Source organism: Corvus moneduloides, chromosome 12 (assembly GCF_009650955.1).
Source record: "Corvus moneduloides isolate bCorMon1 chromosome 12, bCorMon1.pri, whole genome shotgun sequence".
Lineage (NCBI taxonomy): Eukaryota > Metazoa > Chordata > Aves > Passeriformes > Corvidae > Corvus > Corvus moneduloides.
In genome coordinates, this window is record NC_045487.1 from 6,402,272 (window position 1) to 6,469,020 (window position 66,749).

General features: G+C 54.2%; 6 protein-coding genes across 11 annotated transcripts in view; 4 read left to right on the top strand and 2 right to left on the bottom strand.

The window, feature by feature from the left end:
- Nucleotides 1–359, top strand: part of CFAP20 (cilia and flagella associated protein 20) — a 6,518-nt gene extending 6,159 nt beyond the window's left edge. The window contains exon 6 of the mRNA XM_032121644.1: nucleotides 53–359. Coding sequence (XP_031977535.1) covers nucleotides 53–58 — 6 coding nt within the window. The 3' untranslated portion in view covers nucleotides 59–359. The remainder of the gene's footprint in view (nucleotides 1–52) is intronic.
- Nucleotides 360–6,784: 6,425 nt separating this feature from the next.
- MMP15 (matrix metallopeptidase 15) lies at nucleotides 6,785–11,928 on the bottom strand. The gene is made up of 10 exons (XM_032121453.1): nucleotides 11,821–11,928; nucleotides 10,549–10,697; nucleotides 10,173–10,295; nucleotides 9,756–10,063; nucleotides 9,365–9,526; nucleotides 9,020–9,243; nucleotides 8,751–8,889; nucleotides 8,357–8,507; nucleotides 8,127–8,242; nucleotides 6,785–7,875 (listed from the first exon to the last, which is right to left on the bottom strand). The coding sequence occupies exons 1-10, from the start codon at nucleotides 11,926–11,928 to the stop codon at nucleotides 7,439–7,441; spliced, it is 1,917 nt and encodes a 638-aa protein (XP_031977344.1). The 3' UTR covers nucleotides 6,785–7,438.
- A 1,027-nt stretch (nucleotides 11,929–12,955) lies between these two features.
- Nucleotides 12,956–17,413, bottom strand: USB1 (U6 snRNA biogenesis phosphodiesterase 1). 2 transcript variants are annotated; one of them, XM_032121457.1, is made up of 8 exons: nucleotides 17,277–17,413; nucleotides 17,030–17,181; nucleotides 16,696–16,879; nucleotides 16,133–16,186; nucleotides 15,011–15,116; nucleotides 14,284–14,367; nucleotides 13,890–13,990; nucleotides 12,956–13,163 (listed from the first exon to the last, which is right to left on the bottom strand). In XM_032121457.1, exons 1-8 carry the CDS (start codon nucleotides 17,375–17,377, stop codon nucleotides 13,148–13,150), a joined length of 798 nt encoding a protein of 265 aa, XP_031977348.1. In that variant the 5' UTR covers nucleotides 17,378–17,413; the 3' UTR covers nucleotides 12,956–13,147. The 2 variants fall into 2 exon arrangements, with proteins under 2 accessions (XP_031977348.1, XP_031977349.1); XM_032121458.1 differs by having other exon boundaries at nucleotides 12,956–13,990.
- Nucleotides 17,414–17,894: 481 nt separating this feature from the next.
- On the top strand, nucleotides 17,895–23,980 carry ZNF319 (zinc finger protein 319). Of its 3 annotated transcripts, none has more exons than XM_032121454.1 (2): nucleotides 17,895–18,103; nucleotides 19,568–23,980. In XM_032121454.1, exon 2 carries the CDS (start codon nucleotides 19,941–19,943, stop codon nucleotides 21,600–21,602), a length of 1,662 nt encoding a protein of 553 aa, XP_031977345.1. In that variant the 5' UTR covers nucleotides 17,895–18,103; nucleotides 19,568–19,940; the 3' UTR covers nucleotides 21,603–23,980. The 3 variants fall into 3 exon arrangements, with proteins under 3 accessions (XP_031977345.1, XP_031977347.1, XP_031977346.1); XM_032121456.1 differs by having other exon boundaries at nucleotides 17,895–18,093; XM_032121455.1 differs by lacking the exon at nucleotides 17,895–18,103 and adding an exon at nucleotides 18,113–18,295.
- A 4,411-nt stretch (nucleotides 23,981–28,391) lies between these two features.
- CNGB1 (cyclic nucleotide gated channel subunit beta 1) lies at nucleotides 28,392–57,768 on the top strand. The gene is made up of 33 exons (XM_032121752.1): nucleotides 28,392–28,480; nucleotides 30,509–30,751; nucleotides 31,022–31,079; nucleotides 31,211–31,268; nucleotides 31,384–31,504; nucleotides 31,737–31,776; nucleotides 31,931–31,997; nucleotides 32,081–32,162; nucleotides 32,562–32,595; nucleotides 32,920–33,061; nucleotides 33,167–33,242; nucleotides 33,787–33,823; nucleotides 37,183–37,348; nucleotides 38,071–38,727; nucleotides 40,161–40,290; nucleotides 40,642–40,684; nucleotides 43,256–43,388; nucleotides 45,974–46,069; nucleotides 46,472–46,629; nucleotides 46,787–46,960; nucleotides 47,647–47,855; nucleotides 48,701–48,751; nucleotides 48,865–48,951; nucleotides 49,308–49,372; nucleotides 49,803–49,925; nucleotides 50,989–51,130; nucleotides 51,357–51,516; nucleotides 52,130–52,227; nucleotides 52,317–52,400; nucleotides 52,766–52,884; nucleotides 53,483–53,629; nucleotides 54,046–54,241; nucleotides 55,523–57,768. Exons 2-33 carry the CDS (start codon nucleotides 30,662–30,664, stop codon nucleotides 55,733–55,735), a joined length of 4,056 nt encoding a protein of 1,351 aa, XP_031977643.1. The 5' UTR covers nucleotides 28,392–28,480; nucleotides 30,509–30,661; the 3' UTR covers nucleotides 55,736–57,768.
- A 3,626-nt stretch (nucleotides 57,769–61,394) lies between these two features.
- KIFC3 (kinesin family member C3) overlaps nucleotides 61,395–66,749 on the top strand; it is a 23,251-nt gene continuing 17,896 nt past the window's right edge. For 2 of the 3 annotated variants that reach the window (XM_032121620.1, XM_032121618.1), the window contains exon 1: nucleotides 61,395–62,163. In XM_032121620.1, the coding sequence (XP_031977511.1) occupies nucleotides 61,927–62,163 (237 nt within the window). In that variant the 5' untranslated portion in view covers nucleotides 61,395–61,926. Of the gene's footprint in view, nucleotides 62,164–64,920; nucleotides 65,043–66,749 lie in introns of those variants that run through there. The other variant, XM_032121623.1, reaches the window with a different exon arrangement.

Below are 66,749 nucleotides of genomic sequence, written 5' to 3' on the forward strand. Positions count from 1 at the left end.
TTGTGCTGCCAAGTCTTGTAAGTGTCTCCTTTCTTCTCCCTGCTCTGTCCAGCAATAACACCACGTTGGGAAGAGATGTTGTTGGCGTGCAAATTGTACAGAGTCGGAGTTTTCCTGGCTGCTCCTAATGTGTTGAGCCTAAACACTGCAGGTGGCCTGGTACCCAGTCTTGTCTTGCTCAAAGTGGCCATTGTGCCTCCAAAGAAGGGATTCAGCAGGAATTGTGGAGTTAAGTGTATCCTCTTGAAATTAACAATTTTATTTTTTATTTCCTTGTTTTCCATCTCTTATATATGCTCTAAATATGGATGTAATACTTGTTCTTGAAAAGTTATTAAACATTTAGCTCTGTAAATCTGCTTCTGTCTTCTTCCTCCTTTGATGGATACTTAACTTGCACATTTTAGTGCTTCAGAAAGTGCCAGAGAATTTCTTTGAGAACCCAGATGTTAGAATTTGCCTCTGAACTTGACTTTGATCAGCACCCACACTGTTTAAAGGAGAGCACAGACGTGAACAGCAGCAATCTGGTGAGAGGAAAATTAGTGAGGTTTCCACAGAGAAGACAGAATCTGTCTCCAGTCCGTGAAGTTTGTGGTACTATGACAAAAACTCATGCTGTTCATGGAAATGGGTTTTTCATTCTCTTTTTCCTTGAAGCCATTTTCCCCAGCGGTGACAAATTAGGTTTCCCTGCCTGTTAGGGCACAGTTTTGTTGGCTGTGTAGTTACCAACTCTCTCCAGCTCCCAGCCAAGCCTTTAGCAGCTGCTTACAGCACAAGGCACACAATAGCCTTCCAGCTGCCAAATTGTCCCTTTCCCCAAGGATCAAAGGGGAGGTTTAGCAAAGCAATGTAACAGGAGCGGAAGTCTTTTCCTGTGCTGAAGCTACCCTTCCCTGCCTCAAGCCAATCTGCCTTTGTTGTAGAAAGGCTTGCAAAGGGGAGGCCAGAGACTCCATCTGTAACGGGGTGAGTCTGGGAGTAGCTGTTGCCTTTCCTCCCCGGGGCCAAGCCCCCCACGGATACTCTGGAGGGCAGGTACCAAAGGCTGGGACTGATCCTTCCCTGGGCTGTGCAGTGAGTGGGGAAGACTTCATTTCTGTTACTGCTCTGTAGAATAAAGCTGGTCCCTCCCAGGAGGAGGAGAGCCTGCTGAGAGACATCTGCCTTAAATTCTGGGTTTAATCCTGTCCACGGAGTCCCCACCTGGTTTAAAGATTTGGCATGCCTGTGCACCCTCTCTCTGCACCTCTGTGGCAAAGCTCTCAGGACACCTGTAGTGGAGCTGCCTCACCTGCACCTTTAGAGCTGCTGGGCTTTGAACTGGAGGTGCTGCTACGTGGGGCTGGATTGCACCTGCAGAAGGCTTTCTGGAGAAGACCTTTGCAATTCTTCTAGCAGCTGAACAGCTTGGTAGCTCTAAGGAGACCAGCCAAGGAAGCACACATGAGAAAGCACCGTTCATCTTGCATTGACATATGTCAAGGCTTGGCTGGACTTGATTTGTTAAGTGGAATCGCACTGGATCGTGTGCCAAGGGTTGGCCTTAATGAAGTCCACGGTGAGGCTTTCTCCATCTTTGCAAAGCTTGCCAGAGCTGGAGGAGCTGCTGAGCGGATCCATCAGACCCCAGCAGGGTAAAATGTGCATCCTTTCCCGCAAGCCCTTGCTCAACACCATGTGTTTTGGGCAGTCTTTGGCAGCTGAACACTCAGCAGGAGCTGCTGCTGCCTTTCCCTGCCCTGCTGAAGCCTGTGCTGGAGTTGCCCCTGGTCCTTGAGGAGTTGAGCTCACTCTGAGTGACTGGTCTTAATGCATTAAGAGGGGCTGGGCTCCCCTGGGCCCCAAGCTGGCTACCTCTGCAGAGATCAGATGGGCCCTGCTGCCAATTCCTGCTCGACCTCTAGGAGCTGTGCCAGCGGATTTGCTGGAATAAACTCCCAGCCACAAACCCTTACATCCATATGGACCTTCTGTGTACTTTTTAATACGAAACAAAATACTGAATCTTCCTGTTTACTTGCTGCACAAAGTGGAGCATCATCAGATACTGGCTCTTTCCTTTATGGCCAGATGCTTGGTGATCTACAGAGTGTTCTTCCAAAACCTTTCTCTTTAATCCCTCTCTCCCATCAGAACTTTAACCATCTCACTAAAGGTGGGTGAAGTTGGATGCTCTCCCTGTGGGAGAAGAGGATGCTGCTGGCAAATGGGCAAGAATGTCAGAGCATCCTGACAGCAGCCATTTCCTAAATGTCTACAACCAAAACTCCTGTGGTGGAGCACCCAGCTTCTTACTGCTTTGGTTATGGCTTTTAATCTGGCTGGGATGCAACATCATCCTACGTGGAAAGAGTGGAGGAATGCAGGAAGGAGGTGGGGGCAGAGATGGGAGTCAAGGATGGCTACTGCCTACCTGCTGCCAGGGCAGCCCCAGCTGGGCCTGAGGGGTGGGCACAGGGGAGTCCCAGTTCAGTGCAGGCAGCCTGTGGAGAAAAGATCTTAAATATCTCCTCGTTCACCTTTGTGTGGGTGGCCTGCACCTTCCTTCCTGCATAATTCCTTGTTGCAGTTCATGTCTAGTGGGAGAGAAAAGAATCTTTGTGGGGAGCCCTGGTTTCAAACCGAGGCAGTTTTCCTTCCCTGCACCAGCTTTTCACCTTTGTGTTCCATTGGCTGGGGCAAGGTCCTGCACTTGGGCACTTTGATCAGGACCTCAGTGCTGGGAGCTGCTTTCTACATGAAAGGCAAAGCTTCCCTTTGAAAGCGTGGGTGCTGAAGTACGGTGAGTGCACAGGCTGCAGCTCCTCGGAGCAAGGGACACTCCCTGGGCTGGGCCAGGCGGCAGCAGGCTGGGGCTGGAGCAGCTGGCAGTCACTGTGGTGCGAGCCAAGGCTGGGACATCCCGTGGCTCCGGTGGCTCTGCCTGGGCAGGTGGCAGCTGCTGGCAAGGCAAGCAGGCAATAGGACTTTCCAGAAAGCTTTCTCCGTTTGCTCTGCTGCCGGGGCAGAAGAATCCTGTGTGAGTGTCCAGCCCAGCAGAGTGGCAGGACACTGGTACAGGCTTCTGTCCCAGCCTGTGCTTGTCCCCTTGCACTTTGTCACCCTCCTGTCAAGTGGGTCCTGACACAGAAGCACAGAGCTGTGATCACGGAGGTGATAAGCAGGAATAAAAAAAAAAACTGGGCCAAACTCTGCTTCTTGTCCATTCTGCATCTCCCTGGATGTCTTGGGCCAAATGTTGTCATCTTTATAGAGGGATTACACCTCCAGGGCGACGTTAATCCTCTGCAGCTGTTGTCTCATGTGGGGCAGGCAGTGCTGGAGGCAAGGGAAATATTTATTTTGAGTTTTACCACTGGCCACCGCCCAGGAAAACCGAGTGACGGTACTGGGGACTTTGGCCACTTTGCATGCAGAGAGAGCTGATGTTCCTGCCCTGCTGGTGCCTGCAGGAGAGGGGTGAGAGCTTCCCCTGGCAGGCTGCAAAATGGGACCACCCAAGCACAATTTTATTTGGATATGGGAGCAATTGTGCACCCTGAGAGCTTCCCTGGGATGCAGTGGGAAAAGCCTCAGAGGCGCTAGAGGTGAGAAGATGATGGATGCCAAGTAGTGCTGAAGCATGACCTGCAGCCCATCTGCTTCACCGTCACTTCATGTGTTGCCCTTGCAGCCCCAGAAATGACTTTCTGTGAGATGAGGCGTCCCAGCACCCCACAGAGCAGGCTGGGGGCTGCCCGGTGGCTGTGAGGGGAGGCGAGGGGCATAAGCCCCACACACATGTGCCGAGCTCAGTGTGGTTAGTGGGTGCATCCCACCCTCAGTGGGGCTGTGCTGGTACCGACCCCTCCCCAGGCAGCACCCAGAGCCTCTGCCCTGCCTGCAGCATATCCAGCAGCAGGTTCAACCCCTCCCGGGGCCCCGCAGCCCTTCCCTCCATCCCCAGCATTGCTTCCTCCGACCTTGAGCTGGCCGGTGGCCGCTTGCTGTATCCCAGCCCCAGTTCTTCCTCTGCACTGAGCCCAGCTTCCTCTGTGTTTTCCGGGTCCTTTCCTCAGCGCTGCACAGGGGATCGTGCCCAGGCTTGCAGAGGAAGAGGAGGATTCTCCTGAGATGGTGCCAATCAGGCAGAGAGCCCCTGCCAGCCCTGGTCACCCCCTCACTCACACCCCAGCACAGCAGGGCCTGGAGGACACTGAGCTCCCAGGGTCTTTTCCAGGTCAGGCTTCTCCAACCTATTTTTGGGAAGCAGGGAGCTGCCTGGTGGGAGTGGATCCTGCCAGGGCTGTTCGGTGCCTGCCAGGGCCAGGTTCAGCTGGACTCACACTCCCCCGTGCTCCGAACAGCCCTGGCCCTTATAGCAGGTGCCTGCCTGCCCTCCCTGTGGCCAGAGGTGAGCTGACCCCACTGTGGGTGTGCAGGGCAGCACGGGAGCCTCCGACAGAGCCTGGGCGCTGTTGAAATGCTGAGCTTTGTCTCCAGCGGGGTGCCTTACTGCTGTCCATGAGCGTTTCCAGATGGCCCGGGGCTCCTGGCACCAGCCCTGCTGCAGCATCCGGGGAAAAGCAGGAGGGGGTGGGAAGTGCTGTCCCAGCTCACTAAGCGTGGCGGCCTGGGCCTCTGCTCCCAGCATCCCTAATTCCCACTGGAGAATTGCTCCCAGCCCCTGTCCCACCCTGAATCAGCAAGGAGGGCCCTCCCCTGCCATGGCGGGGATACCATGAGCTGCTGGCCCTGGGCATCTTTGTCCAGCTCTAGCTTTCCCTGCAAGCCAGGCGGCCTTCCAGGTACCAGGCTCTGGGGTCCCAGCCCTGCACCCCGTCGAGCCCTCTGTACCCCCAAGAGAGAAGGGAAACACTGCTGCCGTGGGAAATACATCTGTTGTCGGAAGTGCATCTGCCCCGGGAAGTGCATCCAGTGTGGGAAATGCATCTGCCGTGGGAAATGCATCTGCGCTGGCCTCTGGAGCAGTCTCTGCGGGGGTGGAAAGAGTGAATCCCAGCCGTGCTTTCCTCCTGCCTCGCCTTTTGGCCAGGTTCATGACTTTTGGCAGCTCCTGGTGCCAGTCTGGCCCCAGTTCAGGGCAGGCTGGAGTGTCGAGCTGCCCCATGGCCGGGCTCCTATATCAACAGAATTGTGGGTCCTCCCTCAGCTCTGGGGAAGACCCACACAAGCACAAATCTGGGCAAAATGGTCAAAACCGAACTGAAAGTTAAAAGCCAAGGAATGTGACCCAGCAAGGCCTGGCTGATGGAATATAACAGCCCTGAGCCACTTGGAGACCTTTTTCCACCCACTCCCCCCAATTCCTCAGGGGTTTTCTGTTCCTGATTTTGACTTCTCGCTTGGCTGCAGCGATGTGCTGAGTCTGAGCCAAGCGTGTTTTCCAGGGAATCGGCTCATGGCTGGAAATCGCTGCCCAGTGTGGGCAGGGATGGAGGCTGGGGCAGGGGATGGGTGACTCAGGCCACAGGGTTCCCCCCCAGCACCAGGAAAGCGGGTGAGAGCCAACATCAGTCCTTCCCTTTTACAGTAATTAGTGCCTGATGAGTGGCTGGGCAGCTCAGGGTAATTCAGTGCTGGGAAGTGGTTGTAGCAGTTGGGAACTGAGCCAGCAGCTCTGGGCCCTGGGGAGGGGGAAGGATGGGGGAAGCACAAAGGCTTCATATCCTCATCCATGAAGTAGAGAAACCCTCCCACCAGGGCTGGCAGGAGGGGATGAGGGCAAAGGAGCAGCTGGAGCACCAGGGCAAGGGGAGCAGGTCAGGGGTGCACCAAGACAGAGGTGCCTGGGGGAATGAGGCAGGGCACAGGTGCTGGCACAGTGCTGGCCCTGGTCCTGCTGCAGGGGAGGCTGGAGGAAGCAAGGATGATGGCTGGAGTCAATTCCCACATGGGGACGCTCCCCAGTTCCATAGGATTGTCCGCACAGGGATGGGTCAGGCTCACACAACCCCCTTGCCCAGCACAGCACAACCAGCCTCCCCACCAGGGCAGCAACTGTGCCAGCCTCTGCTGCCCACCCCAAGGCTGCACCTGCAGCTGCAGAGCAAACCTGGCTCTGGCTGCCACCCCTGTGATCATCACATCACCAGCAGAGGCAGGGACACCAGGTTACCTCCATCGCTGCCTCTGTGGTTTGGTTTTTCTTCCCATTAACAGCTGAGCAACATTTTTCCCCAGATAAAGCCAGTTTCCTACCCCTGAAGTCTAATCTTTCCCACTCCCATGATTATTTCCCTGATCTCTGCAGCAGTTGTGACTCCTCCCGCCTTCCTCTACCGAGACAGCAGTGCTGAGACAGGATATGGCCACCCCTTCCCCCCAGGAAGCTCACCAGGGCCGTGTGGGGACAGGGAGCTGAAGCACCCTATGAAGAGGCTCCGGGAGGGTCCCCCAGCTGCTGGCAGCCCCTGCCCGGGGAAGGGAGGTGGCCGCCCAGGGCTGAAGCGCGGTGCTGGCTGGGGGAGAACAAGGCACCCTGTGTTCCCAGCGAGGCCCTTGTCACTGCCATGGGAGCTGCTGAAAGGCTGCTCTGTCCACTGGTGGGGGTGGGGGGGTTGCTTTAGCTGACCCCCCCAAAGTGGCAGCCCCAGGGCAGGGACTGCTGCAGGGACATCACTGGCCATGCTGGCCCCTTCCCTACATCCCCTAACATGGCACCCGGTCCCCTGGGGGTGCCAAGCAGGGCGACCCCCCAGACAAGCCCCGGTACCAGGAAATCTGCCCAGTCTCTCCCAGGACACCCCCGCGGCAGGAAGGATGACGGCACCACAGCTCTCCACACACCCGACCCGTTTAATGGACATACAAGGCGGCAGTGCCCACTGCCCTGCCCACAGGGCCACGTGCCCCAGGGCTCCATCCCACCGTGGCAACAGCAGGGCCCGGACTGAGCTGAGCACCAGCAGGGTGGAAAGGTGGCACCTCCCAACTCACGCTTTAGGCACCACATCCCTGTATCCCCGTGGTTCAACAGGAAACACAGCCACGAGCTCAGCCCTCCCTTCCCCACCACTGCAGGTGCCAGCGGCTGAGACCCGCCAGCCCGCAGCACTTGTGAGCAGCCCCCAGCCCGCTCACTGCCCCAGCTGCAGCAGGCTTGCACAGGAGGAAGGGACCCTGCAGGGACCCCATGGCAGAGGCAGGCACGTGATGGGTGGCAGCCTGAGGGTCACGGCTGGGGGGACGCACAGGCACTGGGGACAAGGCAGGGCCTGGATGCCCTCCAGCCCCCCCATGACCATCCCCGGTCCCAGCCCGGCTGCTCTGGAGGGGCTGGGGGGGTTGGGCATCCCCCCTTTTCTGAGGCTGGAGCCATCAAGCAACAATGGGGTAGAGGGACCAAGGCCGCGGTGAGGGACAAGGGGAGGGGGTGTCAGGTCCATCTTAGCACCATGGTGGTGGGGGCAGTTGGGGGAGGGAGCCAGGGTCAGACCCACTCCTGCAAGGAGCGCTTGCAGTACAAGAGCATTCGGGGTGCGCCCTTCCTCTGCATCTGGACGATGACGTAGATGAGACCCAGGATGCAGAGCAGCAGCACCAGCAGCACCAGCACCATGACCACGCTCATGGTGCGCGTGTACTCATCGATCTGCACCACCACGTCCACGTCCCTGCCTGGCTGGCCATCTCCCTCGCTGTAATCCTCATCTTCCTCCTCCTCCTCCTCACCTTCAGTCCCCCCATCCCCATCAGGGTTGAAGGGGGGTCGGTCCACATCAGGCCAGCGGGGATTGGGGTCTGGGACCAGCTCTGTGTGACAGCCCATGAAGTCCCGTAGGATGGATTTGGGATAGCCTGGCTCTGTCTTGAGACGCTCATTGTCAAATTTCCAGTACTTCGTGCCTCTGTAGAAGTAGGTGGAGGCTGGGGGAGAGAAGATGGAGACAAGGGGTAAGTAGGTGGGCACAGGACACTGCAGAACCTGGGCACCCCTGCAGATGCCCAAGACAGCAGGTTTTGCTCAAGGACTGGTGAAACCCTTCAGAAAGGGATTCACCGCTGACTTCCCAGACACTCTCCCCAAGTGCATCCCATGTGTCCAGGCCATCAGAGAGGGATAATCCCATCCCCGAGACCCCCACCACCACCACCACCTACCCCTCTCCTCTACTTACAGGCGTCCGGGCTGAGGAAGGCTCCCTTGGGTGAGGGAGGGATGCCCACCCAGACAGAGATGGGCTTTGGGTACCCGGGGTCCACCGAGCGCGTGTCCTCGTTGAAGCGCCAGTATCTGGGGAGCAAGGTGGGGAATAGGTGAGGAGCACAGGGGTCCCCACTGCCCAAAATTCTCCCCCTGACAGAGGCCAGGAGGCAGCAGAGCAGGGAGAACTACACAGACACTCACCTGTCGCCACGGAAGAAGAAGGTGTGTCCTGTAGGTTCCCACCAGACGGCCGTGTCTATGCTGTCGTAGGGGATGCCCTGCCCATAGGTGACCAGGGGCTGTGGGTACCCAGGCTCCAGGTTGGCTTCTCGGAAGAGCCAGTACCGGTCACCTAGAGGGGAAAGAGTTGGAGAATGGGGATGAGAAGGTCCTGCCCAGCTACTGTGGCAGGTGCACTGATGGATAGGGATAGTGGCAGATGCCTGTGGCCACCCCAACCCCTTGGGATCACGCAGCAGCTCTGGCTGGGGAGGTGTGTCAGGATGGGATGAAGCCAAACAGCTCTCAGCAGCTTTGTGGGGGGCACTGGGGTCTTGCTTCCACCTCAGCCCTCCCATCCAGCTTCTCTGCTCACCTTTAAAGAAGACGAACCTCCCATCATGCCTCTCGTAGGCAGCATCAATGTCCCCAGGGAGGCCCCGCCAGAAGTGTCCGATGGGCATGGGGTAGTTGTCCAGCACCCGGTTGTGCCGGACCCTCCAGAACCACCGGCCCTGGAGAGAAACAGGGTGTTGGCAGAGGATGGGGAGGACACAGGGATACAGTCACCTTGCTGAGGGGTCCTCCCACCCATGGACCCACTACATCCCCAAGGAAGGGGCAGGAGGGAGTCCTGGCAGGTACCTTGAACACAAACATCTCCCCACGCAGCACCGCCACCGTGTCAAAGTCCCCATCGCAGATGTCAGGGCCATACTGGTCAGGTCGGTCTGGGCTGCCAGGTTTGGGTGGTTGCTCTGGTTTTCCCGGAGAGGGAGGTTTAGGGGGTCTCTGGTCTGGCCTGCCAGGTCTCCGGGGTGTCACAGTGGGCAAAGGCTTGGTGGGCTGAGGGTGCCCATCTGCGGTACCTGGATTGGGCAGGTGAGAGAAGGGATGTGGTGATGCAGAACAGCAGCACCTGTACTTCAGTTTCCCCACACACATGTCCAGAATCCCACCTCTGAGCTGATTCCCCAACCAGCTCCTCACCGTAGAGCTGCTGGATGCCCTTGAGGTCATCCTCGGGCAGCTGGAAGTTCTCCGTGTCCATCCACTGGTAGAAGGGGGCCATGATAGCGCTGGGGTTGCTGGAGTGCTCCAAGCCCAGCGAGTGCCCCAGCTCGTGCACGGCCACCAGGAAAAGGTTGTTCCCTGCATGGAAAGGCACCATCAGCAAGAAGGGGTGGAGGACATAACACATAAGGTGGACCCCCGGACCCAGCACCCTGCAACACGGGTGCTCCAGTGGGATCTGCCTGCATCACCCATGGTGGACCTGCTTTCCCTGCCACACCAGCACAGCCCCTCCCTGCCCCTTCCAGCCTAGAAGGCCACCAGGCTCCTCTGGTCACCTTTACCACCTCCTTGGCCCTCAACTCACCAGACACATCTGCATTCTCCAGCGTCCAGGGCTCATCCAAGTCGAAATGCGTGTCCCCCCCCATGCCAGGGCCGGGAAAATAGGCGTGAGCCAAAAATCCCCCAAGGCCATCAAAGGGAGAGCTGTCTCCATGGAATCCAGAGGCAAAGAGCACCATGATGTCAGCCTCCTTCTTCCTCTTCTGCCGGATGTCCTCATAGGCCACCTCCCGGAAAACCAGCGGCGTGGCTTGCTCCCACACCCGGAAAGCTCGTCGGACAGCCTCGTACGAGTGGTACCGACCCAGCTTCTCCGTGTAGTTTTGGATGCTGGGGATACAGAACTCACTAGGGAAGGCCTGGAGCAGCACTCACTCCCTGAGGGGATTCATGGCTCTCCATAGGCTGGGGGAAGGGAATCCATGGCAGTGTTGGGTACCTGAAGGTGAGGTGGCTCTGGCTCCAGCGCCGCCCTGTCAGCGCGTACCGCTTCCGACGCATGTTGGACTTCATCCGTGCTCCAAACTGATCTGGGACCCCACAGCGGGGACGTTTCATCCACCTGCCAGGAGGACACCGAGCCAGGGCTCAGCCCCCCACAGCCAAGGTCCCTGAGGTGTTACGGCACCCACAGACAGCAGGGACAGTGTTCTGGCTGCAGAGGTGCAGCCCCCAAAAGGGGAGAAGCAGCTCCCAAGGGGGACAGCGCCCACTTTTCCAGGTGCAGGCAGAGCCCTGGGGCTGTCAGAGAAAACCACAGAGCCCAGGAGTGGAGCTGCCATCTGCTCGAGCAAGGGAACAATGGAGAAACTCACGCCTTGGTCTCCTCGTCCAGGACGCCGGTGACGGTGATGCCATAGAACTTCTGCATCTCGGCAAGCGCCGCGGAGAAGGTCTCGGCCGAGCGCATGGTGGACATCCGGCGGCTGGGCTGCGGCAGGTATCCGTAGAGCCGCAGCCATGCCTGTGCCGGAGAGCCGAGCGTCACCCCGGCACGGAACAGCCCCACGGCGGCACCTGGCGCTCCCCAGCACCCAGGGGGGAAGGATCCGTCCCCCTGCCCGACTGTACCCCAGCCCTGTGTCCCGTCACAGGGGTCACTGCCAGCTGCCAGTGGCAAATGCCACCCCCGAGCAGGCAGCGGCAGGGCAGCAGGGCACAGGGTCCCTGCCCTGCCCTGAACGGGGGGGGGCAGGGGGGATCCGGTGATCTTGGGGGGCTGCTGCCGGATGCCCTGACTCCAGGGACAAGGCAGCTGGCAGGCGGCCAGGCTGCCTGCAGGCTGCCCGTCCCTGTCCTCCTCCGGAGGCGTCCCCTGGGAGCTGCTGACGGATGTGAAGCCTGGGACCCCCACCCGGGCCTGCACCCACAAAGGGGCTTCTGTCCTGCAGGGCTGCAGCCCCAGGGTGGGGGGCAGGAGGGTGTTGGGGCACGCCAGGGCTCTTCCTTCCTGCCCCAGCCTCCGCCTCCTCTTGTCTGCTTTAATTGCATTTTATTTTTATCTTTATTATTACTCTTTTGTAACTTTCTTTTTTCCTTTTATTCTTTATTTTTATCTTCCAAATTAGGGGGGTTTTCCTTTTAATCTTTAAAACTTTTTTCTGAATTCCTTCCAATTCCTTTTCCTTTTCCAAGTCTTATTCCTCTTCCAAGTCTTTCTCCTTTCCCAAATCTTATTCCTCTTCCAAGCCTTTTTCCTTTTCCAATTCTTCTTCTCCAGCTTCTCCAATCATTTTCCTATCCCAATTCTTTTCCTACCCCTTTTTATCTCAAAAACGGCTTAACAATTTAATTTCTAAAAACATTAAATCTATTAATTTCTTTTACCCCCACTCCCTTTCCCCCAGCAGGGTGGTGGAGCAGACCCTTTATCAAAAGCCCTTTCACCCCCTCCCCCGCCGGGCACAAAGCGCTTCCTCCTCCAGCCCCGCGTCCGCTGCCCGCCCCCCCCGGGGGCGACCCGGAGCTCCCCCCCCCCCCCCCCCCCGTTCCCCGCCCCGCCTGCACCTGCCCCGGCCGGCGGTGCGGCGAGCCCGCAGGTGCCGGTGCGGCGGTCGGGAGTGCCGGGCCCCCGGGCCATCGCTCACCTCGGCGTTGATGTCCTCGCCCGCCGCCCCCGCCAGCAGCGCCAGCAGCACCACGAGCGGCGGGAGCCGCCCGCCCGCCCGCCAGGGGGCGCCGCGCCCTGCTGCCATTCCGCGCCGCCGCCGGTTCGCGGCTGCCCCCGGCCGCGCCGGGCCGGGCCGGGCCGGGCCGAGCGCGGCGGTGTCGGAGCTACGCCGCCCTCATGGCCCGGGGCCGAGCCGCCGCGGGGGGCTGCGCACGGTGCATGGGCGGCGCTGCCAGGCGCGGCCCGTCGCCTCTCGGCCCGCCTTTTGTGCGTGAGGTCAGGACGGCGGCGCACGGCACATGGGCGGCCGGCGCGGCGCGGCGGGGCCCGGCTCCGTTCGGCTGCGCTACCGCGCTCTGCCCGCCGCCGGGAGCACCGGAGCGGGCAGCAAAGGCGGGCGCGGCGGCCGAGACGGGGCGCGGCGCGGTGGGAGCGGGCGGGGCGGGGCCGGGCAGGGGCGGGGCCGGGACCGGGGCGGGGCCGGGCAGGGGCGGGGCCGCCCCCCCGCACGTGGGGAGCCGCGGCCGAGCCCCCGCGGGCCCCGCACCGGCCCTGCCGCCACCCCCGCCCCGGCGGGCCCCGCCGGCAGCCGCCACAGCCCCCCGCTTTGCCCCCACAGCCCTTGTCCCCTGTCCCGGGGGTCTCTGACACTCGGTGTTACACAACCGGGTGCTGTGCCAGGCCCGGCTGGGGCCGGTGGTTGAGCATTAACCTGAGAGAAACCGGTTTCACCGAAGTCCCCAGGGGCTAAATATATCTCTACCTTTGTTTGTTTTTCCTTCCCCCAAAAGAAACTTATCTTGCAGATCCCCAACCCGGAAACTAACTGGCTAAAGACTCAACAGATTTCTGTTAAGGACTTCAACAAAAGGCTGCTGGCAGCAGCAACTGGCTGCGATGCTCCCACGGACAACAAATCCCGACTGTATGGAGATGCTCCCACAGACAAAAATTGCGACCATGAGGAGATGCTCCCACCGACAAAGCCACTCTCGTGTGCCAGGACAGGCAGCACAGAGCTCACAGGAGCAGTTACAGACATGGCCTCATGTGAAGCCTGCAGGAGTTGTGTGTGTAAAAAGGAAACGGCTGAAATACACCACAGACACAAGTTTATGACACGAGGAGACAAATTTTTACTGCTCAGAAGTCCCAGACAGACATGGAATAAAAGATTCAGGGCACCACATCGGCATCCTGCTCCAAATACCTGAGAGGTTGCAGCTGACCAACCCGCAGGAACAAAAGGATTAAAAAGGAGCTTCTCCCACGGGACAATGTCCAGCCTGTGATCCCCTGGGTCATCATCCATCTGGGGTGCTGATCACACAGGGAAAAAGTGTGGAGCCTGAGCAGGAGCTGCCACCCCTTGATTCACCAGTGGGCACTGCGCTCCCAGCTCAGGCAAACACTGACACTGTCCGTTCCAGGGCTCACCCACACCTGGCAACAAGCTCTTGTTGTTTGGCAAAAGCATCAGATGCTGAAATGTCTCTACAGAGGCAGCAGCGGTGTGAGAGGGACACAACATGACTCAGGAGCTTGTCCGAGCTGGCTTACAGTAGGAAAACGCTTTGGCAAGAGGATCCAGCTCCATGTCCTTGCCTCTTGCTACTCAAAACATGCCCAGAGCCTCCCAACAACAATCTGGCAGTGCTACTTCCCACTGTGTGAGACACTCTCCCTTTAGTAGCAGCTTCCCACGCTACCTTCTTCCTCCTTCCCATAAGGCATCTATGGCTTTTGTAGATTTGTTTTTGTTTGTAAAAAATCAGCAGAATTAGCGACCGTGGGATGTCTGGAACCACCGGTGCTGACGGCAGCACATCCAGCAGTGAGGATGAAATCTGCTACAAACACACTTTTCTTCAGCCAGCAGCTCAAACTGGAAGTGGCCCGACTTGAGGCCACAAACACCACAGAGACACTGAGCAGGCAAGAAGAGTGTGGAAGTGCGTGACAGCCCACAGCACACAGAGCTGCATTGCACAATGGTCCTTAGTCAAGCATCAGCCTCTTTGGGTCTCCAAAAAGCACAGCCCCTACCTCAAGGGGAAGGAGAAGTACTTGTTCCCTGACTTGCAGCGGATTTGCTCCCATTGGATACGCAGCAGGAATGCTGAGTCCTCAAACCCATCCACAATGTCCTGGAAAATAGAGGCAGGAGTCAGTACCAGGAGGGCAGATCTGGCAGAGGATGGAGTCGGCAGCTCCTTCCTTGAAGCAAATCACAGATGAGGCCACTTGCAGCTGGGAGCCTCTGACTTCCCTCGGGAAGTTGATTTAATTCATGCTCCCCCCAAAAGCTTCTCATCTTTCAAACCAGTGAAGTTTGTCTTGCTTGGTGAAGAAAATTTCCCACTCTCCACTCTTGGCAAGGAGATGTGGCTGGACTCCAGCTCTGCCCTCCCCCTGCTCTCCACACCACGTGGGGACACACCTGGAGCTCCCGCAGACACTGCCCTTCCAGCCTGCCAGACAGGTCCCCGACGCACCAGGCCAAGCTGATGTGGAACGACGGGTCCTGAAGACAAAATAGGGATAAGAATGTGAGGGCTAAAGGAGGCTTTGCTCAATGCACAGAGCCACAGTGGGAGATCTGGCACGATGCTACCCTGTCTGGGATCACAGAGGCTGGAGGATTCCACAGCTAGGAGTTCCCTCTGCCAACTCAACAGCTGCAGAGCTGATATGGACAGGACTTGAGGCAAGAGGAGTCCTGGGCTTCCCACCCCAGCCCTTTTGACACCAGTGGGCAAGGCTGCCTGGTTCCCAGTCTCCCTGTGCTCAACTCTGCAGCTGTGGAAGAACCTCTCCGAGCTGGTCCTGGGGCAGGTACATGGGTCACTTCTGAATAACCCACATGAGCTCCCTGCTCAGCTCTGGAGACAGACAAACTAGGGTGTGGCCCTTCACAATCCCAAACCTGTTCCCAAAGCTAGTACTAAGCAAAAGGCTGGACTAATGCTCAAGAAAGCTGCCCAAGGCAAAGACACAAGGATTGTCCTCAGTCCCACAGTGCCCATTCTATCCTAGGACAACCCTGCTTCCATGCACAGCGGGGCAGTGACTGCAACTGGCTCCTGTTTATTTAAGTGAACATCTCGCAGAGAACCAGCCAGCCAGCATGTCCAGACTGGCAGGGGACTAAGGAGGAAACGCCTCACCTTGTAGAATGTGGGAAGGTCAAATTCCTCTAGAACGCCGTCCACCTCCGAGACCAGCTCCAGCAGCTGGAAATGCCCAGCAGAGACTTCCAAGCCAATAAATGTTCTAAAGAAAGGCAACAACAGACAGCAAGCACCCTTTCATGCTGCAGAAAGCACAGCCATAAGAATATTTAGCCCTGCATTCCTACTGGGCAAGTTCCCTATTCCCTAACAAAAGAAAATCTTTGGAATGCCAGGTTTAAGCATCCAGGGATGCTGATCGTATTCTGAAGAAAAACAGAAGTAAAGATGTGGTAGCAGGGAGAAGCAGGACTGAATGATAAACCATGTAGATTTACTAGATTAACCCAGTACCTTTTGGGACACAAACATTAATTTTCCAGGCAAAGGATGCACTGGATGGGAACTTCAGCAGAGTGCCGTGCCAATGCAGGAGCCGCATTAAAAAAGTGGAAGTTGCTGAAGAGGTTTTACAGTGTGAGAGGAAGCAGGGAATAGGAAGTACCAAGCTGGAGAGATGTGACAAAGAGGTCAGTGCCTCCTCAAGGACTGTTGGGATGACACTTTCTAGAGTCATTTAGAGTCATCATTTCTTCCCCTCCAGGAGGGAAGCAGAAGACTCAAGTGTCACCCAGGTTCCACATCCACTTTTTCCTACCCACGACTATCTTGGGCTGCCTTTCCCGCCAGATTCAGCAACTTTTCACAATTTTAATCACCTTTGCTTTGACATTCAAAAAAGCTTAATGGCATTCTGTTGGAATCAGGCTTCTGAGTTGATGCCCAGGAGAATTAGCACCATCTCAGCTATTTCTCTCCAGCTCTTGTAAGACCTGCACTACAATTTCACGACTGGCACTGCTGCCAAAAGAGGTGGTCCCACTCTGCTCACCCCAGGCTGTGCATGCCGGCTAATGAGACCAAAGGCTTGCAAAGAATCAGTGCCAAAGCTAAAAATTTGTACAGATGGCTGGGGAAAGGTGTGAAATGTCTGGACTCGATCACATACTGTGTTGTCACATGGCCCAACCGTGGGACAGGCAGGGTGACACCTCCCATCCACCACCACCTTGCTCAGACTTCTCCCAGGGCAGGCAGGCTGCTCCACTGTGCCCTCACCTGGTTTTGTTCTGGTTGGTGTAAACCTTCACTTGGTCAGCCACACAGAAGAACCTGAAAAAAGAAAAATCCTATTTCAGCTGTGGGGGGAAAAAAAAAAAGAAAAGAAAAAGAAAAAAGGAGAAGATGAGGAGGGGCCAGGATTGCTACGAAGCTCTGGAAAGATACAGGCAAATGTATGCTGCAATTGGACGGAATTGGTGCAACCAGAACCTTTCTGGGCTCAAATTAATTCATTCCCCTCCTGTTTCTAACCCTCTGAAGCCTGGACAGTGACAGAAGCCCTGAAGCAGCTGATGCTCAGCGGGTGCCTAAGCCAGATGTAAGCAAAGAAACCATCCACGGTTTAGGGGATCGCACAGCTCTAGTCTGATCCTGGAAAGCCAAAACCTGATGTGTATGGTGCCAGATCCTGAGGCAGTGAGGAAGAATCCCCAGGGCTTTAATGTTCTGCCAGCACCAGCTGCCAGGGACATCTTAGGGCGTGGATGCTGGCGAAACACGGATCCCGAGGGCAGAGGAAGGATGTGAGGAGCGCTCTCCCGGGGCTCTGCCAAACCCACCTGTGGAAGGCGGCCAGCCGCTCCCTGAGGGAGCGGACGAAGGGCTCTATCCAGTGGTAGCGCAGCACCACGCACTGCGAGAGGCTCAGGTGGAACTCCTCCATGGCAGCCAGCGACGGGACGTAGGTGCGAGCGCGGGACACCAGCAGCTCCAGCAGCTCCAGGAATTCCTCCTGGGCAATGTCTGCGGGGCAGCGCCGTCAGAGGAGCGCCGGCCGCGGATCCCCGCCGGGACCGGGCGGGACCCCGAGGCGCAGCGGCTGAGTCGCGTCCCGCCACGGCCCCGGTCCCGGTCCCATCCCGGTCCCATCCCGATCGCGCTGCCGGTACCTACAGGGCAGGTAGACGTGCGTGGCCCAGTTGCCCCGCTCGTGGGGGAAGCCGCGCACGCGGCCGCCGTGCCGGGAGCTGTCATCGCTCACGGCCTCCTCCGGCTCCGGGTCTCCCAGCAGGCCGGCGGGCGCGGGTAGGCGGGGACGGCCGGCGCTGCGGGACCGGAGCGGGGTGAGAACGAGGAAGAGGAGGAAGAGGAGGAGGAAGGCCGCGCGCTCCTGCCGCCACCACCCCCACACCGCACCTACCTGGCCCCAGGGGGTCCCTGCGCGCCGCCGCCCCGGCTCCCCCCTTCCTCCTCCTCCTCCTCCTCCTCGGAGCTGCTGTACCCCACCAGCGCGGCGCTCATGGCGCGGCACCCGCCGGGACCCCCCGCTCCCCGGTGGCGGCGGCGCAGTTCCCGGCGCGGCCCGGCAGGGGGCAGCACGCGCCGCGCCCGCCCCGCCTCCGCCGCCGCCGCCGCGCCCCGGCCCGGCCCGCTCCGCTCGCTCCGCTCCCGCCCGCCGCTCCCTTCCCTCTCTCCCTTCCTCCCACCCGGCTCCCGCCTCCACGCCAGCGCGGGGCTCAGGCGCAGCGCGCAGGCCGCGGCCCTGCCGCCGGCGAGGCCTCCTCCCGCCGCAGGTGAGCGGCGCGGCCGCCGCCGCCGCCCTTTGTGTGCGCCTCGCCGGGGCGGGGGCGGCCCCGGGCGGGCAGCGATCCCCCTACACCCGACCCCACCGCGGGGCCTCCCGGCGCGGCGAAGGCCTCGGGGCGCCGTCCCCGCGCTGCCAGCGGGGCCGCCCGATGGGGAGCGGCGAGCGGCGGGCCGGGCCTGGCCGCGGGCTGCGGCGGCGGCGGCTGCTGGTGGCCTGCGAGCTCCCCGGCCGCCCCCGCGCCCCGCGCCCCTGAGGCGGCCCGGGCCCGGCGGGAGCGGGCCGGGCCATGCCGAGCAGGCCGCCTCGCCAGTTTGAAAGTACCTCTGCGCTCCCGACCGCGCTCCCTAAATGGTTGTCGCTTCCCACCTCCCACGGAGGGATGAGTTAGGCTGGAAGTGGCGCCGACGCGGGTCCCCGCGCAGAGCCCTCGGTAAGCCAAGGTTGGTATCGCCCTTCCCTGCGACGGGGCACAATCTTCCCTCCCCTTTAGGCCGAGATGCGTCGCCGGTGGGTTCATCCTGCCACGGTTCGCGGTGTGTGCAGGGGAAGGTGGCGCCTGGGCTGGGCTGAAGTTTGGTGTCCCGCCGAGCTCGGGTGCAGGTACCGTCACTGCGAGCCCTCGCTTCGTCAAGGTGAGCTCTGTAGGAGGAGGACGGCATCCTGCGTGCCGGCGGGGCTGCGGTGGGGCCTTTGGGGGCTTTACTGTCCGAAACTGTGCTGGAGCACCAAATAATGAAGTGTCCCCCACAGGCAGAGGTGAGTCCAGCACTACCTGAGCTGTGGGGCACAATCCAGTCTCAGCTGAGTGCCGGTGGAGGTGGGGATGTTGGGAAGTGGGATCCTCTGGTGCTCTTTATTGCTTATTTTTAGACATAAAAAATATTCTCGTGGTAGATCAAGGATTCCTTACCCTGGGGGCAGGTGGTTTGACACAGACATGGGATTGCTCTTGTGGGGCTGGGGGCTCGAGGCCTGGGAGTGTTGGTGGCTGCTGCTCACCAGGGCTTGCACCTTTCTTCTCCCTTGAGGTGTGTTGACACTGCTACTCACTGGTGGGTCTTATTCTTCTCTAAATTAGCACCAGGTTTTACTGGACATCTCTAGAAAGACTGGAACTTTTCAGTGAGCACAAGCCTGGTGATGCTCTGTAGCAAGGCCAGGCAGCAGCTGTGGCATAGGTTGTTTCACTTCCATGTACTTTTATTCCAAGGGTTGGTAGGACGTTCAGCTGAGCCACTGCTTTAACTCTTCTTTTATCTTCACAGAGTGATCCCTGTGGGTTCTGTGTTCTGTCTGAGGATAGGAAAACATTGAGGGCAAATCTTCTCCTGAGCTCTCTGGCTCTTCCAGTCTGCAAGCACTGTCCAGAGAGGGGGAAATGCATTGTATACATCGCTTGGGTAACAGGCTAGATATCGAGGCTGAGAGAGGAGCAGAACTGTTTCACAGAGCTGTTTCAGCTGGGGTGGGATCATGTTAGGATCTGCTCTGACACCAGTAAAATCTAACCCAGTAGCTTCTTGATTGCACGGTGTTTGGTGCATGGCCTGTGCAGAGACCGATGTTCTCAGACAGTGCCCCAGTGGTGCTGGAGATCCAGTGACCCACTCAAGGCTGAGCTGAATGGGCCCTGGGCAGTTGTGCTGCCTCTCATGAGAGAAGAACACCCAAACATGTGCCTGGCTGTGTCCAGGCAGAGCCCATCCCTTTCCAGGCTGAGAACTCCTGGTCCCAGGCCCTTTGCACAGCAGCAAGTGGGGCTTCAGTTCTGGTTAGCTCCCCCACACTGGCTTCCTGGTAGGAGGGATGCAGGAGAGTTTTCAAAGAGAGCCATGGGTCATGGCTGATAGAGAATTGCCTGTGTTTCTTCTAAGACCTGATATGAGCTGTTTTCTTTCTTGCAGAGAGAGCTGCTCCCTGGGTTGCTTCCTGCACCCTTCCCAAGTGTGAGCACATCGCAGCCAGCACGGAGAAGGGCCTCCTCTTGTCTTCAAGGCACTTGCCTCTGCCTCCTGTTCTTTTGTCCAAAAGAAGGAAAAGCCAGACCAAATCAGTCCATAAAGAACTTGTGCTGGTCTAAGGAGGAGGCTCTGGAGTCTCTGTCACCTCTTTTCTTCCCAGGATCCTGGCTGTGGGCTGGATTTTCTGTCCTCAGCTTCAGGGGATCAGTTACAGGGAATCAGGATCTCAGAATCTTTTGGTTTTGCTTTTACTTGAACCCTTTCAACCGGGAAGCTGAAGCTATCACTGCTAAAATCCCATTTTTTTTTCCCAAGCATGTCAGAAAGCTGGCAGCAGCAACAGCAGCAACCACAGCAGCCGCCGCCACCGCAGCAGCACCACGCTGGGGCAGCCGCCCTCCCAGAGCACTCCATCCCTCCCAGCACTGCTGACAACCCCTTGGGCTGTGCCGTCTACGGCATCCTGCTCCAGCCGGACCCCGGACTGCAGCACCACCAGCACACCCCCATCCAGGCTGGAGAGCCATCCCACAAATGTGGGGTGTGTGGCCATGACCTCGCTCACCTCTCCAACCCCCATGAGCACCAGTGCTTGCCAGGCCATGACCGCTCTTTCCAGTGTACCCAGTGCCTGAAGATCTTCCACCAGGCCACTGACCTTCTTGAACATCAGTGTATCCAGGTGGAGCAGAAGCCCTTTGTGTGTGGGGTTTGCAAGATGGGCTTCTCCCTCCTGACCTCACTGGCACAGCATCACAATGTCCACAACGGCAATGCCATGAAGTGCTCTATCTGTGAGAAGACCTACAAGCCTCCCGAGGTAGAGCATTCACAGGCTCTCGACCCCTCAGAGAAGCCCTACAGCTGCTCCATCTGTCAGAAAACCTTCAAGCACCTCTCGGAGCTGTCCCGGCATGAGCGCATCCACACAGGTGAGAAGCCGTACAAGTGCACGCTGTGTGACAAGAGCTTCAGCCAGTCCTCCCACCTGGTGCACCACAAACGGACGCACAGCTCGGAGCGGCCCTACAAGTGCACGGTGTGCGAGAAGACCTTCAAGCACCGCTCCCACCTGGTGCGCCACATGTACGCGCATTCCGGGGAGCACCTCTTCAAGTGCAACGTCTGCGAGCTGCACTTCAAGGAGTCCTCGGAGCTGCTGCAGCACCCCTGCACGCCCAGCGGGGAGCGGCCCTTCCGCTGTGGGGAGTGCCAGAAGGCCTTCAAGCGTCCCTCGGACCTGCGGCAGCACGAGCGCACGCACAGTGAGGAGCGGCCCTTCAAGTGCGACCTCTGCCAGATGAGCTTCAAGCAGCAGTACGCGCTCATGCGCCACCGCCGCACACACAAGGCCGAGGAGCGCTTCAAGTGCAACCTGTGTGAGAAGGGCTTTGTGCAGCCCTCGCACTTGGTGTACCACCAGCACGTGCACGGCATAGAGAACCTCTTCAAGTGCAACGTGTGCCAGAAAGGCTTCAGCCAGTCCTCAGAACTGCTGCGGCACAAGTGCGTGCAGAACGCGGAGCGGCCCTTCAAGTGCGCGGTGTGCAACAAGTCCTACAAGCGGGCCTCGGCTCTGCAGAAGCACCAGCTGGCCCACTGCGCTGAGAAGCCACTCAAGTGCACGCTCTGCGAGAGACGTTTCTTCTCCTCCTCGGAGTTCGTGCAGCACCGCTGCGACCCGGCCCGCGAGAAGCCCCTCAAGTGCCCCGACTGTGAAAAGCGGTTCAAGTACGCCTCGGACCTGCAGCGCCACCGGCGCGTGCACACGGGCGAGAAGCCCTACAAGTGCTCCTCCTGCGAGAAGGCCTTCAAGCAGCGTGAGCACCTCAACAAGCACCACAGCGTGCATGCCCGGGAGCAGCAGTATAAGTGCATGTGGTGCGGGGAACGGTTCCTGGACTTGGGCCTGCTGCAGGAGCACAGCGTCCAGCACACGGCCGAGGGTGCCTACCAGGTGGCTGCCTGCTTGCCATGAGCCTCCCGCCCCATGGTGGTTTTCAGCTTGCATGGGACGCTCCTGAGCCTTGGCCTCCCCTTCCCTCTCCTCGGTTGTAGGCAACCTCCAGGGAGTGTGGGGGAAAGGGGAGGTACGGTGTATGGGCAGGTAAACTTTCCTCTGGCCTCAGTGGTTGATATGCCACCTGTATCAAAGTAGCAACAGACGACATGAACATCTCAAAGGGGTGGAAAGGAAAGGAGGGAGGTGGAGAGAGGAAACTATGGCTGTAGATGCCTGGTGTTCCCTGGACTGTAGTTCATGCTGTACCTGCAGTTCCAGTCCTGGGAGCTCAGCTGCCCGTTGCAGGCACCAGCTCTTTGTGTCCAGCTGTTTTCCCCTGCCCTGCCTGGCAGGGTTGGTGGGGAGGGCTGGGTGACTCTCCTCCTGGAGAGGGCTTAGGAGCAAGGCAGAGCCAGCCCTCCCTTCTCCCAGGGTGTGCTGCTTGGCATGGAGGTTTCTGCTGCTGGGGTCTACCAACTTGGTCCAAGCTCAGTTGAGGGCACCATTTCAGATCATTAGTGTTGATTAACTGCCCCAACCTCCCCTGCTCTCCCTTCTTCTAGAGTGTTGAAAGGGAAAAGCCATGGGGCTGCACAGCTCCAAAAAGCACTTTGGCATTGCTGCTTTTGCAGTCGCTGGCTGTCACACTCTGCAAGGATTTTGAGTGAGCCTGCCCGCCCACTGTCCCTGCCAGCTGCATAGGGAACTGTAGGAAGCACTGTGCTGCTACCAGAAAGCATGGCAAGAAGCACTGGGACAGTCTGCCCAGGAGGAGGTCGTGGATTCTCCCTCTCTGGAGACATTCAAGACCCACCTGGACATACTTCTGTGTAGCCTGCTTTAAGTGAATCTGACTTAGCAGGGAGGTTGGACTAGATGATCTCCAAAGGTCCTTCCAACCCTAACAATTCCATAATTCTGTGACAGCATTCATACCCTGCTCCTGGCCAAGAGCTTGGCATTCAAGAGCTGCTTCCCAAGGGACCTAGCCCTCCTGCTGAGCCTTGCCTCCAGTCCCCAACCCCTCGAGTACCCCTTGGGCTGTTAGTAGTACCTCCAGCAGGGTCAGGCAAAGGGCTGCCACAGCTCCAACACTAACAGGTGAGATGAACACTACAATAACCTACAACAGCAGAGGTGTTGCCATGGCCAGCAGTAATCCATGGCACATGCCAGGGGCTTGGTGTCTGATTTGCTGGACGAACCAGAGCAAGCCAGGAGAATCCTTTCTGGACTGCAGGCTCGGCTCCATGGGGAGGGCAAGGTTAGCAGTGGCTAAAGGAGAAGTCTATTTTTCCCCCTCTTGCAGGAGTCCTGTTTTACCCCTTTGCCCTTTCTTTACCTCGTCTGTATTTTTCAGGTTTTGCACACTTCTTGTAAACATCACTTAAAAATAAATTTCCCCTAGCAAGGTTGATGCAGCCTCAGGTGTTTTCCTCTGCAGGAATTTGCTGGCTTCTCATGTCCAAGAGATCCATTACATGTCAGTTAGATGCCTTCAAGGTTGAAGGTGTGCTTACTAGGTTTCTCCCCAGCCTTCCCCTCTCCATCTTTGGAGATAATAAGATGTTAAGTATCCATCTGTGGAGATGTTCAATCCCTGATTGGATGTGGTCGTGGACAACCTGGTGTAGCTGACCCTGTGCAAGCAAGAAGTTGGACCTGATGGTCTTCAGAGGTCCCTGCCAGCCTCAGCTCTTCTGTGGTGTTGGCTGGTGGTCTTGTGAGGTTGTAGTGAGCCTCAAGTAGTGAACAGCAGCCAGTAAGTTGCCCATGTGCTGCACAAGTGATTAGGACAAGGTTAATAACTGTTGTCCATGGCAAGTGTAGACAGATTAACCTTGCAGAGGGTTGGACTGGGCCTGCATCTCTGGTGGGGAGCACCTGTCGGAAAGGTGGAGAAAGGCTTTAGTTTTCCATTTCCAGCATGGTGAGGGGGAACAGAGCGTATTTTCAGGGGCTGGGACGGTGCAGTGGCAGGTTAGACCCTGGGGCTGAGTCTTCTTCATGTGCAACTTTAAGGAGATTAAAACAGACTGTGCTCTCTGCTGCCCAAGGAAGAGGGACCCATGATGGTTATCTTACTTTGTGCTGCCTCAAAGATGTAGAACTTCCTACCAAGTTTTCCATCTGTGTTTCTTTTTCCTCTTTTTTTGTTTTACCTTTTTTTAAAAAGCAGTTTGTTAAAATTCATTAAAAATACTGTATAGTTTAACTTGATGTCATACTGGATCTTTAAAAAAAAAAAAAGATGTGGTAACTTGGATTTTTAAAGAGCTCTTTAGTTCTAGGTAGCTGGTTTTTGCTGTTTAGTATGTAGTAAGTTCAGTGTATGCTTTACTGTAGGAGTAAAAGAGAGTCCAAACCAAGGAAGGCTAATCCTGTCTTTACAGAAGGGCTTGGTGGTGATGGAGGCTGAGAGTGTGGGACCAGATGAGGACTGTGGCACCCACCTGAATCCTTGATTTGCTCCTGCCTTGGGCCATGGTTCACTCTGCTCTTGCCCAGCACAGCTGCCAGAGGTTCAGTGGTTGCCCTGAGCACTTGAGCACAGTGCTGGAAGCCAGGATCAGTGCCCAGGGCTTGGAGCTTGCAGAGAGGCTCATCTTCAGTAGGAGGAAGGTGTGAGATGGAGGCGGCTGCAGCCTCCATGGGTTTTTGTGGCTCTGCTGTTTCTTTCTGGGGCAGCTGCTGGCTAGAGGAGGGTTTGGAGAAATCATTAACTGGCTGTGCCCTGCTCTCTTCCCTCCCCAGGAGCCCGGTGGGCTGCTCGGGTGACCGCCTGGTGCTTGGGGCAGAGGAGGATGGTGGTGAGCCCCAGACACAGCTCCACACTATGCGGTGGCCACGGAGCTGCCAGATTCTGTCCCCTTGGTATAGCTGGACATAAGGACTGTTGGGGGGTGTTTCTCTTGTGCTGAGCAGCTGGGCAAGCCCTGGATATCCCAGTGAGGCGCTGTGGCTCTGCCTAGGGTGTGGCAGCAGCCAAACAGTGCCCGGGGCAGAGAGTCTCGTCAGGGCTGTGTGCATGGGGCCCCATGCCAGGGAGAGAGGGGATGCTGTGTAGGGCTGGGGGTGGATGAGCCCAGGTCCAGGTCAGCTGGTGCCTGTGAATAGGTGCCTCCAGGTTCAAAAGCATCATGCTGCAGGATTAGAGCATCATTATTAGGATTGGCCATGAGTCCATGATGACTCAGTCTCTTGTTTCATTTGCTGCCCTGCAACCGCCCAAATCCTGTAGAAGCCCAATGGAGAACATGCAGCTGGAGCTTGGGGATGGAGGACCTGTGCAGGGTGGGCCACTGAGAGCGTTTGGTATATTTTTATAGGAGCATTTTCTAGTTGGAAGCAGCAGTGTTGCCTACAGGGGGTAGGGGAAGCAGGTCCATCTCTGTTGCTGTGCCTTTGGGTCGTGTTTTTTCCAGTGAGGTGGGAGGTGGTGGAAGTAGCAGTAAGCATGTGTCAGGAGTGCTGTGCTCTGTGGGGAGACAGGGGCTGGCCTGGGACTGATGTCCCTGGAGCGTCACACTGCAGGGCTTTCTGCTGACTGCTGGTGTTTCCTTTTCAAACCAAAGAGCAGTTGGGGCCAAAGGCCTTTGGGGAGTAAACCATGTTTCTACTCTGTACCTGTTGCACTTCGCTTCTGGTGTTTATTTCAAGCGACTTTCATGCTCCTGCCTCTGCTTGGCCTCTTGCATCCCTCACTGCCCTGCAGCACATAAGAGAGTTGCTGTGCTGGAGCTGGTGTGCCATCAGCCCCGTGGCAAGTGCTCGTGCCAGTTCAAGACCTAGTTGCCAGACCACCTGGGGATGCTGTGTGGGGCTGGGTAGTGGGTGGTCCCTCCCGAGGGGTGGTTCTCTTTGACAGGCAGTCTGAGCATAGGATGCTACTGGGGAGGCAGCAGGGAGAGTTGGGTTGGGCAGAGGTTGTGTGGGTGTTGTCCAGGACGTAAATCCTGCTCTCTAGGGCTCTTCCTCTGGCTTCCTGGGTCCAGGAAAGGGTAGTCTGTAACCTGGGCTTTTACTGACCTTCACTTCCCCTTAGCCTACCTACAGGATGCCTTTAGCTGTCTCAGCCCCTTCCCTTCCACAGCTTATACTTTTAAAAGACATTCTCAGCTTCTTTTCTCTTTGTTCAGTTCTTTATTTGTAAGCAGTGCTTTGTTTTTCATTACATTTTCATCCCCTTTTCCATACTGATTGTGAAGTCTCTTCCTTCGTTCCCGCCTCCCTACGCTCCCCCAGCCCCAAATTCCTTTCCCAGGCTGAGGTAGGATCCAGGTGATACCAAACCACTGATGGTGAGATCAGGTGTTTAGGACCTGAATCTTGCTGGAATCCAGTGGGTGCTTCTGGTCCTTCCCCACAAGAGGCCATCCACTTCACTGGGCATGGGTGATGCCTGTGGCCTGGCAGCTTGGCTCGGCCAGATCCTGCCCATGCTCTGGCAAGCGAGTCCAAGCCAGGACCAAGGGCCAGAACAGAGCTGTAGGAAATGGGGACTGGGGTGGGAGCAGCCATTTGCATGGTGGGTCCCTTTGTCACGTCTCCAAGGCTGGGGATTAAGTCAATGAAGGACTGTCAGACATTCCTGGGGAGATGTCGTGGCTCTGGGCTGGGCTCAGACGGCGCAGTTAGTTCCCCTGGGAGTGCCTGTGGAGCAGCTGTGTACATCAAGCAGGTGACTGAGCTGAGTTAGCTGTGGCAGGGACACCCCTGGGACCATGGGTATGCCCAGGTGGCCCAGCCAGCTCTCCAGTGAGCAGATGCCATCTCTGCAATCTGGGTGGGAAGATGTGCATGCTCTGGTCTTGGGGCTCATGTGCTGGACTGGGCGACAAAGGGGAAAGCATCCTCTGACAGAGTTTTGGGACCATCTCTGGGTGCTCAAGCCTGCCCTTGCAGGGAGGAGAGGAGGGAGTAGAACACTTTCTGCACTTCCTTGGGTATTTACCATCAAGTCCAGGCTGCAGCTGAAGCCTGGCCATTAAAAAATAGACAAAACCCTCTTGTTGCACTTCAGAGTTTGACTCTTTCTCCATTGGGTGGCAAGTTCACCTGTGGGAAGGTTCCTGTGCATGCAGGTGAAATGCTGAGGTTCAATAAGGGCAGGCCAGTGAGGGTTGGGGCTGGCAGCTCCTCCTGGGCCCGGTGAGCACCCATCTTCTCCCCAGCTGCCCGGCTTCCTCCGCAGCATCTCCTGGCAGCTGCCTCTGACACTTCCTGGGTGTGAAGATGCTGCTCTCACAGAGTGCCTGGGATGCTCAGTGGGGAGAGCAGGACCCCAGGTGGGAGCTGGACCATGGGCTTGTCTCTGAGTGCCTCCAAGCCGTGGATCTGAGGGACTTCATGGTCGGTGAGGTTCTTGGGCTCCTCCCCAACCCGTGGTCATGACTCCAGTAGAGTTCCCAGGGCTGTTGGAAGTTGCAGCCAAGGTTGCTGAGGTTTGTGTGGCTTGCAGTGCCTTTAACACTGCTCTCCGTGTGTTTCTAAGATGATACTCCATGTATGTGTGTATATATATTGTAATAACACATCCCGCTCTTCTGTGTGAGTGTCAAATGGTTTTGCTTTACTAATAAATTTATAGTTATTTATACCTTCCTGTGGGTGTGTAAGATTTCTGGAGCGGAGGCCATGTGCCAAGCGCTGCCTCCTCATATGTCTTTGTGCTCTGTCTGGCTCTGCTTGGGGGTTTTTTTCATGTTTTCTTTCTTTCTTTCCCCTGAACTTTCTTGAAGTAGAATTAATGGTTCACCTTCCTTGTAACCAGAAGATGCAGGGTATCAGCAGGCTCCCAGGGGCCAAAAGCAAACACAAGCAGAGTCTGCAGCATGGTTTTCACCCCTTGCTACAGTTGGAATGATCCCTCCCCAGGGCAAAGCTCTTCCCTGGGAGCTTCAGGACAGGAGCAGGCAGGAGTCTCTTCCTGCCAGAAAGGAGCAGCTGTTCAGGGGGCCAGAAGCTGATGTATGTTGTGCTCTGGGGATCCCAGCCCCACATACAACTGTTCAGGCTTTTCCAAAGGGTTTGTGTTCCATCCCCCCACCTGTGATGGCAAGAGAGGAGTGTGTTAGAGAGGTGCTGGGACCGGGCAGGATGGGTACTTGTTGCCCACCAGGATGGAGACACTCATGGAGCCAGGGAAGGAGGAACTGGGTCAGGGAGCTCCAGCACTGCTCCAGGGAGCTCTGGACTTACGGAAACAGGCTGGACACAGGGCAGAGAAGCCATGCTGGTACCAGGGTTCCAGGATGTCACTGCAGCCAAGATTAGGGGCAGTGGGAAAGGCTGGCAGTCGTGCAGGGCTGGAGGTAAACGGATTGCAAAGCAGCAATTGGCAGGCTCAGCAAGGGGAGGCTTAGCTCAACCCAGCACAGATTTGCTCTCGTTGCTCTGAAGCCGGGGCAGAACTGTGGGTGGAGCACCCTTGGCACATCACCCTCAGCACGTCACCTTGTGTCACCCCACGGGGTTTGAGCAGCTCCACTGCTGCTGCTCTGCACATCCCTGCACCCACCTGCATATGGGTGAGACGACTGCCTTCCCCACAGCACTGCCGGTGAGTGCCTGGGGTAGCTTTGGTGGCTCCACGGATTTTGAGGGTGCTCAAGCTTGATTGCGGGATTTTCTTTGCAGCACCCTGCACCGGAACCAGGCTGGCTGCTGGGAGCCTGGGTACTCGGGACAGCTGAGTGCCAGTAATCCCATTTGCAGGCAGCGCAGGGCTAATCCTCGCAGAGCCCTGAGCGGATTGAGGTGGGTTTGGGGGAGTCAGTGACGAGCTGCAGTGGCCAAGGGAGCCCATGCTTCCAAGGGGTGGCTTCCCAGGGAGGCAGTGGTGAGCCTAGGGGGTAAGTGGCAGCACTGGAGGTGAGGGACGTGGCTGGGATTTAGCAGGGCCACCTCTGCACATCACAGGGGGGTTTGGTGCTCGGAAACAGAGCCGGAGGATGAGCTGTGCCGGTCCGTGGGGAGCAGTGCTGTGAGGGCTGGGTAACGTGGAGGGTTTGATCAGCTGCTGAGGGGGAAAGAAAGACCATGGTGCTCCCTGCTCCAAATGAGGCTGTGGGTCTGTGCCCTTCTTGCTCTTAGAAATGAGACTAAGGCCCTTTGCTGGCTGGCAAAAGGAACTGCCACAACAGGTGGTGGCACTGCTGGATGCCTGCAATGCAGCAGGATGCATGAGACTGCCAACTCTTTCATGCCTTTGCAGGCAAATCCTGGCTACTTACTCCTATTTCTTTCAGCAGCTAATTTTGTGGGGACCCACAAATGTTTCTGCCCAGTTCTTGTTCAGATTTGGCAGGAGAATGGCTTCTGCCCTCCACTTTCCTTCCCAGATCGAGGACAGGCGTATGCTCCAGCCTTTTACAGCTGCACAAGCTCATGTCGAGGGAGGAGGAGCCCTTGACTGACAAGGGGGGCTCGCTGCAGCCCCACGGGGCTTTCTCTGGGGTTGTTTGGGCTCAGTTGTCTGTGAACCCTCGGCTTCTTCGGGACCTGTGAAGTGCCAAAGCATGGGTGGAAATGCCTCTGCTGCACAGTACTGCCAGCTTTTCCTTGCTGTTCCCAGGGCGTTCACAGCTCCTTAATCCCTTACATCCAGTGAGAGACAAAAGGTAATTTAATCGGTTTCTGGTTTTCAGGCTTCTTGGGAGGTGTTTTACAGCCACACCATCCAGCTTTGGGGTGTGAGGGTCTCTGGGAGAGCTGACCCTGCCCGTGGTGTGCTGGGGGCTGAAAGTGCTGCATGGAGCGATGCTTTGGCTGCATCCAAACCTGGCTCCTGGCCTTGCCGAGGTGCAGGCAAGCAAAGGGCTGAGGACACTCATCACCTTTCCTGCAAACCCCAGCCTGTTTAGATTTAAGGAGCCAGGCTTTGGAGAGCCCCCCGTGAGCCATCTCAAGGGAACTGAAAATGTCCTGCATCCCTGAAAGCTGCATGAGGGGTTAATTCAAAGAGTCCAGTGCTGAGCAGCTTCCAGCCTCTACCTGCTGCATGTGGGACTGGGATCATGTAACTGTAACTGGGACTAAACTCCTGTGCAGTCTCCTGGCCGGGCTGGAAGAAGCTCAGGGATTTGCTTTCTTTTGCCCTTCGCAGGTGTCACCTGGGGGCTGTCTGAGGTGCTCCTGAGCCCTTCATTGAGCAGAGTGGGGTATCTTCAGAGGGGCGTTTTGGGCAGAGCGCAGCTCTTTGGAGGGGCAACAGCAGGAGACACCCCCAGTTTGAGCTGGATGAGAGCCCCCAGACTTTTGTCTGGTACCTAAGAATGGGAATGTGCAGCATCATTTGGCTCACTGCTGGTGTATCCCAGCCTGGAGATGCTTCACGAAGGGAAGGAAAGGACCCAAAAAGACCAAGCAGCCAGAGCTTTGGACAGCTGAATCCCTGCCCTGCAACATCTTACTTTCACCTACCCTATCAACATCACAGCAGCTGGTGCTGGCTGCCTTTGCTGCCCTTGCTAGAGCCCCCAGCAGGTACCTGCCCCAGCAGCCACCACCTGGGGTGTGGCTGAAAAGCAGTGGAACAGAGTTGTTTCATAGGGGTAGAAAGAGGGGATATGTGTGTTGGGATATGAACTTCCTCATAAAAAAATCTGTTCAAATTACTGTTCAATTTCCCTCAAATGAAAAATGATGGGGAGAGTAGAGAACTCTGAGCAGACCATCACAACTTCTGTGATCTGTCTGCAATGGCTTCCTAGTCCGGACAGGTTGTGAAAATAAAACACCTTAATGAGGAGCTACCCTTAGGAAAAGCAAGTTTAACTGTACACTTCAAATAGAGAGTGCTTGCTCACAATAGCAGTGAGGGATGAGGAGTTGAGCTGGGTTTGGTCTGGCTGTGCTGCAGTGCCATGTTTCCCAAGCAGGACGTGGAAACGGAGGGACACCAAGGACCTTTTTGGGCTGCTCTGGAGACAGCGTGAGCAGCTGGTGCAGCCAGTGTTCCCTGGGCAGTGTGCACCCCTGCTGCTGGCCTCTTGCCAGCTGGAGACCCCTCGGCACTGCCCGCAGCCAGCGGGATGATGGGCTGGATCGACCGGGTGGTTCCCCAGCCCCCGGCGCCCCATGTGACAGAGGAGACCCCTGTGCAGGAGCCAGAGCCAGTTAAGGTGAGCAGGGATCCACTTTGGGGGGTAATGGGGACACCATGAGCATGATGAGAGATGCCTGGTGCCTCTGCATCCATCCCCAGCACTGCAGCACCCAGGGGTGCTCCACAGCATCCCCAGGAGGGATGGGGGCCAGGATGTATTCCTACTCGGAGCTGCTGGCAAGCAGCAGGAAAGGATGGGGAGTCCCTGGAGTTTGCAACTAGCTTCTAACAGGGACAGTGTCCTCTGTGCCTCGCTCTCTGACACCTTTTGCCTTTTGCCCTGAAGGCACCAACAGGAAAGGCCAGCGGCCCCACGGATGCTGCTGACCAGGCACGCACTGAGGGTAAGCCCCACACTGGCTCAGGCTGCACATCAGTGCTCCTTTACCCGCCTGTCCCACTCCTGCCTGGCGTCCTGGGGGCTGCCAGAGTGGTGATAGGAGCTTGCCTTTTTTCTTCCCTGCTGCCATTGAAGAAACGGAAAAGAAAGTGGCGTTTGTGGTCTCTGAGGACTCAAGTTCTGTGTTTGAGAGGTATGGCTCCTGCACCCTTCAGCGTGCAACATGATTTGCTTGGGATTTTGCTTTTTGTTGGGGGCTGGATGCCTTGGATGGCATTCCCAGCCTGACTCACACCCTTCCCTGGCAGTGTGGGGAGTAGTGTGCTCTCCTGGCTCTCCTATGGGCTGGAGAAGGTGATTCCCCAGCCAGCTCCAGGGCTGCAGGCACTTGGGAAGAGCTTCGAGACAAGCATCGACATTGCTGATGAGGTAGGAGACAGATCTGGGCGATGGTTTGGTATTTGAGCTTCTATCTCTTTTTACCTTTTCTTCTTTTTTCCTTCTTATCACTCTCCCAGTGCTAACTGGGAGCACTAAACCTTCCCTGCATGGGTTTCTGTCTTCATCCATCCCTGGGGAAAGAGCAGGTTTCCCTCCCCACTCAGTGGGATGATCCCCCTCTTGGCTGTCGGATTTTCAGACAGTTTGTTTGGCTTTACAGACAGAGGTCCAGGTCCTTGGGGATGAGGACAACAGTCTGGGTAAGGAGAGCTGGGAGTTTGTAGTTTGCAGCATCCTGGGACTCCCACATCCCACCTCCCTGATGGGTGATGCCGGCACTCTTGTCCCCTTGTGCTGGCCTGAAGCTCCCAGCAGTGCAGCTTCCCCATGGCCACAGCAGTGCTCTCCTTGCAGAGATAACCCCCTTCGATCCCGAGGAGGACGTGTCTGAGGACGAAGCGGAGGCCGACGCGGAGGAGTGGTGGGTGCCCAGAGAGGCTGGGGGGATGCGGGAGGGCAGGAGAGCGCAGGATGAGCTTCCCGAGCGCGGCGCTCTCCCCGCAGGGCAGGAAAGCGGGTGCTCAACTGGCTGTCACAGGGCTTCGAGAGGATTGTGCCGCAGCCTGAGGGGATGAAAAAGCCGGAGGTGAGCACTGCCCAGCTCGGGAAGACTGGGGGGCTACCGGGTAGAGAGGAGAGTGGAGCCAGCTCCTTGCCTTCATCCTCCCGCACACCCGAGCTGGGACCGTGGGGAGGAAAAGGGAATTCAGCAGAGCAAACAGAGATCTCTGGGTGCCGTCCCGGTGTTCCTCAACCTGGCTGCATGCAGGGAGGACCCTTCACTTGGGACAGACCCACTGGTGTCAGCAACGCTGGGGTCTGGGTTTAGTGGTTGTTGTCAGGGAAATGGGGCTGAGACCACAGCGGGGGATGTGTGGGGCTGAGCATGTGGGTCCTCTTGCGCTGGGGGACACGTCCACCCGGGGTGTCCTGAGGCCGCAGGCAGTGCTTTGCCACGTCCACCCGTCCCTCTGTCCCTCTGCAGACCGAGCCGAAGAAGAGCGAAGGCGCGGTGGAAGGTGAGCGATCCGATCCCCCTCCCTGGGTGCCTCCGAGAGCCCGGCTGCGGGCAGGCACCGCTGCTGGCACTGCCCCTCGTCTCCATGCCCGGGGCTCCCACTGTGCTGGCAGGGGCGGGAACACGGGTCCCGCCATCGCGGCACCGCCCCTACACCACTTCTGTCCCCAAACTGCCCACGTCCTCGTCCCCGCCTGGGTCCCCAGGGAAGAGGCTGCCAGGGAAGCCCCCGAGGCCTGTCCCCTTCCTGGCTTACTCCTCTTCCCAACAACTTATGTCTGCTGCATTGCCTATCCTCCTTCCTCTTTCGAATAAACCTGAGCAGGCACAAAAGAGACTAAAACCCAGGCAAAGTCAAAATCCAGCACTTCAGCCGGACAGAGCACCCCAGCGGCAGCAGCAGCCAAGGGGCAGCCGGGGCCAGTGACCGCCCTCAGCCCTCAGTCCGTGGCTGTGGACAGCGGCAGGTAACCACAGTGGCACCTTCTGCCGGGCTCCGGTGGCCAGAGGGACGGCTGATGTGGGAGCAAACGCTCTGGCTGCCAGGTCTAACAGTGGTGTCTTGCCTCCAGGATGTTCACCTGGTTTGTCCAGGGGCTGGAGAAGGTGATGCCACAGCCGGTAACCAGGGAGGCGCGGGACACACAGGTATGCTGTCTGATCGATAGGGAAAGAGCACGGGAACGCCACATCCCTGGTAAGCAGGGCGTCCCCTGCCGTGCAGATGACCCTAGACCAGTGCTGGGACCTGCTGTGGTTTGGGCTGTCACGAAGTTCCATAGAGAGAACAATTCCCCATGACCTGCTTAGCTGATGAAAGCCAGTATTTGGCTTCTAAGCAGCAAGAGATCCCATAGCATGTGCTTTTTTTACTGTTTCCTCTCCTCTCTGTGCAGCACTGGGTGCTGTCCATGCCCTGGCATCTCACCCAGAGGTGGTCCCAGCTCTAAGGAGAAGCTTTACAAAGCTCTCCTTTCCTTCCCTGACCCCCAGGCAAACTCACTTATGTGCTCCTGCCCTGTACCATTGAGTGTGGGGATGCTTGTGCCCATGGCCAAGCCATCCACCTTGCCACAAGAATGGGGTATTTAGGGTAAAAGGGCCACCTTTACTGAAAATGGGGCATTGAGGGTAAAAATTAAGGTTTACTGAAAATAGGTGATGTCTCATGGTTCCCTTCTCCTCTTGACAGGGAGTGGCCACAGCAACCTCAAGTCCTGTGGAACAAAGTAAGTGATGGCTCCATCTTGTCATGATGGTTTGACTGCCAAGCCTGTCAGGAAGGTTATTGGGAAGAGGGGTCACTGGCAACTTTTATCCCCTGGTCTGCCCTGGGTGCCAGCTCAGGAGCCCCTGGAATCCCCCAGGGAAGCTATGGGAAGTTGTTGACACTTGAGAAGAGGCAGCTGTCGTGGAGTTGTGGTGTGGGCTTGGTAGAACTCAGGCTGAGGGAGTCTGCAAGTGCAGCATCTCACATCCTCAGGCCCCAGGTTTTGAAGTTAGTGCTGATATCAAGGTCTGTCCAGAGCTGTGCTGGAACTGGAGGGATTTGGTCAAAGAATTACAAGGGAATTCAAACCTGCTGCTTTCTTTCCCTCCTTGGCTGTTAGCCAAGCCTAGCGCGAGATGTCTAGGAAGGTACCCCAGGAAAACAAAATGCTGGGATTAGATGTCTTAGAATGGAGTCTGCATGGTTGTGGGGAAACCTGCAGGGTTCACACTGCTGCTTGCCTGTGGAGGGGATCAAGCACCAGCTCTGCAGGCAGAGGGGCTTGGCTCCCCACACCAACCACTTTGAGGGATGCTGGACAAAGCTGCCTCTGTGGATGGTCTGGGCAAGGTTACACTGTGCAAGTGCTGTCCCTTGAAAGGAGTGGCTCGTTGGGCTGTGAGAGCTACTGACGGGAGCAGGGACCTGCTGAGGCACACGGAAAATGCACACCCCCAGGGATATGCTGGGAAGTTGCTCCCGCCAGGCCAGCAGCCCCTTGGCAGAACCTCAGAGAGGGAAATCCTGAGGGAAGGCTTTTCTCCACGTGTTTGTACAAACTGGAGGTGTGTGTGCTGCCGTGGACCTCAGAAAGAGGCAAAGCCAGGGATGCCACTGCGTGTGCTGGGTGGGCACAGCCTTGGTGCCCAGATGGCTTTGGTGCCTCGAGGCATCTCCAGGTCACTTAACCTGCCCAAAGAAGTCGAGCAAGAGATCTGCCCTGGCACCAAACTGCCAGCACGCTCATTAATGTTTTCCTTCTCCTTTTGTTTCAGGGGGCAAAGGGGCTTAGCGCCTCTGAAACAAACGGAAAATGAAGACCATGGCAAACCAGCCCTTCCCACACCCAAATGAGACCAACCTGAGGAGAAAGCGCAGCTGGGGAGGAAAAGCAAAGGGGAACCTGCAAATGGTCTCTAGCTCCTTCCCAGCTGGGGCAGCGGGGACCCAAGGCTGGCACAGGGACCCAGTCCCAGGGCTGTCCCACTTGGCTCCCTCTTTCCTCTGGGAATTGGAGCTATTGGTTTTGCAGGATGATATCTATGAGATGGGAGCTATAATTTATAGCATGGTGGAAAAGCATCACTCAGGACACCTCAGTGGCAGAAAGCCTCTTGCTACAGTCTCCCAGCACTCCTGGCCCCCCACAACATCTGAATATTCATCCCAAGACCCCCAGCTGAAATCTCCAGGCTTCTTTGAATCAACTTCTGCCTCTGAGGTTTAATGTTATAAACCTCTTGTCAGCTCCTTGTTGCTTTTCTTCCATAACTGAGTGTTTCCTCCCAGCAAGTGGAAAGGGCTCTGATTTGCAGCAGCAAATCAGGTGGGTGAGGTTAATCTCTAGGTGAATAGGTAGGACTTACTGGTTAAAAATATTTGCCCGGGCTCTTCTCAGAGAACTTACCCAAACTTTCCTTACCCCCAACTACAGCTGCTCCCTTCTAAAGCTCATATCTCCATGGTTGCAGCACTAACTGCAGCAGCAGGAATGTCCCAGCAGGGAAGGGATTCCAGGGGCTGTCTCCAGCCCAGAGGTGTGCAGGCAGCTGTGGCCAGTGCAGACACACTGGACTCAGGGGGGTGAGAGCCCCTACACCCCAGGTTTTGGGTACAGACCTTGGAATAGTAGACTGGTTTGGGTTGTGAGGGACCTTTGAAGATGATCTGGTCCAACCTCTCTGCCATGGGCAGGGACACCTTCCATCAGACGAGGTTTCTCCAGGCCCCATCCAACCTGGCCTTGAACACTTCCAGGGATGGGGCAGCCACAGTACACTATTTCTTCCTTGTGTCCAAAATGAATGTCCCCTCTTTCAGTTTACAACTGTTGCCTCTTGTCCTTACAGACTTTGGTAAAAAGTCTTTTTCCATATTTTCTATAAGCCCTTGATGTATTGCCAGGCCAGGTTAAGATCTCCCACTGTCACATCTCTTTAGGACCATCCAGGCATCTGTAACAATGAGTTGTGAGCCAAGAGACCTCCCTGAGATCCATCCCCTGTGTTTATAATGAATCTTGCTTGTACCAGGACATGGTTTTAGTATTCACCTCATTTTCATATCATGTATCAAAAAGTCATGGTGTGTTTTAAAAGCCGTCTCCCTGATTGCTGTCCCATGTTTTAATTAACGGAGATCCAGAGGGAGTGGGCTAAAGGCATTGTGGACACCATGGGGTGGGTAAATAAGCCACAGATACGACACTGCATGGGTTTCCTGCCTTTCTGTAGTTCAGTTTGCACGTTTCCTATTAGCTTTGCTGTGGACATGTAAGTTTTGCTGTCAGGCAGACCTCAAAATAAACTGGTTTTACAGTAAGCGGATGTGCTTCCTCCTCCTATTTCTCTGGCATGAGCCTGACGTGGTAGAATGGGTACCCCTGGGACATGGAGAGGGCTCATCATGGGTCAGACTCCTCACTCTGCAGCTGGCCTACAGCCCCCCAGTGATGCTGGGAAGTGACAAGGGTGTGGGATGTTCCTTGCCTGGGAGAGTGCTTGGAGTGGACAGGACATAGTGCTTGAGCGTTGTGATGTGGGCTCTGGGCTGGGCCTTGCAGACCCAAGGCCCTTGGGCTGTGCTAGGACAGCAATTCACTGCGGGTTCACAAGGGGAAAGGCTTTGGGCTCTTCCGAATTGCAAGGAGAGACAAAACGTGGCCTGGAGGTGGGCCAGGTCACTGCTGGTGGAGGTGGCTACACGTGCAGGGAAGCCAGCAGTCCATCTGTGTGCAGAGGGTTACAGGTTTCATAGAATCCCAGAATGGTTTGGGTTGGAAGGGACCTTAAAGCTCAACCAGTTCCAACCCCCCTGCTATGGGCAGGGACACTTTCCACCACACCAGCTTGCTCAAGGGTTTCACGGGGTTTTGGCTGCACTTGGTACAAAATGATGAATTTTCTTTTTCCTTCTGGCAAAGGGGCCCAAGGTATCTGTCCAGCACAACTCAGGGGCAGCAGGGCTGGCCAGCTCTGCACAGGCTGAGAGCTGCTTCAGCACTGCCCCATCGAGCAGAGGAAACCTGGGATCTGCCCTGGCCTCTTGAGAATGTGCTACTGTCACTTCACCACCTCCCTTTCCCCCTTCCTGTTTCAGTTCATGCAGCCCCTGGGGAGCAGGAGCAGACCCATCTTGTTCTGCAAGAGATCGATGATGACCGGATTAACGAAGGGGTGACGGTCTGGGCTCACAAGGCTGAGCTGGAGGCAGCTGCTCCTTCCCTTCCCACCATACAGGAGGAACCTCAGGAGGAAGAAGACAGGTAGGGGAAATGAGATGCTGTTGATAGGCGGGTCTCTGTGTTCTCCAGTCACAGTGTGGTGGCCATGGGAGGGGATGAGCCTGTCCCTGGGCATCCATCCTTGAAAGTGCTGGCAGTGGAGCTGGTGGCCGAGGTGCCTTTTTCCAAAAAGGGGGCATTGCCCACTAGGACCCAAAAGGTGTTTGAGCAAATGTCTTCTGATTTTGGTTAGGGCAGGTGGTAGCAGAGCCATGATCACAGTGCCCTGCAAAGGACAGGTGAGGGAGGCTCTGCTTAGGCTCCTGTAAGTAGATTTTGGGCCCAAGGCAAGAGGCCTCGGACCTTGCTCTCATTATAGTCCCAGCTGTAATGGCATTCAGAAATGGAAGTTGTCTCTGTATAATCCATCCTTGCTTCTCCCAAAAGAAAGCCCTGCTGAGCTCTCCTGAGGGCTGGGCAGTGTGTTCAGAGCCAGGAGCGAGCTGTGTTGCAGCAGGGGGGTGAGAGGTGTCCATGCATGCTCACAAGGGGTTTCTGAGCCCCCCAAAATGCCCCCTGAGCCCGGCACACCTGGGTGAGCACAGAGGTTCCCACCTCCCACAAGGGCAGTGCTCAGCTTCACTAAGCATAAGTGATGCCCTGAGCCACGCTGGCTCAGCCAGAAAACACTGAACACGCAGGGCTCCTCGTGTGAGGCTTACACACACTCTGTGCATTTTACCTCATGAGTTTCTCCTTTCCAGACTGTCTTTGTGCTCCCCAAACACTACAAAGGGGGAAGAGGAAAAGGAGGAAGAGGATAAGAAGGAGGAGGAAGAGAGGAAGAAAGAGGAGGAAGAGGAGAGGAAAAAAGAGGACGATGAGATGAAGCAAGAGGAGGAAGAGGAGAGGAAGCAAGAGGAGGAGGAGGACAGGAAAAAAGAGGAAGAGGAGAGGAAGCAAGAGGAGGAGGAGGACAGGAAAAAAGAGGAAGATGAGATGAAGCAAGAGGAGGAAGAGGAGAGGAAGCAAGAGGAGGAGGAGGACAGGAAAAAAGAGGAAGAGGAGAGGAAGCAAGAGGAGGAGGAGGACAGGAAAAAAGAGGAAGAGGAGAGGAAGCAAGAGGAGGAAGAGGAGAGGAGGAAAGAGGAGGAAGAGGACAGTGAAAATGAGGAAGAGCAGAGGAAGGAAGAGGAGGAAGAGGAGAGGAAGAAAGAGGAGGAGGACAGGAAGGAGGAGGAGGACAGGAAGAAAGAGGAAGAGGAGAGGGAGGAGGAGGAGGACAGGAAGAAAGAGGAAGAGGAGAAGAAGGAGGAGGTGAGGAAGAAAGAGCAGGTGAAGAAAAGAGAGAAAGAGAAGAAGAAAGAGGAAAAGAGGAAAGAGGAAGATAAGAAAGAGGAGGAGCAGAACGAGAGTGCAGAGTGAGTGGCTCCCGTTGCCTTTATGGCTTTGTTGGAAATCAGCGTGATTGCAGCTTTTGTTTCAACCGTGTTCACCAGCTGGAGAGGCTGAAACACCCATGGCAGAGCAGAGCTCCCAGCCTGGCAGGCGGCTGGCGTGTGCTGGGGAGGAATGGGTGTTGCTGGGGAGGCATGGGATGCGGGAGCGATGCTTTGGCAAACCGGCTGGCCCCAGGGCTCGCTGCTGACGCGGCACCGGGTGACAGGCGAGTGTCTCCTGGTGACACGGGCTCCTTCTCCATCGCGGCCGCCCGTAGCAACCGCAGCCCCTCTCCCGCCTCTTGCGGGAGCACCCGGCTTCGGGAGATGGTCCCTGCTATTTAAACCATATCCATTAATTCAGGGCACTCGGGATTATTTCGGGTGTTACAGAGCTGAATGTAAAGACAGGATTATGTGTTGTGTCTGCAAATGCTGCTTCATACAAGTAGGTACAATCTTACATTTTTTCCTGTTATAGAAAATAGCCTAGTTCTTGTCAGCTGTGGTGACTTTGGTCTAGGTGGTATTGAGAGACATCTTTCTGCTTCGGTTTAGTAGTTTGCTCTGATTTCACATGAGATAAACATTTAGGGATTTATTACCTAGTACTATAATATTATTTTCTGTTAATTCCCCTAAAGTAGGTAGATTTTGAGGAAGAAGCTGAAAACACATGATTACTCAGTGTCAAACCCATATGTTTGTGTTTCATCAAAATCTGTTCCTGGAGCCTCACTATAGAAACTTGAGCTTCAGTTGTGGGGTGAATGAGATGCTGCTCCATCCTTCAATATGTTTGTTTATTGGGAAACGAGAGAGAGACCAACAGGTTTTCTAGTTCAGGATGGAAAGATTTATGATTGCATTTGAAGGAAGCATAATTTTTTTTAAAATTAAGGGGGAAAATTATTAAAAATAATAAACCAAATACCTTCATGCATTTAGCTGTCTTAAAATTATTCTCATTATCCCAAATCCCTTCTTTGCATTTCTTGCCAGGAAAGAGCAAATCAAGATAAGTGCACAGAGCAACATGTGAGGTACTTTTATTTCAGTTATGAAGTTATATTAGAACAATAAAATCAATCTTGAGAGCCCCTTTGTCAGAATGGTGGAGCTGAGGTCTGTGCCTGCTGCTGAAGGAAAATGAGAATTATGTGTCCTGGTGGTGTCTTGCACAGGCAAAGGTGGGATTTGAATAGTGCTTGTGGGAAAGCCTTGCCTGGAAATTAGGCTTTGGCTTTTTATTTGGCCCATTTTAATTATATGAGAAATGATTATGCACAGAAGGAGAAACATTCTGCTTGGATCTTTCTGCCTCTGCAATTTTTGCTTATGCACATGCAGTGCCCTCTTTTATTTATACACATCTCACCTGGTCTCCCAGGCAGCATTTTTTCTCTCCCCTCCAGACCCCTGCTGCAGCCACCTTGTCTCCCTGATGATGAGGGTGTGGATGAAGCCTGCCTTGCCGAGGAGACCCTCAGGAGTGAGCAGCTGGAAGAAGCTGAGATAAGTAATCTCGAAGGCGCTCTTGTCCAGGTATGGCACTGCTCCCTGCTTGGGCTTGGGTCTGCAATGGGCTCTTGCTGCTCAGCATGTGCTGGGGGCTCAGAGCTTCTCTGAGGGGATGCAGTGCCCTGGGAGGAGCAGGGACTGCACTCAGCACTGGACATGTTTCCCACCAAGATGTCCCCACGCTGGAAGCTGGGGCAGCAGCAGTAGCTGTGGATGGAGGGAGGGCTCCTTTCACCCTAAAACTGGGCACTGAGCAACGAGCCGAGAGTCTGGTGGGTAGGGGGGATGTGGGGCAGCCAGTCAAGCTGTAAAGTCTGCTCTTTCACTGGCAGAGTGGGGCTTTTTCTCCTTAAAATGGCTTTTTTCATTTTGAAGGTGGAAGAGGAGACAGCTGAAGCTGCTGAAACCGATGCTGAAGGTATAACCTGTAGCAGTATGATGCCAAACGGGGATGAAGTGAAGCAGGGTGTGCAGTGCCTGGTAGGGGGAGAATCCAGCTTCTCCTTTCCTGCTGTCAGGGAGCAGGCAGCTGAGTTCTCTGCAGTGTGGGCCTGCATGGGCAGTCAGGGCTTCTCACTGGGGTAAAGCGTTCTGTGGGCACAGCACAATGGCAATATTGGCATTGGCTGGAGCTGGCTCTGAATGTGTAATGCTGAGTCCCGTTGATTAAGCAATCCCTGATGTGAAATAAGAGTTGCTCCTTTGGCTGGAGAATGTACAGGGATAAAAAGTATTTTCTCTCCCACTTTTCTCTATTTGGGAAATAACCAGTGACATAAAGCACATTTTAATATAACATTTTAGGAAGCAATGGTTGGTAATGAAAATTAGGTGATGAGTTCCCGTTGCAGCCTGAGTGAGCAAAGGCACATCCTGGCATAACTCCATTGACATGGGAGAGTTGCACAGGGAATGGCTTGCCCTGACCCCTGGGATTCTCTCATGCAGCCCTTGCAGAAGGCAATGATGCTAGAAAATGCTAATTTGTCAGTAACTGTAGTGATAGGACAAGGATTAATGGGTACAAATTGAAAGAGGGGGAATTTAGGTTAGAATATTAGGAAGAAATTCTTCACAGTGAGGGGTGGTGAGATACTGGAACAGATTGCCCAGGGAGGCTGTGGATGCCCCAACCCTGGCAGTGCTCAAGGCCAGGCTGGATAAGGCCTTGAGCAACCTGGTCTATTGGGAGATGTCCCTGCCCATGGGACATGATCTTTAAGGTCCCTTCCAACCCTTAACCTTCCATGATTCCGTGAAAAACACATGGTAGGGTGCCCACCACTGCAGCCGTGTGCTACCAACACCTGTGAGCAGCAGGCAGCCCCAAACCCCCGTCAGCCCCACATTTCCACCGTGACACAACCATCCCCTCTCAAACCACTCTGTGTTTTGTTGCAGCTTCAGATGCCTTGTCCTTTGCTTGAAGCACCTAGCAGGCTCCTAGCAGCATGGCCAGGCGGGCCCGGGACGTCGAGCTAGACCGGCTGGTGCATGACAAGCCGCTGGCTGGCGGGGATGCCTCCCCTCCCGGCCACGGGGCTCTAGAGCAGCTCCCCAATGTCCCCAGCTACCGAGCCACCGCTGCTGCCTGCACCCCCGTCCTTGTCGCCAGCAAGCCAAAGGCTGGACTTGTCAACCCCAATTTTTGCACTGAGGAGCAATCCCCACTAGGTATTAGAAGTGTTGGCTTGGACGATGGCTTTGCGTAATTAGAGGGGTGCAGGGGGGGATTCCTGGAGTTGCTTTTTTTGTTGCTTTCTGGGGGGAAAAGAATTTAAAAAATAAAAGCACACTTCATGTTGCAGCACAGAGGCTGGGGAACAAAATTCACGTGTTTTTCTGCTTCTGCCTCATCACTATGTGCCTTTTTAGCTAAGCCTAGAGGGTGTTTGCAAATGCTGTGTGTTTAGAGCTGCTCAGAAAAGCTCTCCTGAAGGACCTGCAGGCAGGGGGTGCAATATCACTGCACACAGTTTTCTCTCCAGCATTTGTGCAACCTGCTCATACTAAGAGGAGAGAAAGGTGGAGGTTTGCTGTTCACAGCTTTCTGCCTTTTCTGCAGCTTTGCTTCGCTTTGTTTTTAACCAGCAAGCCAAATTCTGCTGCTTTTCCTTACATGCAACAGGATTTTAACTTTGCAACCCAAACAGGCCTTTTCCCAGGGATTTAATCAAGTCACACTCTGATCCACTAGTTCCACATCAGTGTGAAGCAGGAGCGTGTGCATGGGGACTTTCAGATGTGTGAAGACCTCCCACGGAAGAAATCCTGCAGGAATTAATTGTATTTTGTTAAATAGCTAGGAAAAGAGATCACACTTCACAGCTGAGCAACTGTGGGGTCTGGCCAAGGTAACCCCCAGTGCTATTTCTGCTTTGGACAACTGGCATCTTTCTTTGCCCACTATAAACATCCAACCTTCCTGCTTCTAACCTCGCTTGTGGCAGGAAGCAGTTATTACCTCTGCAAAAGAAAGAAGCCATAAATGCTTATTTAAATAGTGCCTTATTCTGCATGAAAAGCAAACACTGTGTGATTCAGAGCTGTCACGATCCATATGTTTACAGTCAGAAGAACCAGGAGAATTTCTACACCCTAGGACCAGGTCTGCTCCTGGAAATCCTGGATTCCTGCATAGCACCTGCAGCTGGGAATCCTAATCTCCACTGTTTTCCAAACCACATGAACCCAACACTCAGATGGAGTAGCTGCAATCACTGCAAGCTGGGCAAGCAGAAGGGGAGCAGATGGCAGTTCTTAGAGTGTTAAAAACTGGGCAAAAAAAAAGATAAAGAAGTGCTCCAAATGCTTAGGAGAAAGGAGTGCTAGGCAAGAAGGGAACAGAGGGAGAAGGAGAGGCCACCCAACACGCTGCAGGGCCTGGGGGCAGCTCTGTGGCAGTGATGGGGTCTGGGGAGCCATCCTGGCTGCAGGCAGGGCCCTGCACCCCCCTCACCTGCCATTATTGTCCTTCCCCACGGAGCAGGTAATTACTCCACCCTGGAGATCAAGGATGTGGACAGCCCAGGCCATGCTGTGGAGATCCATGCTACCTCTTTACCAGTGCCCACCGCCAGTGCTCCCAACCTGCTGGCGGTGCCCGGCGCAGCATCCCCCAGGTATGGCTCTGCCCAGGCACGGTCCCTGGCTCCCCCAAGGGTGCCAGGACAGGAAAACTGATACAACCATGTGGAGATACCCATTTCCAGCAGATTTGGACAGTGATGTGTGTGCAGCGGGTGTCACCCTGGTGCACAGCAGAGGAGATGGCGAAAGCTTTGCCTCTTGTTTGCATTTTTTATTTAAATGGTTACATTTTGTTTAAAGCTTTTGTGGGCTGTCCCTAGCCCTGTCTGCGTGTCCTCCTGGAGAAGGCTCAATCCCCAGGCCATGGTCAAAGCCCATTTGTCTCTTGTCCACGTGTCTGTGTTCCCAAATCCACAGCACAGGGGGTCCATGTGCTGGATATGAGCCTTCGTCATCATAATAAACAATTTTCTTCTTGTATTTTTGCTGCAAGGGTTCGTAGCGTGTCCCCCCCGAGTTTGTGCTTTCAGAGGAGTGGTAGAAGCCCCATCCCTCAAAGTGTTCAAGGCCAGGTTGGATGAGGCTTGGAGCTACCTGGTCTAGTTGGAAGGTGTCCCTGCCCATACCAGGGAGCTGGACTAAATGGTCTTTTAAGGTCCCTTCCAACCCAGATCATTCAGTGATTCCATGCTTAGAGAGAGGGAGGATTAAAACTGAGCTTTAAAATTTAGGCCAGAGAAAGCTGATGGATCTTTTTCTGTTGTGGCATTAGGATTTTTTGAGGCTCACTCTTGCAGAGGGTTAAAAATGAAAACTGAAGTGGAGGTTTTTTCTGTGCTGTAAACCAGGTGCTGTAGTCATTCTCACTTAATAGTTTGGATCTTTTAGTAAACAAGCTCCTGGAGGAGCAAATAAAATAGCAAAAATGTCCACAATCCAGTCTGTTGAACAGCTGTTTAAACTGGGACAGCAGAGCCCAAGGCTTCATGTGAAATACCTGCAGGGAAAATACTGACAGCATTAAACATATTTCAGCTACACGTGTGAGCATGTAAACCTTTCTGCCGGGTCTCCAGGGAGTGTCTCAAAGCAACACTGGAGGTCTTTTGGTAGAGCTGGGTATTTTTAAAAGCAAGGAACTCCTATTCTCCTACATAAAGAGCTAAAATCCAATTATTGTGAACCAGAAGGAAAATGCTCATCTCCTGCTGGTGTTTCCAGGGGAAGAGGACATAACTCTGCATTGAGCAGTCACTCAGTTATCCCTAAATCCCTTCTGCTGGCCACAGTCTTGAGTTATTTCTTACATGAGTCTGTGAAGGATTTAAGTTAAAACAGTTTAGACAGAGTCATGAAAGACTCATCACAAATGAGCCACACATCTAATTGGAGCCTGGAAACAAGCTCCTGCAGATAAATACCAGGATACTCTGGCTGATGCCATATGGGCAGGGACCCTATGCATCCCACGAGTCCTAGTGCCTGTGGCCTCTGGCTGCAGCATTCCAAGGGCACCAAAACCAGAGCAATGTTTAGGCTGTGACGGGGCCTTTCATCCCAGCTGGCTGCTCAGGGGAGGGTGTGTGTGGGGTGCTGCTGCACAGTCCCCTTTACAGAGAAAGGTGCTGTCAGTGCAGGCTTCTGGGCTTGCTCAGGGATGAGGACAGGCCAGCAGGGCAGCGTGGTGCCCTGAGGGGACAGAGGCAGGGGAAGGGCAGCTGGAACTGGTGAGAGGCAATGGATGTTGTCCTAACAACAATATGGACCTTGGCATGACTATTTCTCCAAACTGATTGTTTGGGGAACCCCTCCATCCACATTTGAGAGCACTCTAAAAGGAGGTTTGTGGTTTTCCTCCACCCCTTCACTGGGCACTTGGGAAGTGAAGGTTCATCAGTCTTGTTCACCTGCTCCACCTCCCAGCAGGACACACCTGAGAGCCAGCAAGGTTGAAGGTGGTGGGTTCACAGCATGTGGCTTTCTTTGGGAGATTTGTGATGGCAGGATGACCTGCCTCAGCATCCTGCTTTGCTCCTGCTCCACACACAGCACTAAGATATTTTGTGCCATGGCCAGGGGAATCAGCGGCTGTGGTGGCAGGAGATCATTCCTTCATTACAGTTAAAATCCTGGGCTTGGCTGCAGGTTTGCAAACCAGTCCAGATTTTTGCTGGGACTGCTATCTGCATATTCAGTTTCCCTTCTGACACCTTGCTTGCTCACATGAAAGGAAGTCATCTGAGAAACCCATCTGTGCCCAGCTGTGTTAGGACACAACTTCTAGGTATTGCTGGCACTGCACTTTCCTTGCCTGCCTCTTGAAGTGCAGTGATGTGATGCTATGGCACTGGGGGCAAGCACAGGGTGATGCCTGCCCTCTGTGCATTTTGCCAGGTATCCAAATTGGGTTGCAAAATGAGCCAGGTGGCTTCATGTCCATGGAGCCAAGGGCTTGTTGGTGCTCAGGGAGAAACACGGCTTTAGCAGGAAAGTAGCAGTGAGGGTTCACTCCCATTTACTCCAGGCAACGTCAAAAATTAGGGGAAACTGACCCTACTAGGAGAAGGAGGAATGGAAAACAGATGACACCTGGGAGGAGGAGGAGGAAGAGGAGGGAGAGGAACCAGCTGAGAGTGGGAGAGAAGCCCATCCTCTGTTGCTGTGTTTGTGTCTGCAGGAGGAAGCGACTGCTCCCAGAGGATGGTCTGGACGAGGGGCTGGGGAGCCAGTCCCCCACCCGAGTGCTGGGCTGGGATGAGGAGCAGAGGAAAAGGTGTGTAATGGGACCCAGGGGCTCTGGGTCAGCCAGGGGTTCACATCCCAGGGCTTGGGTAGAAATAGCAAAGATCCTACAGTGCTGGGAAACCAAAGGGAGAGGGAGCCGTGCTGCTTTGTGTTCTTCTCACTACACAATACCCAAATAAATACAGGTAAATCCTAATTCAGGTGTTGTAGGTTAAAGAATGGATCATGACTGGGTCATGGTTCAAGGCCAGGTTGGATGGGGCTTGGAGCAACCTGGTCTAAAGGAAGGTGTCCCTGCCTGTGGCAAGGGGTTGGAATGAGATCAGCTTTAAGGTCCCTTCTAACCCAAACCATTCCAGGATTCTATGATCCCATGGACCTGCCCTGGGGCTTTCCTACCTTCATGAAATGCCCGCTGGTCTCCCCACAGCCTGCCCGAGCACATCGGCTCGGCCACGAGCCTGAGCAGTGCCATCATCAACACCCGGCTCCAGGAGCTGGTGAGGCTCTTCAAAGAGAGGACCGAGAAGGTGAAGGAGAAGCTGATTGACCCCGATGTCAGCTCGGACGATGAGAGCCCTGTGGCATGTGAGTTCAGGTGGGGCTAGGAGTGTTCCCCTGGTGGGTCCCCACACAGGCTGTGTTTTCTGGGAGGCAGCTGCTTTATTAATGGCTTAAAGACCTTAAAACAAACTGCAGTAAGAAGATTTTCTGCCCTTTGAAATAACTCTATGTCCTTTCTCAGCTCCCACCAAGCCAGCACCTGCAGCAGCGGTGCCTGCCCCAGGAGGGGAGCCAGAGGACAAGCCTTTGGGGGATGACCACTACTGCGAGATGCTGTGCTGCACATTCAAGTCCCGGCCCTGGCTGGACCGCCTGAAAAGCTACCAGTTCCCCAGCAGCATCGACCCGCTCACCAGTGAGTGATGGAGCACGGCCTCGTGCCTGGGCTGGGGGTGAGCTGGTGGGACTGGGGGAGAGACAGGGAGGAGGGGAGAAGGTGTAAAGAGGGGAGGAGAACTAAGCAAGGCACAACTTAGTTTTCACTAAAGCCCAGAATTTTAAATTCCTCCATAAGGCACAGGCTTTCCTAAATACTTCCATCTGTGGGTGTCAGGAGCATGACCAGGCATTCTGCTTTCCCTGTGGTGTGGATACCCCCCCAAAAAAGTTAAAACCACAAAAGAAAAATCCACTGCCTTGTGGCCACCCCGCAGAAGCCCAGCTCTCTCCTTAGTCTTTCATATTCCTCAGTCCTTTGGAAGCCCCTGGGCTCAGGCAGCCAGCCACCAGTTCAGCACAGCTGGAGGGGAGAAAGCAAAACAGGGAAGTTGGTGTTGTGGGAGCAAAGCAAAAGCAAGTATAGCTGAATGAGCAAAGTTAGAAGAAGCTTTTTGATAAGGCATGGTGTACTCTGTGACCAGGGGTGTTCATCCTGTGCTAGAGCCCAGATCATCTGCAATTTAACACTGTCACCAAGAGACTTCCTGCAGGTTTTCCTGTTGTGCTGAGGGCAGGTCAGGGGATGAAAACCCCTTTGTGTAAAGGATTCACACAGGGGAGGGATGTCTGCCCAGCTGATCTGGTGCTGTTCCCTGTGTGCAGATTTGATGTACGTGCTGTGGCTGTTCTTTGTTGTCATGGCCTGGAACTGGAACTGCTGGTTGATCCCTGTCCGCTGGGCTTTCCCCTACCAGACTCCAGCAAACATCCACTACTGGCTGCTGGTGGACTACCTCTGTGACCTCATTTATCTGCTGGACATCCTCGTCTTTCAGACCCGGCTGCAGTTCGTTCAGGGGGGAGACATCATCGTGAGTGGCAGGGCACTGCATGCCACCAGCGGGGACCAGCTCTGGGGGCCTCCCACTCTCATCACCCCAAGTGACATGGGTGGTGCTGGTGTCTGAATCGAGCTCTCCAAGCCCTCCCACCATGGCCATAGCCATCAGGGCTCTCCACTCTCAGAAACCACAAGCATCTCTCCTGACATGGAGTGGATAAGCTGGCAGTCTTCTTGTCTGCCAAACGCACCATTTTTTACTATGAAATCAATACCATCCTATCTTGAAACTGTGTGGTCTGTGGTAGCCCTGTTCCTGGGTAGGGATGCCTGCAGGGTGCTGCTCCATGGGGTGGTTCTGCCCGTGGTGAGGTGCTCATTGCCTGGCCCTGGCACAGCCATGAGCTGCCAACCTGGGGCATGGGCGTAACTCCGGGGTTAATTTTCAGGAGCATGCCAGGCAGGATGCATTAGCAATTGCAATCTGAACACATAGATCACATGCCTGAGATAAGGGAAGCCCTTGATTTCATTTCCATATTCAATTAAACTGTGAAAAATCACACCTTGAGGGTACAGCCTTCCCATGGCCATGGAGATGCTCAGACAGGGAGTTTCCCCTGCAAATGCTGGTTTTTGTGGTGCTGGCCCTGTGATGTGCTTTTTCTGGGATGCAAAATCAACACGGGATGTCCCAAGGTAGGATGGGAAGATGGCATACAGCCAGGTCTTCTCCACTTGCTCTGCTCCCCTTTCCAGGCACAAAGGGAGCATCTTCCCTGTTGTGGTGCAGAAACATGACCATGTTGGCCCTAGCTTTCCTTTCTCTAAGCAATAATCAATATTCCTCTCTCTCTCCTTCCTGTTCCCAACCAGACTGACAAAGACGCCATGAAAAAAAACTACCTGCACTCACAACGCTTCAAGGTCTGTCATAGTTTTCTTTATTCATCTGAATCTTTAATCTGCCCTGTGGGTTGCAGCCCCACCCCAGTGCTGCTGCAGGTCCCCACAGCGGTTTCTCCCTGTGTGGATCTCAGATGGATGTGCTGTGCCTCCTGCCGCTGGATTTCTTCTACTTCAAAGTCGGTGTCAACCCCCTCCTGCGCTTTCCTCGCTGTCTGAAGGTGAGTCAGAGCTTACAAAGCCAGGCAGAACAGCAGCTGCAGCGGACGTGGAGGAGTCCTGTGCTGGCTGGGGTGAGCTATGGCTGGTTAGACTCATTGATGATGACAAGAGGATTATAAAATGGAGGAAAGTTTTGTCCCAAAGGCTTTGCAAGGCTGTTGGTCAAACACTTCATTTCAATCCGGAACCACTCACGTTTGACTAGAAGAGCACTTATAGATGGAGACAAATCTGTCTGTGGCAGTCCATGCTGCAGGCAGGCTGCAGGAGGGAAATGGAGGGGCAGAGGGTTTTTATGGGGAGGTGACTCTCCCAATGGGGAACCGGGAACATGCAATTCTCCTTCTCCTCCCAGTACATGGCCTTCTTTGAGTTCAACAACCGTCTGGAGGCCATCCTGACCAAGGCATACATCTACAGGTGAGGGGCATGGCGGGAAAGAGGGAGCATGGAATTGCTGTTTGCCACTGGGGAGGAAGGTTCACTTCGTTCTGCACTTGTTCAGGGTTCCTGATTTATTTCCCTGCTGTGCCTGGGCTGGGTGACATGGACATTGGCTGATGCAGTGGGACATGGGGTCCAAAAGCCTGTATGGGTAGGATCACCTCTCTCCAACCCACGGGGACAGGGGTGCTAGCAGTGAAGAGGAGCCCATCAGCAGATAAACCACTTTTTCTGGCACTTCTGGGGCTGCAGGAGGCAGCAGCAGGGTTGGGGTACTCTGTGATTCCTGCATTGGCAGAACCTGTATGGTCATCACTCCAAGGCTCCTGCTGATACCAGGGGGGACCTGGCATCCTTCTCCAGCACACATCATCTCCCTTCCTGCTCTCTCCTGGTTTTCCCGCAGAGTGATTCGGACCACTGCCTACTTACTGTACAGCCTGCACGTCAACTCCTGCCTCTACTACTGGGCCTCAGCCTACGAAGGACTGGGCTCCACCACCTGGGTCTATGATGGGGAAGGAAACAGGTACAAGCCAGGGCTGGGGGTCTCACATAGCACAGCCTGCTGCAATGAGCTGGAGCAGTAAGGGAGGTATTGGGATGCAGCTGGATTCATAAAACCCCTGATGCAAAGGGTTGGGAATGCCAGGAGAAGGGAGAATGGCAAGGACAGGAGGGATGGGATGTGCTGTAATACACAGTGCTGCAAGATGAAGAGGCTGCAGCTGGGCACAGGTGGAAAGCAGTGGCAGGTTGAAGCAGCTGAAGAGGTGGGGTCCTGGTGCTGGGAAGCAAAGGAATGCTCCCTGGCCAAGCAGGATTGAAGTATGAACCCTGCTTCTGTCTGTGTTGAGCTGCTGCCAGGTTGGGATGGAGGAGTGATGCTGTGTGTACTTGTACCCTGTGTCAGGCCCCTCTGACCAGCCCAGTGCCCTCATTCCCAGGCTGTGGGATGGGGACAGTGGCCAGCCCTTGCCCTCAGCATGGCAATATACGTGTTAAATGTCCACTGTGCTGTCAGTGATGGATGCCACAGGCAGAGTGCTTCGCTCACAAGATGAATGCCCACACCTCTGTCAGCTTTGCTACTTTTTCTTTATTCTGTATGATATACAAATCTGTGTCTGTCTCCAGGTGTAAAGAAAACACCCAAGCGAATGCCCAGGACCAGGGAATCAGGAATTCACTTGGCATCTCCTAAATCCCATGCCAACAATTTGCTTACAAACACGTTTTTTTCCCCTGATGATTTCTAAAAGTGTAAATGTTGCTGAAAATGTGTTGCTGGTTTATGGCAGTGGAGCTGTAAGAAGCAGAAAACAGGAGTAACCAGAGCAGCTGAGCCTCCCATGTGGAGGTTCCTGGAGGGACCATAGGTCCCCCTGCTCCTGTAGCATCTCCAGAAGCACCTGCAGGTGTGGTGGGGAGTCTGAAGCCCTTCAGTTTTTCCCTTTGTCACCCATAATTACTCTCAGCAGGCTCTGGTTTGCCACAGCCAGAGGCCATGAGCTCAGTGCTGAGGGGTGAAACAGAAATGCCTTCAGAGCTGCCTTCCCTTCTCCGCTTCTCTTCTCCTCTTCTCCTCCCAGCTACATCCGCTGTTACTACTGGGCAGTCAAAACCCTCATCACCATCGGGGGCCTGCCAGACCCCAAGACACTGTTTGAGATCGTCTTCCAGCTGCTGAACTACTTCACAGGCGTCTTTGCTTTCTCTGTCATGATAGGGCAGGTGAGTGGGCATCGTGGGGGGTTCCCAGCCTCGAGTGGGGATGGTTCTGGTGGGGCTGATCCACAGGTTTGCATCTCCAGGTTTGTTTTCCCCATGGTAGGAGTGCCCAGCATTGGTGCAAGACAAAAAGGATTTGGCAGATGCTGTTAGGGCTTGGCTTACATGCTTAACCTGCTGATGGATAAGTGAGAGCAACTAAAAGTTCTCTTCCACCTCTTCCATTCAGATGAGAGACGTGGTCGGCGCCGCTACTGCAGGGCAGACTTACTATCGGAGCTGCATGGACAGCACCATTAAATACATGAACTTCTACAAGATCCCCAAAAGTGTTCAGAACCGGGTGAAGACGTGGTATGAGTACACGTGGCACTCTCAAGGCATGCTAGGTGAGATCCAGCCACTCCGAGGGTCAGTGATGTATCTCGCGTTTTACTGTGGTTGCTTTGCAGAGCTGAAATGTTTCTAGCTACAGTTTGGGGATGGAGGGTGGCTTATTTTACTCTTCAGCATAGGGGCTTGTTTGCCCACCTATAGGGTTCACAGGCTGCCACTGGGTCACAGCACTTTGGTGATTTGGCATCACTCACAGCACACTGAGTCCAGTGTCCCACGTGCCCTGGAGAGAGGACAGTGACTGTCAGTCACTGGCCAGAGTGTGTCCAGCAGCAAAGCCACCAGCTCACCCTACCACTAAGTTATCAGGCGGGACCAGAACCTCTGTGCCCACCCTCCTGGACAAGAAGAATGCTGACCTGGGCTCAGTGGTCTGTTTCTGAGTGCCATCAGGGCAGGGATAATGCAAAGGGTGGTTTTCCATCACACTTCAAACATTTAGACCTGCAGGCTGCTGGGTGGGCAGAGGCTGGAGGAGACCCTTCTGTGCAAGCTGGCTCCTGCCCTCTGCCACCAGAACATGGGCTGCTTTCCCACTGCCACATGGATCCCACACTCTTGGATCAAGTGTTGGAAGCGCAGCCACTTTTCTGCTTTGTCTCACAGATGAGTCAGAGCTGCTGGTGCAGCTGCCAGACAAGATGAGGCTGGACATCGCCATCGACGTGAACTACAACATCGTGAGCAAAGTGGCCCTTTTCCAGGTACCCTCTGCAGCACAGGCCCTGGCTGACACAGCCTGCCACACCAGCACAGACTAATGCTGGCATGTTTTGGCTCTGTTTGGGCTCAGGGTTGTGACAGACAGATGATCTTTGACATGCTGAAGCGGCTCAGATCAGTGGTCTACCTGCCCAACGACTACGTGTGCAAGAAGGTAACAAGATGCCTGGAGTCCCGGCCAGGCTGTGCAGGGCACTAGGAAAGCCAGGTCCGGCCCATCACCCTGGTGAGCCACTTCACAGGGAAGGAATTTGGATCAAAAACATCCTCGGTTGCAGCTGGTCTTGTACAAAGACTGACCTCTTCTGCTGCAGCTCTGAACAGCAGGAGAGCAGGGGAAAACTTGCTGGAGTCTTTGGGATGCTTGGATGAGAATGCTCAGGAGTGAGCACCATCCAGACATTTTGGGAGCTCGGAGAGGGCAGTAGGATCACAGGGGTTTCCAGCAAGATGCTGCATAGGGCATGCCTAAGGCCTCCCTGTTTCTGGGCATCCCACCCAGCTCCCTTCTTACTGCAGGGAGAAATAGGCCGCGAGATGTACATTATCCAGGCGGGACAAGTGCAGGTGCTGGGGGGACCCGATGGCAAATCCGTGCTGGTGACTCTGAAAGCTGGATCTGTCTTTGGAGAAATCAGGTGAGTGAAGCATTTTCAGGGAGCTACAGAAATGCAGCTCGTGGGCTCTGGGTGAGGAGGGTGGCAAGTGGAAGGATCAGCAGCACCCCAATTAATCTTCGTGACTGAGAGCCATGAACACTGGGCAGCAGCTGGTACACAAATTACAGCTTTCCTGCTGTTCTTGTCATCATGTTGTCTTCTTCCTGGGGAGCTGGTGATGGTAAACAAAGAAATAGGGATGGAGGAATGGGAAAATTGATAAGAAAAGGTGCTCCACAAATACAGTCTCCCAGTCATTAATCCACCCATTTCATGGGCATGGAAAGCCCTGAACCAGTTGGCAACACAGCAATACTGCAGCCTCCTCACAGCCCAGAAGACATCAGACTGGTGTAAAACGCAATATTTAACCCTTCAAACCTGCAAATAATTTTTTATATAGTGCTCCACGAAAAGTTTCCCTTTATCATTCTTTAAAAATTGTGCACGGTAAATTCCATCGGGAGTGAAAATTAAACTCTGAGTCCCCTGAAAAGAGAGATGGAGACATATAAAGGAGATTTGACCTTCTGAGCCTGTGAACAGAGGTGTTGATGTCTTGCATTGTCTCTCCCAGCTTGCTGGCAGCAGGAGGGGGAAATCGCCGGACAGCGAACGTCGTGGCCCACGGCTTCGCCAACCTTTTTATTTTGGAGAAGAAGGACTTGAACGAGATTTTGGTGCATTACCCGGAGTCTCAGAAGCTGCTGCGTAAGAAGGCCAAGTGCGTGCTGGGCTGCTGCTTTCTAAGCTGTGGGGGTTTAAAAACAGCAGAGCCTGGGCTTCGCAGTCTCAGCGGAGTTTTCTGTGTGCGGGAAGCCCTGGGAAAGCTCCGGGCTGGAGCCGCTGTCCCTCGGCAGAGGGCACCCGGCCCTCGCCGCTGGGCTGGGCAGGCTCCGGCTGCGAACCTTCGCCTCTAAGAGTGGGTGGGGCTGGGGAAGGAGCGTGGCCAAAGTGCCTGCGTTTAAAATTCCATGAAAAGATTCGGTTTAGTTTTTAGCACTGCTTAGATTTGTTGTTCTGTCCTCTCTGAGACATGAAAAGATCCTTGTCCTTTTACCGCTTGGTTTCTCTGCATTATAAAATCCAGCTAATAGAATGCACCCGGACTGACATCACCTGTCCCTTTCCGTGCTGTAGGAAAATGCTGAAAAACAACAACAAACCCAAAGATGAGAAGGGAGACCCCGGAGATCCACTGATCATCCTCCCAAAAGCTGACACCCCAAAGCTCTTCAAGGCTGCCCTGGCTGCCACGGGGAGGATGAGGGGCAAAGGGCCCCTGGAGCGGCTCCAGTGGAGGCTGAAGGAGCTGAAGGCGATGCAGGAGGCACAGGTCAGCATGGGGAGCATGGCAATTTGGCTTTGCTTCCTTCGATGCCAAGTCTGCTGTCCCCCACCAGCTCTGGAGTGGTTAAGGTGCCTTAAAAGGGTGAGCTCAGGACATTGGGGTCTGTCAAAGTGTGGGCAGACAGGAAGGGGTGAGCCAACACCTTGTACAGGCCCTTGGAGGAATGCCAGTGTCCCACAGGGGTTTGTTTTGCTATACAAAAGGGAAATACATTCTATTTTTGCCTACCTGTGCTAAACCTGAGTCTAATTTGTAGCTGGGCTATAGCCACAGACGAATTAATGTCTCTTCCATCCTGCAGAGCCCCTCATAATTAATCGTTGTACTGGCAGGACAAGGGCAATGCTGGCACCTGCAGCCCAGTCAATATTTCAAAGCTTTCCCCATGTGGTTGGGGCAGAGGTCTCCACAGCAAGCAACACCATCCTATTAGCTCTGCATGAACCCCCTTGCTTTTTGTCACAAACAGCTGAAAAAAACGGCCCTGTGTGGTTTTTTCCCATTTTTTTCCCAACTGTCTCCACTAAACTTGTAAAGAAAATTCTGTCTCAGTGCAGACCTTGTTGTTACTCTTCTCAGCATGGAACCATGCACACTTATCACATCTGGATGTGTGGAGGGAGGGAAAAGAGGAGCTCGTAGGGAGTGTGGTGGCCTTGGGGCTGGGTAAACACCAGGCTGATGCCAAGCATAGCTGCATTTCTGCAGTCCTTCAGAGGCATGAGAGGCTTCATATGGTGTTTAACATTAATTCATAACCAGTTAGCAGCAGTGAACAGTGGCACTGAGGGCTCTGAATGAGTGAAAACAAGCCTACTTGCTGAAGGGTGCATGTATTGGGAACTAATCCCTCTAATGGGTGAGCAGGACCCTGCTAACATCCCTCTCCATGGCACATCCGTGGGGCAGGCTTCTAAGGCTCCTGGCTAAAGGAGGACAGGGCAGTCTGGGACTGCTCTCTCACAACAGCACTTCTGCCATGTTTGGCCAAGATCAGCCCCTCCAGAAGCTTCAGGAGCAAAATGAGAGTCAGTGCAGGAGGAGTGAGAAAGCTCTGCTGTGCTCCTCTCTCTGTGTTTCTCAAGACATGCAGGATATAATCCAGCTGCCCCTCTTGCAAGGAGCATTTCTGGCAGCAAGCTGACATCCCAATGCAGAGATCCTGTGGTGGAAGCACAGAACACCTGCCTGGCTTTGCCATGTTAGGGGTAGTAGGCAAGGATCTGCTAAAGTTGCTTTTGTCTCTTTTTTTACTTTTTACTGCAGGGTTCCAGCGTCACCCCAACCCCACCAAAATCACCCGTGCACCAGAGATCGCCTGTCACATCCCACAAAGCACAAACCCGCCTGGGAGAAGAAATATCTTCAGAATCTCCTGATCATTCAGTCACCATTCGGGTGATTTCCACGGCAGAAGAAGATGAGGAAATCCTTGCTGCTGAGATTTCAGAGAAAGATGAAAAAAAAGAAGAGAAATGAAACAGCAGCAGGTCCCAGGGCAGGCATGGGAGTCAGGCAAACGCCTGGGGTAGCAGATTTTTGTTGTTAATGATTTCCATGCAGTGTCTGTAGGCTTTGCTATGTGCTGTGGGTAGGATCTGCTTCTTTTTTCTGCCCAGACCCTCAATCACTGCTGATAAAACCCTCTGCCATGTGACCCAGAACCATATAGGGTTCCTATGCCCTGCAGAGCTATTGAGCACCTTTATGAATTTCCCACTAAATCTCAAGCCATCCCTCTTGCTCTGAAATCCAGCCTTGTGGAGGGAGAGCTATGGAAAAATTGCTTTTTATGGCTCTGGATGGTTAATGAGTGTTCAAAGCAAGAAGAGTTATTCACCTCTGACAGCTGAGTCACCACTTGGCTAGAAACAACCAAGGGAGAAAAAACAACAAGGTTTCTCTGTTGGGCTCAAGGTTGACAGCAGCAGTGGGGAGTGATTCATCCGAAAAGGATGTGGACTATGCTCACAGGCCAAGCATGGAGCAAATCAAGCTGTCATGAGAAGGCCAAGCTCTGTCCCTGAGTACACAGGCTGCAAGATGCTTGAGGGTTCCTGGGTGGTGCCAAGGCCACCTTGGCTTTGCCACTGGGAGGAATTCTTGCCAGCTGTCCACCCTGGGAAGGTGGTGGACACTCCATTACTGGGGGCCGTTATGGAGAGGTTTGATGAGCATCTTTCAAGGATAGAGAAGCACAATCCTGGATGAGATGTTCCTGGAGCTCCTTTCCAGCCTTGGGATTTTTCTGTGCCGCCACTGCTGGGAGGGATAAACAGAGAGCAGGAAGGGAGAAGCTGAGTTGGTTCCCAGCTGGGAGGGGAAAGAGAAGTGCAGTAAGTGCTCTCCTCTCCCAGAAAGTGTTTCAGAGTCAGCTCAGAGCCTGTAACGTGCCAACAAGTGTGCACAAGCATGCAGGTGCTCCCCTGCACTCATTGCTGGACCTCAGTGACATCCACATTTCCAGCAGCAAATTTCCAGCCCTTCAGTCACTTGACAGGCTCTTGGCCACACTTCCCATGCAGAGAGAAGCCACTCTGGTGTTGCTCATCACTGAAGTCATGAAGTCACTCTCGCAGCCGTGCTTGGGACTGGGTGCTGGAGGGGAAGGCAAACGTCTGGTCAGCAGCCAGCACCCAGCTGATGGCTCAAGGTGTCCCATCTTCTTCCAGCACCACCAGGTCCTTCCTCATCTTCCTCAAACCCAGTACCAAGCAGAGCTAGCTGCTGGTGAGCTGAGAGGTGGTGAGAACCAGTGGGTGAGGCACTTTGTGGCTGTCCAAGGCACCACAGCACCACTGGCTCCATCAAAAGGAGTCACTTTCTGTCCTGTGGAGGAAAAGTTGGGGCAGGTTTTGCTGCAGGGAGCAGCCCCGTCACCACGGCCAGAGGACTTCCCCAGTGTTCAGCAAACGCTGTGAGCAGTGCTGCAGGTTCCACAGGTCTGGCTGTGACACAGCCAGGCTCTTCGTGAATGGTGGCAGCGCTGGCGTCACCCCCTGGGTGATCCCTCTCTCATCAGCAGCCCGGGGCTGACCTTCACCTCCTTTGGGATCTTCTTTTGTTGCTTTTTCCCCCTCTCTCTCTCAAAATAGACGAGTTTCTGTGGCAGAAAAAGACATAATAGGTGTTAGCATTAATTAACAACGTCTTGCTTTCTTTTAAACAAATTAAATGAACTCCACTATACTGCAGGAGGGTCTGAAGGCAACACATTGCAGGGGAGAGCCTGCACTCACCCAAACCTCCCTGAATATTTCTCATCCTCAGTCATTTGCAAGTGGTTTTCCTGCTGGGTAGAAGATTTTAGTGGGGAGTGCAAAGTATTTTTTTTTTTTCACTCTTTAAATATTTATATAATCAAACCAGGAAACGTGCAAAAATCAAACCGGGGCTCTGATTAGCTGCTATGATTTAATATTGTTTAGAAAAAGTGTTTAAATAAATAGTGGGCTGTAATTGCTTTCATAATTCACTGTATCTACAGTAAACACCATGTAGATTACCATTCATTTGCTGTGGATTTATTTCAAAATTCCAGCTGTTCTTCAACTTTTTCCTCACTCATGCACTGACAGAGCCAGAAGATTTTCACATGCAGTTCACAGATTTCCCAATAAATAATTGAGAGGCTCAGAGGTCACATAATACAGGTAGTAGAATTGTAATTTGCTTTTAATCACCAATAGGAGGGGAAAAAACTTTCTTAAATAGCAAAATTGCTTGAAGATCTTAGTTTTCAACATGCAGCACGAGATGGTGATGGATACACAACTGGTAATTCTGGAACCAGGGAGAGATCTGAAGTTATCCTTCTCTGTGATCTGTTTATGGCTTTAGTTCTTTGGAGAGATTATTCTCCAGGTAATAATTAAGGTCAAGGTAGGGCTAGGCTTACAGGCTGAGCTGGGGAGTTGAGCTCAGGTCTGTTTGCTCTGCAGGACTATTTAGAGATGACAGAAAATAGAGACTTTAGTGCCTCTTGTTTTGGGGGTTGCCATAGGTTGGCTTTCTTCTGTTGAACTTTTAAATTCCACTCATTTTCCAGTTTTGCTGTATTTGCAATGGGCCTCCTTCACGCTGGTTGCAATAAATACCTTGCAGAGGGCACTCATCACTTAGTGTTTCTTCCACTGCCCTTGGAACATTCCTGAGGGATTTGGTAACACTCCATGTACCTTTACTGAATTTCTTATTAGCTTTTGCTCGTTCCACTTGATGTCCTTAAGTCTTGGGTCTATCTGATATGAGATCCTCTCATAACATTACTGGAGTACTTGGGGGATCTTGATGGGCAGCTGCTTATTGCCATAGAAACCAGGTCTTCCTGCAGTGATATTTCAGCAGTTGCTGCTTTTCAGTTAAAGAAGTGGAACAGAGAAGTGCTGGAGGAAGAAGCAGAGCTTGTTGTTGGAGCTGTAGGAATGTGGTAGGTTTTGCCTCACTGTCACCAGTAGCATCTTTACTGGAGGCTTTATATATACTGTTTATATTTATATTTTTTTATATATAACTTTTTTTTATGGTGGGGGTGTTTTCATATTCCCTGTGGCCTGTGTCTTTCAGATAACTGATACTGATTCAATGATCTTTATGAAGTTAGAGAAGACAAATGTCTCCCATTAGAAAAATCAGCGGACAGAAGGAATAGGATAACCCGCCAGAGACATCTGACAGTGAAGGAAGTTGTTTTCCTCTGGACAGAAACAGGGCAGATAGCTTCTCTGTATTTATAGCCAGAGAAATCTTTTTAAAAGATTACTTGCAGTTGCAGGTTAATCACTGATAAGGTTGTAACGAAAGTAAAAGCAAATAAGCAGGTTTGGGGATTAGACTCAGGTCCAGAAAGAAATTGCAGCATAAATGGAAAGCCCAGTTAAATGGTGTTTAATTGGAAAGCTTGAAATAAAATTAAGCACTTCAACCTTGAAACCTGCAGACCTTAACCAGCAGGACACGCTCCTAGTTCTGGGAAGAGTCTGTAACCCACTTTTTCTGTCTATATATATTTTTTCTTTCGTGTAGCTCTGCTGTGAGTGACACTTGCATATAAATCTCTCTGAATCCCTTTTGCCTTCCGCTAAAATTGAGCTAATACAAGTCTGGTTGTCTCTGTTCTGAGCACACAGCTCATTTTAAGTGCAGTAATGGTTCCACTGGAGTTAACACCCTGAAAAAATGCCAGACCACCGTTTGGGAAGGGGCCGTACAGAGGTTCACAAACCTATGGATGCCCACAACTGTGCTTATTAGCAGCAGCTTAGGCTGAGCTCAGACTCCATGATGATTTCCTTTCTCATTCTTTCCTCATTTACCTGTTCTGGTTTTGGGATGAAACTTGCCCTCTTTGGTTCATGCCCTGGGGTGAATGTCTAAGGGAGATCTGTGCAATACCAGCGAGCTGGGTTTGAGTCATCTGAAGAATTGAAGCCTAGGAACCTATGTTCTTTCATGCAGTTTCCCCCGCTTTTAGAAGTCACTTGATGCACGAGAAGAGCTGTAAGTCGAACCCTTAAAGCCTCAAAACTGTTTTCTTGGGTAAATTGGAAGGAATTTGAGAAGAAATGTAAACAAGAGGAGAAGTGAGATAAATCAGGTTGTGGGGGTGCCAGCGAGCACCCCTGCCAGCTCTGGGCAGTGACATCCTGGGGACAACCAGCATGGCCCAAATTGCTTCACACTTTTGTTTTGTTTGCTTCACATATCATGTTTGCAGATGCTCATTTTGCAAACCTGAGCTCACTGGGATGGCCACTGCTCCGTTCCCAAGTTTCTCTGCCAGAAGTGGTGGGGAGGGCTGGCTCTGCCTCCCACAGTGGGACCGCTGCTGTGGGGCTGTGTGAGCATCCAGGGTGTCCTGGAGCCTCCCATGTGTCTCCCCATGGATGATCCCAGCGTGAGCATCACGTGGATGGTCCGAAATTGCTCCATGGGGAGCATCACATGAGCTGCCCCATGATGCTCTGCCTCAGCAATACCCAGAGGAATGAAGACCAGCCAGACCAGTTACTCACTCTAGATAAGAGGCTCTTTTGTGCTGCAGAAATACCAATATCACGTGCAAATCCCTCCGCTGCCATGGTTACTGGCCACCGCCAGAGCCGGCGAGGCGAGAGGGGGCTGTGGCATTGACAGGGCTTCTGCTCTTCCCTTCACAGGGGGAAACTCCATAAAACCTGCACTCTGCCCCAAAAAGGAGGGGAGGTGGCTGCAGGGAGCCCTATCCACACCTGGCATCGCCATGCTCAGAGCTTGTTGCCTGCAGGGGCCCTGCTCTGCCACTGGGCATTGGGCTCTGGGTTTTATAAATTCCTCACTAATAGCCCGAGATATTACTAAAAAAAAAAGAGAGAAAATGGTGCTGCGGCTTGGGTGGGCAGAGATCAGCTATGCCCCATTTCCTGTTTTTCTGGCATTAGGAACAGCTTGACCTCTTGGCACTCTTGCTTTTTGCACTAATGCTCTTCTCATTAGAGTGCTTTCCTGAGCACTAATTAGGGCGGTTTTCCTTTTGTAAATTAGCCTGATACGATCTGTGTGTCTTGGCAGACACCCTCAGAGCAGGAACCCAGGGCTTTGCGTTTGATCGCTGTTTATTTTGCAAATCTCCCCAGTTTCAATGTTCTTAACTGCCTTCTAGAAAATGCTGGCAGGTGGAGATTAATGGGAGGGAAATGGAGCTTTCCAGCTGGCCTGCCTTGAGAAACAGGAGAGTTTTTGGTGCTACAGGGGCCTTCCAGTTGCTGTGGGTTAATGGGGTGCTGTGCTGTGGGCACCCCATTAACAGAAACTCCTTCCCATCCCATCTCAGCATCCTTGCGTGCTGTGCAATGGAGGAGCAGAGCTGCAAGGAGAGGCACTGCCTGAACCAACCTTTTAACAGGTGATAGAAAAAAGAAAATCAAATGAACACATTAATTTTCTGCAATTAAAGCACTTCTTGTGACCATAGGAAATGCTCAGACCCAAGCAACCCCAAACCCATCTAAAACTGGATGTCTGTGGACAGAGGGAAGTCCACCTGTCTGCCACTGCCCCTAAATCAGCAGTGTCAGCAATCTGCTGGGGACCAATGGTGCTCAGGACAGGACGGGCTTTAATCAGCTCTCATTTTCTTAATGCACTGGCAGATGGGAGTGGAGGGGACAGTGCTGTCTCCATCTCTGGCCAGGGATGGGACAGAGCCACAAGAGGTTTGCATAGGCTGAGAAATACGGTGGTGAAGGCAGCGCTGGTGCAGGCAGCCATCCTCTGCCTTGGCTTACTGGGGAGGCTGGCAGCGAGTGGAGCATCCCTGGGGAGTCCTACCACCCTGTCTCTGCACCAGCACTGGGACCCTTCTGGGACCAGGCACCGTCAGGGACCGTCTTTACAGCATTTACTGGTCCATGATAAGGGAAGAAGAGAACTGCAGGGGGGCTTCACTCAGGGAGCCCTGAGGCTGGGACAGAGTCGACAAAGCCCTTGGAAAAAAGGCAACGATTTTTCAGTGCTGGCGTGCCAGCCCTGTGGCACCACGTGTGGAAAAGCAGGGTGAAGGATCCCACCCCAGAGAGCTGCTGCCAGCATCGGCCAGCCCGCCTCACCCCCGGTGTCCGAGAGAGGCTTGAGGACGGGTTCCCATGGACCATATCCAGAGCTCAGCACCCCTTCCTGGGCTGTGTTGAGCCATGCACACTCTGTGGGTGCTGGCAGGATTGTTGGTGCAGGGCTGGAGCAAGGGGAGCAGCAGGAGGAGTGGGATGCAGGCTGCAGAGAGCATCCCTGCCCACTATGAGGAGTGTGAGCACCGCAGCCTCAAGGGCTGCTTCTGCAGACCCGTGGGCACCGTGAGGAGACTCGCCTGTGGAGGAGGATGCTTCCAGAAAAAGTGCCCAGGACCAGGGTTGGCCTGGATGGGTCCACAGGTGAGAGCAGTGGCAGGGGCTGGGGGCAAGCAGGGCATAGTCTGTGTCGAGCTCGAAGGTCGAGGATTAAAACCAGCAGAATGCCTTTGGATTGGAGTTGTTTTCATGAGACATTCCCGGATGTTTGCACACAGGCTCTGTGTTTATTTTGCTATTGTTTCCTTGGGGGTTAATTCAGCAGCACATTTTGTCTGATGGGCTGAAGGTGAAGATAACTGAATAGAGGTGCCTGAGCCCTGGAGTGTCCTGGCCATGCCTTGGCCCCACCTCGTATCATTTCCTTCTCCATCTCATCCTTATGGTTTCACCTGACACCTCTCTTGGATCTGCAAATAGATGTGAAAGCCCAGGAAGGTTTACATGAAGTTCCCAGCAAGCTGGCAGTTATTCCATGTCAGTCTGCTTAAACCCTGCCTGCGCTGCCAGCTTTTCCTTAATGTCTCCTTGTTTTTCCAGTTGTGAGTGATTGCTGAAGGGATCTCCTGGCAGAGAAGACTTGGGTTCACCCTTCACATCCCATTGACCTCTAAGGCACATGCATGAAAATCTGGGTGTGGGTCTGCTCCTCTCCATAAAGCGAAATTAAGTCTGCTCACGCGGCGCCGGGCGCAGGCGGCAGAGCTGAAGCGTGTGGCTGTTTAATATTCATTGGGCGTAGATGTAAAACTTTTCTGTTCTAAAATAGTCTTGCACAGCACTGTGCTGCTCCTTTTTCCCTAAACCTTAGCAGGAGGCTGGAATTCAATGTTTCTTTTGCTTGTCTCCCCAACTTCCCCTGGCTCAGCCAGGAAGCAAAAGACCCTTACTGGGTGTAAAGCCTGCTTTGAGGACAGATCCTGGCACTGTGTTTGCAGTTTGTAATTCTATAGTCTGCTGCAAGAGAATCTTTGAAGCATCAGCACAGGAACAAGAAATTTTGCTATTGTTTTGAAACAGGATGAGTTTCTGTGGTAGTTGTGCATCTATTTTTGTGTTAACAGGAAAACGCAGTTTTTCCTGTAAAATTTTGGCAGGTAGATTCATGGATCTCTTTGGTGACTCACTCTTAACTGAGTGCAGTTTTCTTCACAATCTCAATTGCACCTTAGAATTAAAAAAAAAAAAGATAATTTGGTCCCAGTTGGGTCCATAATGATGAAATCACCATGAAATATGCTCCAGTATGTTAAACTAGAAAGACCTCAGCCTTTTTTCTTGGTGAGTGGGAAGCTGTGATAATATGGGGCGGGCTGGAATGCTCCAGCTCAGTGCAGATAGCAGTGGGGAAGAGATCACCCAGCAGTGCATGGAGGCAGTGGGAGCATCCCCACGGTGCCAGGGAAATGGGGATTGGATGCAAATGGGCACCTGGGCACGGCTGGGTGCAGGCTGTGGTGAAGGATCTCTGCTGATGCCCCGCCACTGTGGGGCTCTGAGCGGGGCGGTGTGAGCACTGGGATATCCATTACACACGGCGGGTGTCAGTGATCCACGGCAGGATAACGTTTCCATCCCCCTGGTGTCAAAGCTGCAGAGCAGCGTTGGTCCAGCATCCCACACACACCAGCCCTGAGACGTGGGGGGACAGGTGGAGCAGCTGGACCGTGCCTGCTGAGCATTCCTAGGGCACGTAGAGGTGACACGGAGTGAGCCAAGGGCCTGAGGGGCCAGCGTGCTGTACCCGTGCCAGGATGGACTCTCAGTGGGATTTTGCAGACAGCTGGATATCAAGCAGCCAAAGCCAGTTAGCAGGAAAGCTGCTTAATTCCATCGGTGAATATCCCACCTCATTTGCATATCCATCCCTTTGTTGGGTGCAGCTCTCGCAATGCAGCCAGGATGCAGCTGAGCCCATCACTCATCACCGTGTTTTCCTTCGCATGGGTGCATTTGCTTTATGACCACAGGGATATTTCCCTCTTCCCTGCAGAGGCTCTCACTGATTTACCTCTGCCCATGGCTAAATCAGCTGGATGCTATTAGTGAGCCCTGTATTCCTCCAGCCCCTGCCCCAGCATAGCACAGACACTTACCACAGCCCCAAAACTCTATTGCCTAAATTATTCAGAATTACTGCTTTTGCTTCGTTTCCTCTCCAAAGTCGAGCACACTTTGGAGGGCACTAAAAATAAATGGGTTTGCTGAGAACTGAATCTATTTCTTAAAGAGATGGCTCCCCTCCTTTCTGCCTGTGCAGAGGGAAGCCTGTCTTTGCACACCCTGTCAACCAGTGTCATCCAGCCAGGGTAACAGGCTCAGTGGCACTGTGGGGGTTAGCTTCAAGGAGAAAATGAGCACCAGAAGTAGTAAAATTCTGAAAAGATCCCAATTGCCCACCTGCAGCTTCTATCTTCAGACACTTCTTTAGTTAAAAAGAACTGCAGAAAGCACCCAAGGTCCCAAGCAGAGGGTCCCAAGGATGCCCTGTAAGTATTAGCTGGGGGAGTGCTGGTGGGCTCCTTCCAGGCTAGGAGGTCCAGGATCTCCTCCTGGGATGCAGCCATCTTTCCGGTACAGCCAGAATTTTTATTTGCTGGACGAAAAGGCCTGGATGGAATTCACTTGGTGTCAAGTTGCCCCCTCTCTGGGTCCGCTCCAACCAGCACGGGCATCCCCCAGTCAGCAGGGAGGGTTTAGCCTCAGCCAGGACACCTCGTGCTTATTCTTAGCCTTGTTTCTCAGAAGTGCTTTATAAGCAGGAGCCTGTGTTGATTAATGCCATGAAACATTAATGACTTGGGAGGTGAGCTGCAGTCCTCCCACAGAGCAGCTCCCCAGTCCCCAGCAGCCAGAGAGGCATAAGATGAGCCCGGCGCTGTTTTGCTTAGGGGAGGCAGAGGCATTAAAGCCAAACCAGAGTTGTACCTGAAGCCAGCTGAAAAATATGACAAAGATAAAAGGTAGGTAAAAGGGAGAAGGAGGCTGAGGTTTGCTTAGATGGTGTGCACTGAAGTCTGAAATAAGAAATTTGGAAGGGTGGAAGAGACCCACTCAATGGCTGCTACATCGCACATGGGACTGCCCTGGCTGCCTGCACAGCAGAGGTTTTGTCTACCTGAATGCAGCAGGTTGAAAAAGGTGTTGTTTTTGCCATTTGCTTGATATAGAGGAGATTTGCACGGGGGACACAGGCAGAGCTGAGCCAGGCATGCAGCAGCTCCCAGCCAGAGCAGCCAGAACCTCGGCTGTGGACTGGCTCTGGGCTGCCCTGGGCTGCCCAAACCCAGCCTAACTGTTTCGAGGGGCTTGGCCGAGGTGCTGAGCTGCAGAGACACCACCAGCAGCTGAAGCAGCATCCCAGTGTGTTGGATTTTGGCAGGCGTCCTTGAAACACCCCTGCCCAGCTCCTGCTCTCCACACAGTTCCACACAACTCTATCTCAAGGATCAGAGCCTCAGGGTTGAATTAATGCAGCTAGGGAACTTTAAAATGAGTATTAAATTTCTCAGGAGCATGCTAAGACTTAATTAAAACTCCTGTCGTGTGAAATGGCAATGTAGGAATGTAGGAATGCAGGGGGCTCGTTCCTGCTTTGCAAAAGTATTTCATGTAGGCTTGGCAAACCATGCCTGAGCAAAGCTGAGAAATCCCCTCACCTCCTCAAGGAGGAGCAAAATTAGAATAATGAGCTGGTTTATAATTAATTGTGCTCTGGGGACACGTTCTCACGCTGTCTGGTACTTCTGGTGGGAATTTTCTACAGGGAGCATCCCAACATACAATAGGTTTCTGGTATCAGGTGTGCTCCCGCCTGCATTCCTAGACCAGGTTATCAGGTTGCTCGAAGGGAGAGTAGGAGGAGTTACATTTTTTCTGGCATTTGGGGAATTTTTTAGCTGTCTTACAGATGTAGGTTAAATATTTGCTCAGGGCAGAACAAACACCCAATACAAAGGGCCCCACTCGGTGATGTGTTTCGATCACTGGAGCTTCCCTTCATCCAAGTAAAAGGCGAATTAACCTGCCTGACTTCACAGCACTACAGCAGCGATGCTTTTCAGCTACGGCACAGGCTAAAAGCAGAGCTAAACCCGTGCCAGGGTCACCGTCTCCTGGCAGTGTGCCCCGTGGCGGGCTGGTGCTGTCCACGCGGGGCAGATGTTTTAGCACTGATTGTCATCGACGTATCGAGCCTTCCCGCTACCTGCTGGGCGCTGGCAGGAGGTGCTGCTGGCGGCGAGCCCCGCTCCTCGCTGCTGTTCCTCTGCCTGCCTGCAAAGCGGCATTTCTAAAAATACCTCCAGCGATGTCGTCAGCCGATGCTCGCTCAGGTCACGGAGACATGACAGACAAGAAAAGGAGGATGGGAGCATCGCTGGGGGACCAGGCTGGGATTATCCCAGCCAGCGGAGGTGAATCCCTGCGGAGAGGGGGGTACGAGCAGGGTACCTGCTGCCCGCACAGGCTGCCATGTGTCCCCACTGCCCGCAGCCCCCCCAGACTGTCCCGCAGCAAGTAGGCATCCCCTGGGATCCACAGTGCTCCCTTGAGCCAAACAGCATTGCAGTGCAGGGAAAGGGAGCTGGCACCTGGCCAGCTGCGTGCGTCCAGGGTAACCCCACTTCTGGAACCCTGGAGAGCCTGTTCCTGGTGTGCTGGGGCTGCCG

Excerpts from the sequence above, each read along its gene's own strand:
- MMP15 (XM_032121453.1), bottom strand. The coding sequence starts at position 11,928 with ATGGCAGCAGGGCGCGGCGCCCCCTGGCGGGCGGGCGGGCGGCTCCCG. Across the intron at positions 9,527-9,755 it reads GGAGAATGCAGATGTGTCTG|GGAACAACCTTTTCCTGGTG; the intron begins GTGAGTTGAGGG and ends CTTTCCATGCAG. Across the intron at positions 8,508-8,750 it reads GAGGTTCGTCTTCTTTAAAG|GTGACCGGTACTGGCTCTTC; the intron begins GTGAGCAGAGAA and ends TTTCCCCTCTAG.
- ZNF319 (XM_032121454.1), top strand. The coding sequence starts at position 19,941 with ATGTCAGAAAGCTGGCAGCAGCAACAGCAGCAACCACAGCAGCCGCCG.
- CNGB1 (XM_032121752.1), top strand. The coding sequence starts at position 30,662 with ATGATGGGCTGGATCGACCGGGTGGTTCCCCAGCCCCCGGCGCCCCAT. Across the intron at positions 31,269-31,383 it reads TCAAGTTCTGTGTTTGAGAG|TGTGGGGAGTAGTGTGCTCT; the intron begins GTATGGCTCCTG and ends CTTCCCTGGCAG. Across the intron at positions 46,961-47,646 it reads CAGCATCGACCCGCTCACCA|ATTTGATGTACGTGCTGTGG; the intron begins GTGAGTGATGGA and ends CCCTGTGTGCAG.
- USB1 (XM_032121457.1), bottom strand. The coding sequence starts at position 17,377 with ATGAGCGCCGCGCTGGTGGGGTACAGCAGCTCCGAGGAGGAGGAGGAG. Across the intron at positions 16,880-17,029 it reads CACGCACGTCTACCTGCCCT|ACATTGCCCAGGAGGAATTC; the intron begins GTAGGTACCGGC and ends GCTGCCCCGCAG. Across the intron at positions 13,991-14,283 it reads AGTGTCTGCGGGAGCTCCAG|GACATTGTGGATGGGTTTGA; the intron begins GTGTGTCCCCAC and ends TCTATTTTCCAG.